Raw genomic sequence first — 72,089 nt, forward strand, 5'->3', positions numbered from 1 at the left:
AAAGCAAGAAGCAAGGGATGCAAGAAAAAAGAGAAAAAACTAAATCACCCTATTTGCTACCAAACAGAACTAGATAAAACAAACCATTATTCACTTAAAAATGCTTTTAGAACAGGCATAAGGCCTTTTGTAGGCTCAAATGCTTCAAAAATTTAAGTTGGTCCTACAACAAGTATTGTGTCTTCTTAGAAATCTCTCTCTCTCTCTCTCTCTCTCTCTCTCTCTCTCTCTCTCTCGCATATTCTTGTGCAATAAAGTGTGTGGCTTGTGAAAATCATATGAGTTGTTCAAAATACACAAATTTAAGCATATGTATGCATTACTTTGCATACTTATAGTCACACACACACACACACATACATACATATATATATATATATATATATATATATATATATATATATCGATGCATATGGTTGCTCCTAGACGCATACAATTAATAGGCAACAAGCTCACCGTGACCGTGCAATAATGTTGAAAGGGGCTTGTCAAAGACATTACTCATTTCATCTTCATGTTCACCATTGAAGGAATCTTCCTCCAAGATTATAGAGCTTACTATAGAGTTACTCTTGCTCTCCTTGGAGCCCCATAGACCTCTCTCAAGGCCAGACACAATTTTTCTGACTTTGGATGGATCGCTCATCCCTGAGCGGTGCTCATTGGCGGTCTTTGCCTCAAAATAAGCTTTCCATGATGGGTTTGAAGATTCCTCAAGCTTAGTTGATGGGTTCTTGGTAAGCCTCATCACACTAAAGTGGGATCCAATTTTGGGTAGCTTGTTCTCATCCGAGGTTTTTTGGTCTTGTAGCTTGTTGTTGCTCTTCCGAGCTTCCACATAGCCCCCGCCCCCATAGTCGCCCGCATAGTATGGGCTCTCCTGTTTAAAATACACATCGACAAATGAAACCACATGTAATTTTCAACTTGTGAACAAAGAGATTTCAAGCAAAGAGAGTTGCACACACATTCGCGCCATCAATTATACGAGACAACTAATTAATATTGAGTGGGATTCAAATTCTAACTCCCTAGACCAAAGAGTATCTGCTTAGCTTTCTCCAAATAGTGCAAAAAAAATGGCATGAGGGTCCCTGAACCCATAAGTTACAACCTCTGAAGGTGTCCCTTCTTCATGAGGGTCGAAGGGGGATTGAACCCTTACCATTTTGGCTGACACATTTGACAAATTGGAAAGTTCTGTAGATAGTCAATGATTTTATCCAAAATGGGCACAGCAATCAAAAGCAGAGCTGTCTTGTCCAACCTTGTATAAGTTGGCTCTTTTGGAGGCAGACATGGTGGATGTGGATAAAGCTCGTCGACCAATCTGCAACCAAGCGTAAGGTACCACGCGCTTAAAGAATGCAAGAGCGAGCACCCATCAGACAGGCTTACCCTGCATATAGCGAACCTGTTGTGTGTGTGTGTGTGTGTGTGTGTGTGTGTGTGTGTGTGTGGGTGTGTATGTGAGAGAGAGATAGAGAGAGTGCATCTCCTTGTGATAAACCAGACTTAGGACTTATCAATCTATCATAGGACGGATCACACACGCTCTCGCGCTTTGTCTCTCTCTCTCTCTCTCTCTCTCTCTCTCTCGCACGCATGCGCACACGGTACGCAGTCTTCCTCGCCCATTTTTGTCCATTAGTGATTCTCCATTCCGGACCGGAGCGCGCAAGTGCTAAGAATATTCGTCAGCCCCTTCATATAATTACACTTATGGCTCAAGAGGGCATTCCACGAAACTAATTGACACCCAAATTTCAGTAGGGATCAACCTTCTGGAGATGGCCGTCAGATGAGTAGGCTAAGGGCAAAACGCAAACGGAATCACCACGGAACCTTTGTTCCTTCAGAAACGAAAACACGCCATGTTGGTCAGGCATTGGGGTTCGAACTCACCACTCCAAGACTACTATGCAATCACCTTACAGCTATTGCTTGCGACATACAATATGTGCCTAACTTCTAAGGTTTATCAAGGGCCACTTGCAACTTTGGTCAATGTGCAAAGGCCCAAAAAGAATGTAATCAACGGTGGCAATGCTCCCAAAATCGAATTGGATTGAACAACATTTAATTGAAGCTTCACTTTTTGGCATGATAAGGAGAGTTCAAAAAATATGTGAAATAAAGGTGCAACAAAATTATCTTCACAGGTTGTTGTCATTACCACCGATATGCCCTCCCATAGAGCACAATTGAGATGTAAGGTTCACAAAAGCACATTCTCATCGATTTTACAATATGCACCCCTATTTTCTTTGTAAGGGTTGCCTTGGTAGGGACGACAATCTTTCCCATAAATAAATGTTGCAAGTGCAATGACACATAGACTCATTTTGCATAACCCAACAAGAAAGAAAGAAAGAGAGAGAGAGAGATTTTTAACATCTACTAGAGGCCAAAATTCTAGTAGGCAGAAATCAGCCCAAGAGAAAAATCCAAAGTACACAATGGGTGTCTTCTTTGTATCCCATGAGAGGACAAATGGTACAAAAGAGTACAATGAAATAACTCTATAATTATTTCCTAATGTCCAGTAGAAAACATGACAATAACAGAGACAAAGCATCAATAGCAGAAAAAGTTGTCTCTGGAGTCAAATGCCATATCCAATCTACATTCCAACCAAACATCACATATCATGGTAAACAACCACTACGGGTCTACTGTGTGGATCCTCCCTCCCTCTCTCTCTCTCTCTCTCTCTCTCTCTCTCTCTCTCTCTCTCTCTCTCTCTCTCTCTCTCTCTCTTACAGTCCCTGAACAGACGCCCCTTCCAAATCCTCCTAAGACATGCCCATCTACGAGCACCTTCTTTACCACTGCGATAGTAAAGACTGACATTGACATGATGAGGACCCAAAGGGCATACCATCATGATGGTCTAGTAGTAGAGCACTTTATACATGCTGCCCAAAGCCAGATTGATGCACAGACTAGAGGAGATGGGAGTTTCCATTGAGTTGATTTGGAGATCTTGCCCCTATGCACATCAGTGGTGGGACATGTACGCACTCCAAAGGGGATATCTGATATAGTTCAGTCTACTATTGTAGTGAAACAAGGTTGCTATGGGCACCTCTGTGTACATATTAAATACAGTAGGAGAAAATGGACATCTATATACATACCAAATAGATGTCCATTGTTGCTATATATTGATGATATCGTGTTGATCTCTGACTCGCCGGAGGGTATGAAAACATTTGGATGCATTGCATAGCTTTGCGGAAGATAGTGGAGTGTCTGTTTTACCAAGGTTATGGTGTTTAACACCACACCATAGTGGATTAGGAGATCATGACCTACCTTCACTTATGGTGATCAGGAGATTGTAGAGTAAATAAATACATACAGTTATCATGGGGTAGTCTTCATTGGGCACAGGTTTGCTTTGAAAAGAGCAACAAAGACTAGACTGACCAAAGCATATGCAGCCTTGAGAGGATTGGAGAGGATATGTTCGCAAGTTCAGTTCCATGAACCCAGAAGAAAGCTTTGGTTCTTTGATACCTTGGTAGTTTCAGCTATGCTCTATGGGGTTAAGGTTTGGGGACCCTCTTTGGGTCAAGATGGGTGGAGATGGGTGGAGAGGTATGGAGAGGCCCTTTGTACTCTCTTGGTGTACCCAGACATGGTATCAAATTCACTAGTTTGTAACATATTGGTTTCATTGGTCATTTTGACCTTTTAAAGACGTCGATATATCATTTCATTTCATCTCTCTCTCTCTCCCTCTCTCTCTCTCTCTCTCTCTCTCTCTCTCTCTCTCTCTGTGTGTGTGTGTGTGTGTGTGTGTGTGTGTGTGTGTGTGTGTGTGTGTGTGTGTGTGTGTGTGTGTGTGTGTGTGTGTGTGTGTGTGTGTGTGTGTGTGTGTGTGTGTGTGAGAGAGAGAGAGAGAGAGAGAGAGAGAGAAATGAAATGAAATGAAATGTTATATTAACGTCTTCGAAAGGCCAAAGTGATCTATGAGACCAGAAAGTTACAATGTGGTTGATCTGATACAAAGTCAAAGTAACAAGATGACAAAATGACAAAATAAAATACTATGTAAATTTAAACTGCTAGGTGTGAACTAAGCAGCTAGCTGGGATAGCTAGATCACAAGAGATCCAGCATCGGTCCTCGCTGGCGGATCTCATCAATCTCCTCCATGGTAAGTAGTCTGACCGGCGGGCGTCGTGCATGTTGGGCCAAAGTGATCCGAATCCTCTAATACAGCCTCCGTCGATGTTGTGTAGTCCTCCGCAGTCGTGGGCGTTTGGATCTCCCCAGCTCGATATCTCGATCGATCAGTGTGTCTCTCGTGTGAGGTGACAAGCTCTGCTGTGGTAGTAGCTCCTTCGGGTGTCCAGTGGCAGCTGTAAAGAAGTCTGTGATCTCTGAGACTGGCTAGCCTCTCCTCTCATCAAGCTCTCTATGTGTCTGTGGAGCTCAAGCAAAAACAAGCCCAGGCATCTCTAATCCTCATACCGCATGACTGTCGAGAGTGGTCCAAACCCCTCTCTGAACAAGCAATGGAAGCGGCCTCGTATCTCGTAGTAGACGGGGCAGTGGCATGTGTAGTGCAACCCTGTCTCAGAAACGATGTCACACAGCGGGCATGTCCTGGCCTCCGCTAGTACTCCGTTGTATCTCCCAAGTCTCGATCCGCAGCTGCTGTGAAGATGTGCGTATCTGTCCAATAGCACATCGTATCCCATGAGACAAGTGGGTGTCCATGTATCTGGGCCTCGTCACAAAATCATCCTCCGTAAGCTAGAGAAGATGCTCTCTGTATGATGGAAACCAAACAAAGAAGCAAACAAAACCTTGCTTTACTCTCTCTCTCTCTCTCTCTCTCTCTCTCTCTCTCTCTCTCTCTCTCTCTCTCTTTAAGGTCTCTTGAGATAGTTTCCTACGACATTAAAATACTCTTCTTCTTCTTCTCCTCTCTCTCTCTCTCTCTCTCTCTCTCTCTCTCTCTCTCTCTCTCTCTCTCTCTCTCGGCTTAGTGACTGAGCATTTCATGCATACCAGAGATCTACTAGCAGAGCTTCTAGCAGTTATGTTTAACCGTGCCATGTGTGAGGGCTTGCCTGATACTTGGAGCCTATCTGCTATTGTACCTATCTTCAAGTCGGGAGACCCTATGGAGCCTAGGAATTATCGCACTATCATGATTAGACACATTGGCACGGTTGTACGCATCTATTCTTGAGCATCAACTGAGTAGATGGGCAGAGAGGGAGGGGATACACGCAGCTAGGCAGACAGGGTTCAGGAGGGGTTTTTCTACTCTTGACCATATCTTGACACTCAGAGCCATCATTGAGGAGGGAAGATCAAATGGGAGACAGATCTATTGTAGCTTTGTGGATTTTTGCAAAGCATTTGACACAGTACCCAAAGCTAGATTGATGCGCAAATTACAGCAAATGGGAGTACCCATAGAGCTCATTTGGGGGGTCATGACATTATACAGGTCAGTAGAGAGAGAGAGAGAGAGAGAGAGAGAGTAAAGCAAGGTTTAGTTTGCTTCTTTGTTTGGTTTCCATCATACTCTATTGACTTGCTTTCGGTTGTGTCTATGTGCGCGTGGGTGAAATTTGTCTTCAGAGTACGATTTGGTATGTTTTTGTTGTTTCTTATGCTCCTTTCTTTCTTTCTTTTCACTTTTTTGGTTTTTGCTTTTAATGTTTTGATTGTTGTAGGTTCTTAGTTGTTGGCTTGCTACGCTATGCTTTGCACCTTCTACCAAGATTTTTTCATACGGTTGTTGTGATCAAAGCCTCCTCCACTTTTTTCTTGGAGTTTCGCCCCCCAGCTCTAGTCCACCTACAATTAGTGGATTAGTCTCTATATTGTCCGATAGCTCCTTGCCTACTCCAAGACTTTGCTACTCACCCTACATTTCAATTGTGCTCTGTGGGAGGGCATATCCGTGGTAGTGGTGGCAACTTGTGAGGATAAATTTGTTGCACTTTATTTCACATATTTTTTGAACTCTCCTTACCATTCCAAAAAGTGAAGCTTCAATTAAATGTTATCCAATGCAATTGGCTTTTGGGATCATCGCCACCATTGATGACATTCTTTTTCGGTCTTTGCACAGTGATCAAAAGTTGTAAATGGACCTTGATAGACCTAAGGCACATAGTGTATGTCACAAGAAAAAGTGGGTAGAATGTGGCAAAAAATATTGTTTTCCTTATCATTTGCTCATAGAGAATGGCTTTGTTGTGAGTGATTCACAGTAGAGGAGCTGGTTTCAAGACACCGAAATTGTGATGGCTTGCTCTTTCTATATGATCGATCATTTTGCAAGCAGATATGCTCATTAAGTAGTGTCGTCAGATGGGCAAGGGGAATGATTTGAGAAAAGAAAAGAAGCCGGATGAGCAAGGGGAATTATTTAAGAATCACAAAGGAATCTTTGTTTTCATAGAAAAGAAAAGATGGGCAAGGGGAATGATTGGAGAAAGAAAAAAGCGCCAGATGGGTAAGGGGAATGATTTGAAAAGCACAAGGGAATCTTTGTTCCCATAGAAAGGAAAACATGCCAACCGGTGAAACTTTGAACTCACCACTCCAAGACTACTACACAATCACATTACCGGTAAGCTATCATTCACTATATAGGATGAAGAAAAAAATAAAGTAAATGGTGAGTTTTCACATTTCTGAGATTTACACAAGATTCATGTCCAGATCATATGCGTAGCTCACATGAAGATCACATTGTGATCACATCACAAGAGGGTCACATTGTGATTACAACCATGCCCATCCACGATGGGAGAACATAGATGAGCACCACCCGCGCCTTTTGACAAGGACCATTTATCCGTATTACGGACGTCCGTGTCAATTAGTCCCGAGGGAGAGCATTGTCTAGGGTAGTGGAGCCAATAAAAGGTGGAGCCCCATTAGGAAAAAAATTCTAAAGACAACAATGCCCCTATTGAGAGACAAGAGGGTAGTTGGTTAGATTGCATGACAACAAATTTCAAAATTGGATAATGATCACCAAACTTTTTTGGTGTAGATTTTTGTTCGATGGGAAACCATTGCTACTTGATGAGCATATCTGCTTGCAAAATGATGCATTATATAAAAGAACAAACCACCGCATTTTCAATGTCTCTAAACTAGCTCCTCTACCCTAAATCACTCATAGCAATGCCATTCAACAGAATTCTATGAGCAAATGATAGAAAAGAAAATATTCCCTAAATCACTCAGAACAAAGCCATTCAAGGAGAATTCTATGAGCAAATGACAGAGAAGAAAATATTTTCGGACACATTCAAACTCTACCTACTTTTGCTTGTGACATTCACAATGAGCCTAAGGTCTATCAAGGGCCACTTGCAACTTTTGGCTAGTGCACAAAGACCCAAAAATAATGTAATCAACGGTGACAATGGTCCAAAAAACGAATTGCATTGAACAACATTTAATTGAAGCTTCACATTTTGGAATGGTAAGGAGAGTTCAAAAAAGATGTGGAAAAGTACAATACATTATCCTCACAAGTTGTTGCCACTAGCACTGATGTGCCCTCCAGCAGATCACAATTGAGAGTAAGGTTCACAAAAGCACATTTTCATTGAATTTACAACATGCACTCCTATTTTCTCTATAGGTTTTGCCTTGATTGGGATGACAATCCTAAACGCTAGAGAAGTTGCAGAGTGCAATCGCATTTTGCACAACCCAACAAGAAAGAAAGTAAGAGAGATTTTTAACATCTACTAGAGGCCAAAATCGGCTGATAAGACAATCAAAAGTATGCAGTCGGTGTCTTCTTTGTATCCATGAAAGGACAGACGGTACAAACAGTACGAGGAAATAACTCTAATTATTCCCTAATGTCCAGCAGAAACATGACAATAAAAGAGACAGTATCAAGAGCAAAAAACATTCTCTCTGGAGTCAAATCCCATATCCAATCTACTAGGGCATGGCACCGCATGTGTACATCACTGACAAGAAAGTGAATTCAAACGCCCCAAAATCAAGAGAAGCAAAATTAGTACTGTAAGAACACTAATAGCCAAGGTTGGCACTTGAGAATGATTAAATTCTCATCACTCAGAAAAGAAAGAAAGCATCCAGAGCAGAAAACATTCTTTCTGGAGTCAAATCCCATATACAATCTACTGGGGCATGGCACCGCATGTGTATATCACTGCCAAGAAAGTGAATTCAAACGCCTCACAATCAAGATAAGCAAAATTAGTATTGTAAGAGCACAAATAGCCAAGGTTGGCACTCGAGAATGATGAAATTCCCATCACTCAGAAAACTTGCATCCAAATGATAAAAAATGACGTATTTATGGTAATCATGATACAGATTTTGAGGCATCAGTAAGGGCTACAACATCCAGTAGTGACATCGCTTGATTAGTTCATGCAACAAGCCCTACCTTTAAGAGCGAAGGCAGACCATACAAGAAGAATAGACTGGCTGATTTTCAATGGGTAAAGAAATACAGGCAAAAAGAGTCCACAACTAACCAATAATGAACATTGACATTCTCATAATTGTTTGCAAATGCTTCCACAACACAATTTAATGGATATTTTACAGTCCGAGTAGCAAAATTTCACGACCAACAGGTTAGTTGGAGGCTCTACGAACTGCCTAAGCTGCTGCTACAAAAGAATTATTTTGAATTTCACACTTTCATTGCCACTCTGTAGAGCTGATATGAAGATGGCAAATTCCAACCATGACAGATGTCTCATTCCCGATCACAAGCACTTCGCTTTTTCACATTGGAAGCGAGAGACACGATCATTCTATGGGCTGGAGAGGCAACGAACTACTGAGATTTTTTTGACTCTCCTGTTTCTTGTGTCCTACGAAGTAATTGGGAAGTCCTATGTGATGCATCGTCTTTGATAAAGCTCCACCAAAGCCATGTTAGAGCGACATGGAAAGCATGCCAGAGCGCATGAGCATCAAGCAAACCCCCCAAGGGTGGGAAGTCCAAAATGTCTAGAAACTTAATCATTGCACCGCCCGTAACCACGAACCATAGTTTCAACCTTGAAGGATGGCAAACATAACCCGCCCAGACTGTCCATAGTAGCACCTGCAGCACACCCATAGTTACCCAGACCTTCACGTTCCAGCCTGCATAAAAATTCAGAACCTCATTTCAGGAATGTTATGAAGCTATACTAACCACCACCCCCACCCCCCCACCCCCGCACGCCTCGGGGGGTCCATTTTAAGAACCCCTAGAACGTTCACAGGGTACTTGTAAAACCCCCGTGTTAAAATGTTGACATGAAATAGATTTGGCCCCTATTTTTTATGAACTAATGGGTTTTTTTCCAAAATGGCTTTTAAAGACCCCTCTTGTTAATGTATCTCTGTCAACTCGCTTCAATTTTCAAATTAAAGAACCCTCTTGCTGAACTCACGTGGTATATTAACATGAATATACAGTGGACCCCCCGCTTTTACTTGATATATGGACAAAAAGAAAATGCAGCTTACCATAGTCAAAATTATAGAAATTGAGATACATAATGTGTGTGGAAACAAAAGCTATCACTGGTGCTGCCACCATAACCTGTGTTGCCTCAATCCTCAAGCTGAATGTTCTGATAATGGCAACAATGAGTCCAATACCAAGTAGCGCAACAGCAGCTGAGTAGTCGGCCCTCTCAGTGACCAATGTACTTCTGCATTGACACAATAAACAACTCTCAACAGCTAGCCCTGACATGCACACTACCATCATAACATTAGGAGCCTACGGTAGGGTAAGAAAAACTCGGAAGTTTACCTTGCATGGAAGACTGCACTCCACACCCAGGAGTTCAAAGCGGCCAAACCATAGACGGTCCATTGGAAACTGTACTCATAGTAAGGACCCCTTTTGCCTTGTGGACGTTTTGGAAGAACGCGATGCAGCAGATAAAGAAAGGATATAAAGCTTTGTAGATGTACAGCTAGATTTGCAAGAGAGAATATAACTGATAAAGGTTCCTGCCAGATCCAGGTTTGAAACTCTCTTGAAAGCATTCATAATCTCTCGCTCACTCTCTCAAGCACATATACACTCATTATGTGTGCTTAATCATGTGTTACAATAACAGAGAATTGTGTGTGCAGGTGTCTATGCAATGCATGCGTTTGCTAAGTGAGTATCCTAAACAGCATGCCCCACTGCCCATATTATCTATAAAATTCTTTCCAAAATTTTAGCAGGCTGAAATAGAAATAAATGGAGTTCAGTTACTCCTTGCAATCAGGAAATCCCCACAATCCTGGCACATGGTTTCCTCCCTATGCTCCAGACACAACAGTAGAAAGAGAGACAGCTATGCTTTGCCTATATGCTGGCCTCCTCAAATTTAGATAGGGAACCTGTGCTAGAAACAAATCCGATGAAAAATTCACTGCAGAAGTCAAAAGATAGAAAGAGCTACGATATGTAGATTCCAGCACCACAGTCAAATGAGATGTTGATAGAAACTGCTATGTTTATATGCATCATATGATACCTTAACATCTGAAAACAGCCACGTTAACTGCACTCAAATGCACAACTTCGAAGCTCTAAGAACATGGGTAAACCTGAAGGCCTAGAACTCGCTTGAAAGGCCATTTGCCGTGATATTTTACTGGAAGCTCGCCATTATTTGTTCGTTTTGCTTCTCGGAGCATCATACATTGATATCTGCATTCGCTTGTGCAATCCCATTCTATCCAAGCATCATAAGGACACTTGCTCTGCAAAAGCTCTGAGATACCGCCATTGACAGCAATTTTGCAACTTGAGAAACACTGATCGTTCAGACAGCCTGTTTTCTCACATTTTTCTACACAGCTCCTGCAAAGAATGGAGGGACAAAAAGCTCTCAGACATAAATTTTAAAAATTATTACTCGGCAAAAAGCACATTGATTTCAAATGGAAGATCACTAATCAATGCCAGCAAACAGAAGAACAGGAGTAAAACTTTCAACTCAAGCAAACAGGACAGACCTTTAGCAAGCAAGACCAAAAGACCACTTCTACAGCACTTGCCATGCCGCAACATGTATTCTAACTGTAAGCATGGCCTTCTTACACCAAACAGCACTCAGACCATGCACTAGCACAAAAAACACTGATCATTGAACAATCGTCAATCACATTCACATCTTTATCCCCATCGAGATCTCAAACACGAGCCGTGATCATAATGATTCATTTAATCATCACATCTAAAGCTCACCGATCTCTAGCAGATTTCTATGCACTAAGTTCATCATATCCATCAATCATATCACCTCAAGAGCGATCAGAGACAAAATGCTACATTGCACGTCACATAGTCAAACAAAAACACATTTGCAAGAGTACAACCAAACATCACATATTATAATTAACCACCACTCCGTGTCTACCGTGTGGATCCTCTCTCTCTCTCTCTCTCTCTCTCTCTCTCTCTCTCTCTCTCTCTCTCTCTCTCTCTCTCTCTCTCTCTCTCTCTCTCTCTCTGCGCGCCACTGCTGCTGCTCCTGCGCACGCCACTGCTGTTGCTCCTGCGCGCGCCACTGCTGCTGCCCCCTGTGCGCGCCACTGCTGCTGCTGTTTCAGCCCCTGCGCGCGCCACTGCTGCTGCTGCTGAACCCGTTGTAGCTGACCTGTTGCGACTGCACGCTGCCAAGGCTGTAGCACTTGCCGCTGCCTCACTGTGGCAGCATTACCAAGTGCACCAGGCCCGCTGCCCCCAATCTCTCACACACGGATACATACCCACACACACACTACACACATACACGCATACACACAAGTACTCCCTCTCTTCCCCTTCTCCCCTCTTCTTCACAATATGAAGAGAGGGTAGTTACGAAGACAGCCATGTCTTCCCCCATCATCAAGACGCCGGCATCGACAATGAAGACAACGTTCATGCTCACGAACAAGAGGCTTGCACAATTGGAGAAGGACATGAAAGAATGGCGGATGGAGAGAGAGATATGGGAGGAGGAGAAAGCCACCATCATCAAGCTATGGAACGAAGAGAAGGAGGACATGAGAGCGGAAATCCAAAATCTCAAAGAGGAGAAGGAGAGAAGGGAACGGGAGAACGGGAAGGAGAGGGAGAGATGGAGGAAAGAGCAAGAAGAGATGAAGGCACAAATCGATCTCCTTCATGCTTCCATCACATCCCTCACCCCCGAAGAAGGAGAGATTAAAGAGGAGGCTAAGGAAGCCCTCAAGGAGGAGATCACCAAAGCCCTCACCGCAAGCATTGAGGACAAATTAGAGGCCACCAAAGAAGGATGGGTCGAAGTGGTCAAAAAGAACATCAAGAAGGTTGCAAGAGAGGAAGCCCAAAAAGATGAGGTACTCATCGTACACACAACCATCGACGAGGAGAAGATGCGACAAGCTCGCCGTCTCAATGTGCGAGTGACCGGCATCAAAGAAGAAGAAGGGTCTACACCCGAGAGCGATGGGAAAGCTTTATGCAAGAAAGTGGGATACAAGGAAGAAGAGATCCCTTTCTCCAAAGTTTGGAGAGCCGGCAAAGATCCAAAGAAGAGAGCTCTCATCCTCCAATTCGCCTCCGAGGAGTCTCGAACTTCTTTCCTCCGAAAGAGGGTCATCTTGAGAGGGCTAGAAGGCCCCCCGATTTATCTGGATGATGACCTCACAAAGATGCAACAAGATCACCGTCGCGCGTGCATGCCTAGAGTCCACCAAGCCCGCAAAGAAGGGAAGAAGGCAGTATATCGAGATGGTAGGGTTATCATTGATGGCAAGACCATCGCATAGGGACTCGCGGCCTGTGGGACACACGAGGAGATTCATGTCACGGTTTGGAATTGCAATGGAGACCTATGGACACACCCAGAGAGACTTGAGGAGGTGATGAGAGGTCGAGACATCATTCTACTTACAGAGACACACGAGAGCCCAGAGAGAGGGCTACCACGGATACATGGATTCCAGTGGGAGTCTCTACATCGGGGGTGTATGCGCCAGCACACCACTCGTGGCTCAGGAGGAGTGGCCATACTCTTTAGACAGGGGCTTCACAGTAGACTACAGATTGTTGCCCGGGACCCACAGGCCCGCTACATGTGGATTCGCCTCGAGCTCTCACGAGACAGGATCGTCTACATTGCCCTTTGCTACTTTGCTCCCACAGGCTCCAGGTTCGCCCCTATTGAGCAGGAGTCACCGTACGCATGCCTCACGGAGGAGATTATGGAGTACTCCACACTGGGTGAAGTCTTCCTTATGGGAGACTTCAATGCTCGTACGCACAGTGAGCAGTGAGGCATATGACCACGAGGACCCAGAGGCACTACACACTCTAGATGAGGAGGCTACTATGAGAGATACAGCAGACAGAGCTCCAGTCACAGCCTACGGACGACATCTACTTCGACTTGGCTCCCAGCACCGTCTCGTTATTTATAACGGGATGGTCCAGTGGCCCACCTCAGGGGGCCTGACTTGTATGCCACATGGAGTTGCAGAGGGAGGGGGGAGTACAGTCGACTATATTCTGGGACCCAGGGAGGCTACACACCTTATCACATCCTTCACCATTCCACCCATACCCATCGGAGCCGACCACACATACCTCTCTTTCTCCATCACCGGAGATACCATCCCACACAACTCCACAGCACACACTCCACACACCACCATCCATTTCACACATGAGCTAGCCTCTCTTTACTCGGCCGAGGTCGAGCATGGCCTATGCCTCCTCCACCCATCCACACCATTCTCAGTTCTCACATCACATATCTCTTCCGTTCTCCACACTTCAGCTATTAGCTCCTTTCCACACACCACTCACACAGGACGCACTCCCCCCCCCGGGACTATGCCTCAGAACCGCTGGTATGATGATGAGTGCAGAGAGCTATACCGACGCCTCCGCGCACAGCGAGCCTTAGGAGAGATCACAGAGAGAGAGGCCAGACGGCATATGAAGACGCTGACACGCCAAAAGCGGCGAGCATTCGAAGAGGCACAGGAGCTTGAGCTATACCGCCTATTCATGAGCATGGATAGCGCGACAGCATGGCGCACCCTGCGCGAGCCACGTCCGACTACAGCTATTGAGGATCCACAGATATGGCATGATTATGCAGAGCGACTTTACGAGGTGCCAGGACAGCCTCCTATCCCACAGCCACACGAGCCACGCCCCACGTGCTCCTCCTTCTTTACAGCACAGATGGTAGAGAGGGCCATACGCCGCATGCAGCACAGACGATCAGCTGACCATACTGGATTACAGAGTGAGCACATCATTTATGCGGCCTCCACTATAGCCCCGTTGATTGCACATGTCTTCAACCGGGCTATAGGGGAGGGCTTCCCAGAGGAGTGGACACAGCACACCATAGTGCCTATCCACAAATCTGGCGACACCCTGGATCCAGGGAACTACAGGACTATCATGATTGGCCACACGATGGCCAAGCTATATGGAGCAGTACTTGAGGCACAGCTCAGCTGCTATGCAGAGATCGAGGGTTTACGAGCTCCAGGCCAAGCAGGTTTCAGACGAGCTTTTTCCACCACTGATCACATCTTCGTTCTGCGCTGCCTCATTGATGGGGCAAAGGCGCGGAAGAAGAGGCTTTACTGCTGCTTTGTGGATTTCCGCAAGGCCTTTGACACAGTCCCACGCGAGAGACTCTTCCAGCGCCTTCACAGCATTGGGGTACCAACAGAGATGATTTGGGCCATATATGCTCTCTACGAGAAGGTGACGGGTCGAGTTCGTTGCCCAGGCGGTTTTTCAGAGACCATTGCTAGCACCATTGGTGTTAAGCAAGGATGCCCACTCTCCCCGACACTCTTTGGGCTCTACATCGACGAGATCTCCGACTACATACTGCGAGCAGGGGGAGAGGGGAGCGACTTGGCAGGTACTCCGGTCCACATCATGTTATATGCTGATGATATTGTGTTGATTTCAGAGTCACCCGAGGGCTTGCAACGCCATCTTGAGGCCTTGGACGAATTCAGCACACACAGGGGGTTGACTGTGAACCTTGGCAAAACCAAGGTTATGATCTTTCACACATCCAGTGCAGTGAGGAGCGCTGCCACCTTCACAGCAGCAGGAGGAAAGGTTGCTGTAATCACCTCCTATGTCTACCTTGGCATCACATTCACCAGCCTACCAGGACCCTTCACTATGAGGCAGGCTGCTGCTGACAGGCTCACCCGAGGATATGCAGCTCTGGCCATGCTAGAGCGGAGATGCCACCAGGCACACTTTCAGGAACCCCGCACGAAGGGGTGGCTTTTCGACACCTTAGTCACCCCGGCCTTGATGTACTCGGCGGCAGTATGGGCACCAGGATTGACAGCTGACCAGTGGACACAGCTTGAGAGGCCACAGGTATGTATGATCTCACGCTTGCTCCGCAGCAAGAAGACAGTGCCACATGACATTATTAGAGCCGAGCTCGCCACACCACCCATGGTGGTAGAGGCACTATTCCAGACAGTCTGCTTCATCCAGAGGATAAGAGAGCTACCTCCTGACAGACTTACTCGTAGAGCATTTGAGGCAGCTATACAGCTATCAGAGAGTGGGCATGAGAGAGCATGGTACTCACAGGTCAGAGCATGGTTTGAGGGACACGGTCTTGACATGGAGAGCCTACCACCATTCCAGTACGACCCCCACTCACCATATGTTCACCTCTCTCGCAGTGAGAGGAACTTGGTACTGAGACAGGATCTGTGGCAGCTATACACTAGGAGAGTCTGGGAGTCACCTGGCTTGGGGACGAGGATGTCAGATTACAGAGACCAGTTTCTCACCATATTGTCCGGGGGGTTCATACAGAGACCACGCTACATGGACACATATATGCCACATAGCTCACGGGTGGCGATTGGTCAGCTGAGAGTGGCTTCACACAGGTTAGAGATTGAGATCGGGAGACATACTGGTGTTCCCAGGGAGGAGCGCGTCTGCAGAGCCTGCACAGAGGAGGTGGAAAGTGAGGAGCACTTTGTATGTAGATGCAGAGCATACACTGAGATCAGAGGCAGGTATGAGGCCCTATTCAGAGGACAGCCCACTCTCCGAGAGATCATGGACTCTCGAGATCAGAGACAGCTCGGACGGTTCTTACTAGAGATACAGAGCCATCGGGACACACTACTACAGCCACACACAGCTACACAGACAGAGGGGAGACAGTCGCAGCTCACAGACTTCTTTCAGAGGATTACCGCCCCTCCCCCACCAGACACTCAGAGGGGAGTGACACTCCCACAGGCGGAGGTGAGCCGAGCTAGACGACGACCACGAGTCACAGGCTACAGGGGCGCGAGCTCCCACCACCGACAGATCGAGGAGATCCGAGCCCGGGAGCGCCGTGCCACTGAGGAGCGAGTGGCCCGGATGAGGGCTGACCCGACAGCTTTCATCCGGGCAGCCTTGGCACCAGACCCGCCCATGTACCACATCTTACATCCCCCCATTAGTACAGGATGGAGCTAGATAGCTTGATGCATTCTCATGATTGTACTACCTTGAGCATATAGACATGCATATACCCCTAGAGATAGAGCTCCATCCCTCCTCAGATACCCCACTACCTACACTCAGTTCAGTTTTGTATCAGTTTTTGTTTCATTTGTCTTTCCGATAGACGGATGACATACACACCATGTACATTTGATTTGTCTCATAGGCCGATTTCGGCCTGACATAGACATTAAAAATCTTTCTTTCTTTCTTTCTTTCTTTCTCTCTCTCTCTCGCGCGCGCGCGGTACCCCTTTTGCCTTGCTCACGCGATGCTCTTCTGCTGCAGCTGTTACGTGCCACCCACGCTGCTGCTGCTCGCGCCAACCACGCTGCTGTTGCTGGCTGCTGTTCACCTGCTGCACCACCCCCAACCCCCCCCCCCCCCCCCCCCCCAACAAGCGGAAATTTAGAAATACAGGAAATTCAAAAATTTCAGATTGGAGAATTTTTGACAGAAATTGCAAGGACCTGCAGATTTACAAAAGGCAGAAATTGCAAGGATTTTTTTGGCAGAAATTGCAAGGACCTGCAGATTTACAGTTTACAAAATACAGAACAGCTTTGACAGAAATTAGCAGAAAATCAGAAAATCAAAATAAAAAATGTAAGCATTATGCGGGACATAGATGTATGCGTGATGTGGACATAGTGGGTTGGCCTCTCTTGCAAAAGTGCAGATTGTGTTGTTTTTGATGGAGGTCATGAGCGCTTCGCCAATGTGTAAGCCCCATCCGAAGGCAACCTTTGTGCTTACAAACAAGCGGATAACACAAATGGAAAGGGAGATGAAAGAATGGAAAGCAGATACGGAGGGATGGTGGAAAGAAAAGGCCAACCTTCTTCAAATGTTTCTCAACGAAGGTGCACAGTGGAAAAAAGAGAAAGAGGACTTGCACGCAAAGCTACAAGCACTTAAGGCGGACTCCAAAGCACTTAAAGAATGGGTTTCAGCCCTCAAGCGAGAGCTTGCTGATAGAGCAAGCATTGGACTAGAGGAAGGGGAATTCCAGCCTTCGGTGATAGCGGAAATCAAGGTCATCAAGGAGCAGGTACGGATGATCAAAGAGGAGGAGAAACAGAAGGTAGTAAAGACGTCTTCGTGGATGGATGTGATCACGAAGACGCAAAAGAAGGCGGATGAGGCCGAGAAATGGATAGAAGTCGCTAAGAAAGGGAAAGGGAAAGGGAAAGAAACCACATCTGTCCCCACTCCTACAATCATCAACATGACTCTAGAAGAAGAGCAACGAAGGAAAACTAGAGCTTTGCATATAAGAGTAACCGTCTAAAAGACCAAGATGATGTGGAAGGGGAAGTCGAAGAACTTCTCCGCATGATGGGTAGTGAGGCTACTCATACAAAGGCATGGAGGGTGGGGAAGAAGACACAAGGCAATGGGGAGACTTCAAAAGGGAGAGCTTTAATCATCCGTTTCCCATCCATGGAGGCAAAGAAGGACTTCTTGAAGAAGCGTCCTACACTAAAGAAAACGGGCATATTCCTTGGAGATGACCTCACTCTCACACAGCTTGCGATATGAGAGAGGTGATGCCAGAGATTCAAGCGGCAAGGGAGAAGGGAAAGACGGCCTTCTAAAGAGATGGCCGGGTGGTAATTGTAGAGCGGCGCTCCACATGACGGTGCGAGACCTATGGGACCACACTCAAAGTTGCCACCTAGAATTTTAATGGATCTATGCGCCTTGATGTGGGTGCTTTTGAGGATAGTTTTACGGGAAGAGACATCGTCTTCTACTCTAAGACACATCAGGCCCTTGGGCAGTCTATGCCTCACATTAGTGGATATAGATGGGAGACAGCCTGTAGACAAGAGACACGATCAGAGCACAGAGGACGGGGCTCAAGAGGAGTAGCAGTGTTATTCAGGGAGGAGTTGCAGCCATTGATACATATAGCCCGCAGGGATGAGCAAGCTAGGTACATGTGGATGAGATTGAGAGCAGAGACAGGCAGATATCTTTACATTGCTATTTGCTACTTTCCCCCGAGTACGTCAGTTTATGCACCACCAAAGGACGGTCCCCCTTTTTTATTTTGGATGATGACATATGGGAGTTCTCTAGAGATGGTGACATCATCATTCTAGGAGATTTCAATGCTAGGACTGCCCATCATCAGACAGTATTTTATGATACTTCAGAGGAGATGCTAAGAGAGCTGGATGTTGCAGAGACGGGCCTATCCAGACTGTCACAAGATGGAGAACACACTGAGTATGGACGACACGTGATAGACATGGGGACTGCACATGGATTGGCCATCTTGAATGGCCAACAGAGATTTCCCGCTGCGGGGGATTTTACATGCTTTCCACACAGACATGGAGCCAACACAGTGGATTATGTTATGGCACAGCCGAGCCTCATCTCTAGTATCCAGGATCTCACGGTTGGACCCAGACCTGTTGGTGTGGCAGTGGATCGTGCTCTTGTGTCGTTGACCATCTCTTTTCAGTTTAGTGTAGCACACAGGCTACGGGCAGCAACCCCTACTCGCTACACCTTCACGCGGGAGACGGACTCTGTATACATAGATGGGATCTACAGACGCCTGTGCACAAAGGAGCCAGGGCGACCTCTAGAGGAGCTTACTACTATACTGAACACTACATGATGCAACTACAGAGGCATACCCACACACCCGGCCTGAGCAGAGACGCCGTTCACGGAGCATGCCCCAGAACAGTTGGTATGATGAGAAATGCTGGGACACTAGAGCTAGACTTCAGAGGGAGGTGCTTTTGGGGGACATCACTCACAGACAGTCAGAGATTGACTTCCGACACCTAGTGCGACGGAAGAAGAGAGCATTTTTGGCTCGCCTAGAGCAGGATCTATACCACCTATTCTTGAGTCACGACTCACGTGAGACATGGCGGCTCTTTCATGAGCACTCTCCCCCCCCCCCCCGCCATCATTTCTATAGAGGCATGGGGCCAGTACGCATCATCTTTGTACACAGTTCCTGAGCAGCCCCCCTTCCCGACCCCCCCGATCCATGCCCACACACATGTGCTTTTTTCACCGCTGAGATGGTGAGGATGGCCATTGACAGGATGAGGACTGGGAGAGCATATGATCATGATGGCTTAGTGGCTGAGCATTTCACGCATGCCAGAGATCTACTAGCAGAGCTTCTAGCAATTATGTTTAACCGTGCCATGTGTCAGGACTTGCATGATACTTGGAGCCTATCTACTATTGTACCTATCTTCAAGTCGAGAGATCCTATGGAGCCTGGGAATTATCGCACTATCATGATTGGACACACATTGGCACGGTTGTACACATCTATTCTTGAGCAGCAGTTGAGTAGATGGGCAGAGAGGGAGGGGATACGCGCAGCTGGGCAGGCAGGGTTCAGGAGGGGTTTTTCTACTCTTGACCATATCTTGACACTCAAAGCCATCATTGAGGGCGGCAGATCGCATGGGAGACGGATCTATTGTAGCTTTGTGGATTTCCGCACAACATTTGACACAGTGCCCAGAGCTAGATTGATGCGCAGATTACAGCAGATGGGAGTACCCATAGAGCTCATTTGGGGGGTCATGGCATTATACAGGTCAGTAGTGGGGCATGTACGCATCTTAGAGGGTCTATCCACACCGGTCCACTCCACTATTGGGGTGAAGCAGGGCTGCCCGCTCTCTCCTACTCTATTTGGTATGTATGTGGATGAGGTTTCCGACTACATTGAGAGAGATGGTGATAGAGGTGCACAGCTGGCAGGGACATGGATTCCACTATTGTTATATGCTGATGATATCGTGCTGATCTCCGACTCTCCGGAGGGGATGCAACGTCACTTGTATGCTTTGCATACGTTTGCTCAGGAAAGTGGTTTGTCCGTCAGCCTTGGTAAAGCCAAGGTCATGGTATTTAATACCACCCCACAGTGGATCAAGAGGTCAGCGCCCGCATTCACATACGGCCATGAGATAGTGGAGTATACAGATGCTTACACTTACCTTGGAGTGGTTTTTAGTGGGCCAGCATTTTCATTGAGGAGGGCAGCAGAGACCAGATTGACCACAGCCCATGCAACATTGGGTAGATTGGAAAGGATGTGTTCATAGGTTCAGTTTCAAGAGCCTCGGACGAAGCTCTGGCTCTCTGACACTTTGGTCGCTTCTGCATTGCTTTATGGAGCTGAGATTTGGGGACCTTCATTGGATCATCACGGGAGGACAGGCCACAGTGATGGATGGGGGGACATGGAAAGCCTCTGGTTTCTATGATCTCGCGGCTCATTAGAGCCAAGGCTTCAGTACCACGTGCTACTGTCCGAGCAGAGCTAGCTGCCCCCCCACTAGTGGTTGAGGAGCACACCAGATCTGTCTCCTTCATACACCGCATGGGGGAACTTCCCAGAGACAGATATGCCCGCCTTGCACTTGAGTCCTCTCGACAATTAGCCATGCAGGGAGATACAGCATGCTGGTATGGGGAGATGACATCATGGTTTCAGGCACATGGGTTCAGCATAGACAATTGCCTCCCTTCCAGTACTCACTAGATGCACCCTCTCTGACTCTTACACAGTCCGAGATCACCAGGCTCATCCGCCAGGACTTGACTCAGCTAGACACCAAGAGGACATGGATACAACCAGCACAGGAGCTGGGCACGAAGATGGCTTTCTACAAAGAGCATCTCCTCCAACTTACGGAGGATGGTTTTGTGACGAGGCCCAATACATGGACACCCACTTGTCTCATGGGATACGATGTGCTATTGGCCAGATACGCACATCTTCACACCAGCTACGGATCGAGATTGGGAGATACAGCACAGTACCAACAGAGGCTAGGACATGCCCCCTGTGTGACATCGAGCCTGAGACTGAGTTGCACTACACATGCCACTGCCCCGTCTACTACGAGATACGAGGCCACTTCCATTGCTTGTTTTGAGAGGACTTTGGACCATTCTCCACAGTCATGCGGTGCGAGGATCAGAGATGCCTGGGTTTGTTTTTGCTCGAGATGCGCAGACACAGAGAGATCCTAATGAGAGGAGAGGCTAGCCAGTCTCAAAGACAGATCACAGACTTCTTTAGAGCTGCCACTGGACACCGGGAGGAGTTACTACCATAGCAGAGCTCGTTGCCTCACACCAAAGGCACACTGATCGACCAAGCGACTGAGCTGGGGAGATCCAGACGCCCACGACTGCGGAGGACTACACAGCATCGACGGAAACTGCATCAGAGGATTCGGATCACTTTGGCCCGACATACACGACGCCCGGTCGGACTACTGACCATGGAGGAGATTGATGAGATCCGCCAGCGACCGATGCTGGACTCTTGTGATCTAGCTATCCCAGCTAGCTGCTTAGTTCACACCTAGCAGTTTAGGATTCCACAGTATTTTATTTTGTCATTTTGTCATCTTGTTACTCTGACTTTGTATCAGATCCACCACATTGTAACTTTCTGGTCTCATAGGTCACTTTGGCCTTCTGAAGACGTTAATATAACATTTCATTTCATTTTCATTTCTCTCTCTCTCTCTCTCTCTCTCTCTCTCTCTCTCTCTCTCTCTCTCTCTCTCTCTCTCGTATCAAGTATTGGGTTCAAGACTTGTCCTATAAATCTTTGAGGTCGTTCCTAAAATGTTCTCTCTCTCTCTCTCTCTCTCTCTCTCTCTCTCTCTCTCTCTCTCTCTCTCTCTCTCACATGGGTTTGGACTCTCACTGTTTTTAGGGTTTTGTCACCTCTTTTTTGCTGTTTTTTAGAGTTTCGCCACTGGTTTTTATTGTTTTTTAGGGGTTTGTCACGGTTTCTTGCTGTTTTTTAGGGTTTCGTGTCACCAGCGTGTGACTACTATCTATCCTTTTTGTTGATTTCTTTCTTATTATCTATTTACTTTCACTTTTTGGAAACACCCCTCGGGAAATCTAACTGCCCTGCATTGCATAGCTAGTGTGGAACTGTCCAGAGGGAGTCCAGGCCTGAGGGCAAGAGAGCACTAAGGTTGGACAAGGACTATGGTTAGCCAAGTGGGGTCATTGACAAGCCAAAGTGGAATCCTTTGCTACAGAGGCTACATTTCAGTTCTGGATGTGGCCACAGTGTACAAAGAGGGTCGGATGACCTAGAAAGATACAATGGCAGCATCTCCTAAAATTTAGGGAACTGCTATTTTGGGACTTGAAAATGTGTTGGCGTCATTACCTCCGGAATGACAAGGGGAACATTTTCTTACTCTGCCGTGAAGTCAATTGGGCAACCGGTTGAGAGATTTTTAGGCGACAACCCCGAAACGGGAAAATGCTTGTAAATGTGCCAAGTGGCACATTCCGGTGCAGTTTCTAATGCAAGAGAGAGTTGGCGCTCAATTTTAAGCTGGGAGAGGCTCATTTGCAGCTTTTGTCACAGGTTAAGAGCTATGGAGTGCTTGCTTTCCCTCTTATGCACAGTGCGGTGCCAAGAGTGATGCCCTGCACGCTACGCACTGCCCTCTCTCTCCCCTTTGGCAGTATGTTATGCCCCTCTAGTGGGCTCTTCATTTGACCAATGTACAGTTGTGTGGGTTCATGCGCGATTGCCGAGGCAAGAGCCTCTTGCACAGGTACTGGATTAGCTAGCGACTAATCCCCCCGCAGGTACAGGTGAATTAGGAGAGGTTTCACGCCAGAAATCTCGTCCGATTCAAAGGGCAAGTAGCCCTACAGGTGCGGGAGCTCGAGGACTTGCTAAGGATGCGACCAGCACGTGAAACGGAGCCCGAAACAGTGAATTACAGCCTGCTGTGTATTTTTGCAGGTTTAGGGTTTTGGCCCTAAACGGACCCTCATACCCCCAGGAAGTTCGGGGACGCAAGGGGACCGCTGTACAAGTGATCTGGCGCATTTTCAGGGCTGAAAACAGAGAATTCAGCGTGCTGCAGATTCTCGCCAGGTTTTGCAAAGTGCCCGTATGCGTCGGGAAAGTCAGCCAATGCGTGGGAATACTGACTGTGAAGGGTTCTAGTACAGTTATGCTGCCAAAATCGAGCTGGAACAGTGGAAATTCAGCCGAGTTTGTGCGGGGCAGCTTGTAGGGAACCACAGCGTTTATTCCCTCTTTTGAACAATAAAGAAATACCGAAAGGGGTGCCTAAGTTAGGGGCCAATCTGGTGTCCGTCTTCTCATACAGGTGCATTCTAGCATTTGTATCCCATTCCCCTCTCTTGTGTCACTATAGCACAGGTAAAATAGACGACTAATAATGGGTGAAAGCTAAATCAAGGTTTGAAGTAAAGTCTACCGCCCTTTTTGGATTGAACAGGCCGGTTTCATGGTTCCATCGACGGGATTAAATCACTTTTTCCCATAGAAGTGAGCCTTGGTCAGATTTGGGCTTGAAGACACAGGGGATCATAGACCAGACACAGGGAATTGCAATTATGGCTGACAGACCAGATGATGTGACTGAAGAGGTTTCCTCTTCACAGGGTCAACAGACACATGAAGTGGGTGAGTCCTCAAGACCACCACAGACAGATGATGATATATTCAAGACCCAGTTGGCTACTGCTGTGGCTATGTTCACACAAGTAATGCAGAACCCGAGGTTTTTAGCCTTTCTACAACCTCCTGTTCCATCTCAGCAAGTTGGGTCACTGGATCATATTCAAAAGCCTGTTAAGGCTCGAGCACAGGTGATTCATACTGCACAGTCAATGGAAACACCTGTACACTTGACGGAGAACATGCAGTCTCCACAACCTATGCCTAAGGTGCAAGAACAGGTGGCTGAGATGCCAGTCTTTCAAGTTGTACCAGTTCAGCCCGCCACCTTTGAGCAGCCTATAGCTGGTTCTAATGGGCAGGGAAGCAACCTACAGGCTATGCAACAGGTCTTCCCACCACCTTCAGTACACCCTGGCTATTTTGGAGGTGGATCGGTATTCCAGAGCATGGCTGGTCATGCACCTGGAAATCAGTTTTACACGCCAGGAACAGTGTTCGGGAGTGCTCAAACGATGATGCCTAACCCCATGTATGGTGTCACAGGCATGCTACCAGGCTTTCAGAGCACTCAGGGCCAAATTGGGATGCCACAGGCAAATTTTGGTATGGCTGGAATTACAAATCAGCAGCCAAATATGGCATTTCCAGGTCAAGTTAATAGCGGCCAAGGAACACAGATGAACCCTAATAGTGTTCCCATGTTTCAGTCACTTCCATATGACAATTTAACGCCGCTGGAGAGGCCAACTCCGTACAAAGAAGGTGGCAAAGGTGTGACATTCACGACCTTTACAGGGTTTGATGACAGGAAGAAGGCTCTTTCATTCCTCCAGCAGTTTGACAAGGCCTATGCAGGGGGAGACTTTACAGAGGCTTCAAAGGTCCGCAAGGCAGCCACTTTCTTGACAGGGAATGCGGGACAATGGTGGACAACTTTATTGCTTCAAGGGCAAGCCCCGTCCACATGGATTTACTTCAAGCAGATTTTTGCAGCAGCATGGTTATCTGATGATTTCGAAGCAGATGTCATGACAGAATGGCACCAGCTAAATGCTGCCACTTGCAGAAATCTGGATGATTGCAATCGGAAGTTTTGGAAAGCTCTACTTCCAGTAACTTCCTATAGGTTTGTGCCATTGACAGAACAGATTGAAAAATACTGTTGTGGCCTACCTAAAGGATTGAGAAAGTACTGTACGAAGACAAAAGTCACTACTTTGACGCAGCTCATCGAGGTAGCGAACACTGGCAATGGTTTGCTCAAGGGAGAAGATTGTGAATTTAACACTGGCGTCAAGGCAGGATCAGGCAAGAAAAATTCAGCCACGAAGCACGTTCCCAATGAGGCGCCTAAAGGGACTCAGGAGTCAGCCAACGCAGGGAAAGATAAAGCTACGGCTGAATCAGAAAAGGGACCAGCGAAGAAATGGAAAAGACGTTTTGCTCGCAAGCCAGAAGAGCAAAAGAAGGTCCTGAGGACAGAAAACAAATGCTTTATATGTGAGTAGCCTGGCCACATTGCTTACAACTGTCCTACAAAGAAAAGACCAGCTGATTCTGAAGACAAGGAGGACAGGAAAGGAAAGAAGCCCATGGCAGGTCTAGTGCCAGATATGGTGGGCGACAAGCCAAATTCAGATGCAAGTAAGCTTTGCAGAGCATGGGGAAAGGTCAAGGATCGAACAGTGCTTATCTTCTTTGATCCAGGTGCCAAAGCTAACTATATTTCCCCAAAATTGGCTTCAAAGTTGGGAATCAGACCTGAAGAGATGGGGTATACAGCAGAGGCAGGTTTGGCATGTCCTGGCCATACAGAGGCTGTGACACCCATCATTGGAAAGTTGCGTCTACATATCCAGTCCTATGTAGATGCTTAAGAATTTTACATCATGCCACTGGACGGATGTGATGTTTTGTTAGGTATTCCTTGGTTGTTTCGTGTACAGGGAATCATGGATGCCTACAACAAAAAGATCATTGTACAGAGCAGGGGAAAGACTCACATTCTGGATGTAAAGCTTAAAGGAGAGTCTATTCCTACTGTATCAGCTTCTGCTATTACTTCTGTAATGAAAAAGCATCTTTCTGCGTACTTGGTTTTTGCACGTGAAGTGTTAGATTGTGATGAATCAAATTTATCTATGCTAGATAAAGAAAGGTCAATGTTTTTACAACAGTATAGTGACTGTTTTTCCGATTCATTACCATCTCAATTATCGCCAGAGAGACCCGAGGACCATGCGATAGATTTGGTGCCAGGCAGTAGCCCACCAAATAAGCCTCCGTACAGGGTTAGTGCGGCTCAGCAGAAAGAGATAATGGGCCAAGTACAGGAGCTGTTAGAAAAGGGGCTGATTCAGCCCAGTTCATCTCCATTCTGTTCTCCAATGTTGTTGGTGCAGAAAAAGGATGGCTCATGGCGTATGTGCATCGACTACCGTGCACTGAACAAGAATACCACCAAGAATAGGTTCCCTATACCTAGAATTGATGATATTATGGACAAATTACAAGGAGCAACTATGTTTAGCACGATAGATCTAAAGAGTGGGTACCATCAGATCCGCATTAGATCAGAGGATGTGCACAAGACTGCTTTTAGAACGACGTTTGGCCTTTACGAATTTTTAGTGATGCCCTTTGGTCTCACAAATGCTCCTGCTACGTTCAATAGGATGATGGACAGAATTTTCCGTCCACACCAACAGTTTGTTGGTACATACTTTGATGACATGATAGTCTACTCAAAGAATGAAGAGGAGCATAGGCATCACTTGGCCATTGTGTTCAAACAGCTACGCAGTCATAGGTTGCTCATCAATGCAAAGAAAAGTGAGTTTTTTCTGGAAGACATTCACTTTTTGGGACACATTGTCTCAAAGGATGGTGTCAGAATGGATCCTGCAAAAGTTGAAGCGATCAAGTCATGGCCAAATTTGAAGACGGTGCATGATGTCCGAAGCTTTTGGGACTATGCTCCTATTACAGAAGGTTTATCCGAAATTTCGCTGAGCTTGCTTCACCTTTACATTCTCTTCAAAAGAAGGCAGTCACCTTTAGATGGACACAAAAAGAGATTTCAGCTTTTAATCTCTTAAAGGAAAAGATGACTTCAGATCCAGTCATTGTGTCGCCAGATCTTAGGAAGTCATTTGTGGTCCAGTGTGATGCCTGCGGTAGTAGCATTGGTGCAGTGCTAATGCAAGATGGCAGGGTAGTAGCCTATGAGAGCAGAATTTTGCAAGGGCCAGAGATGACCATGCAGGTCTATGAGAAAGAGTTACTGGCTGTGATTCATGCGCTCTTAAGTTGGAAACACTACCTGCTAGGTGCAGACTTTGTTGTCCAAACGGACCATCAGACCTTGCGATACTTCTTGACACAAACAAAGTTATCTGAGAAGCATATGCGATGGGCAAATATCTTGTCCATGTTCCATTTTCAGATTGTGCATGTGGAAGGCAAGAAGAACGTTGTGGCTGTTGCCTTGTCAAGGAAGCCACAAATTTCAGCTGTGTCGATTCCTTATCATCATGAACTTGATGATATGAGAGAACAGTATGCAAATGATGAAGATTTTGCAAGGGTCTTCGAGCAACTAATGGATGGACAACGTCATGAACACTATCTTCTCAGAGATGGGTTCATGATGATGCATGGCAGATTGTGTGTCACAAAGCCATTGCGACGCAAAGTTATGGAAGAGAGTCATGTCCCACCATATGCAGGGCATCGTGGTATCGATGCTACAGTTAAAGCGGTTGAGACATTCTTCTACTGGCCTACATTGAGAAGGGATGTGGATGCCTTTGTGCGAGAATGCCTAATATGCCAAAAGGTCAAGTTTGACAGGCAAAAGGCACCAGGGCTATTGCAACCACTACCTATTCCAGATAAACCATGGGAAAGTATTGCTATGGATTTTATCTTTGATCTTCCGAGAACGCAGACAGGAAACGATGGTATTTGGACCATTATTTGCAGATTCGGCAAACAAGCTCATTTCATTCCTGTCAGGAAGAAGATAAAGCCAGATCAGATGGCACGCTTGTTTATGAGCAATATTTTCAAGTATCATGGCATGCCACAGTCGATTGTTAGCGACCGTGATCCACGCATGACAAGTTTGTTCTGGAGAGGCTTGTTTGAGAATATGGGCACCACACTCAAATTCTCTTTGTCATTTCATCCTCACACAGATGGGCAGTCAGAAGAGGCAAATTCTACTGTCCTAGATCTGCTGAAGTGTTATGTGTCAGAGCATAAAGGAAAGTGGGAGCAGTATTTGCCATTGGTGGAGTATGCATACAATAATACAGTGCATTCATCAACTGGCAAGGCACCCTTTGAGATAGGTGAAGGTGGCAAGAAAGTTCCTCCCATACTGCATACAAAGGACAAGATATTTGAAGCAGATAAGTATGTTCAGGACATGGATGAAATGTACAAGAAGGTCAAAGTGGCCTTAGAAAGGACTCAGGCAAAACAAAAGAAAGCAGCTGATCGTCACCGTCGTGAAGTGGTATATTCACTTGGTGATTGGGTCCTTTTACGCTTTGAAAAGGCAAGGTTAAAGAAGATGAAGGGCAAGGAAAGACTGTTTCCGAAGCTCAGCATGCGTTACTATGCGCCTTCTCAAGTATGCGACATAATCAGTGATGTTGCATATAGGCTGAAATTGCCTGACAGTTGGAAGATTCACAATGCGTTTCATGTGAGTCTTCTCAGACCGTATGTGGGTGATGTGCCAGAAGATATGCCAGTTGAAGATCAGCCGGAAGTTGAGGAACTTGACGAGATCTTGGTCCCTGAACAGATTTTGGCACACAAAGAAAGGAAAGTGAAAGGCAAGGTTGCTAGGCGTTACTTGGTAAAGTTCAGAAACTATCCACCAATGGATGCTAAGTAGATGGAAGAAGGTGAACTTGCAGAGTCACCAACTGTGTTATCACTTTACCTTGAAGCCTTCGATTTGCAACCTACCTTGACCCCTTGAGTTTCAAAGCTAAATGGATTGTTAGTGTGACAATGGCTTTTGAAACAAATGATGTACATGGTATTTAAAGTGAGCTCAAATGAAATACCTGTTACATGAATGTTAGAGCTGTACACATTGTCAGTTTCGCAATTGCTCTTATGGAATGTCCAAAAGTTTGGTTAGTGCTATAGAAGTGAGTATTTCTTGTCTGTTTGTCAAGGATATAGTAATTGCTTCTATTAAAGAGTACAAGTGTAACTGCATTCTTAAACTGCCGGTTTGGGTATGCTCGAAAGTGTTACGGGATCCAACGTGTACTATAAGACAGTGGCAAAATGTGTAGCTACCATTTTGTCATTGAAAAGTTAGTGACTCAAAGCAATGGCAGAGTGCGCAGCTACCACTATGTCATTGGGACAGGGTTCACACGCAGGCAATACATGAGTCGACGAGGTGTTGAATACACCAGGGTTGACAATGAGCATGTATGTGTCGTACATGTGTCGACAGGTGTTGAATACATCAGTGTTGACTGTGAGCATGTACGACATAGATGCAAACGAGGACATTTGAGATTTCAAGAGGGGGGTATGTCACCAGCGTGTGACTACTATCTATCCTTTTTGTTGATTTCTTTCTTATTATCTATTTACTTTCACTTTTTGGAAACACCCCTCGGGAAATCTAACTGCCCTGCATTGCATAGCTAGTGTGGAACTGTCCAGAGGGAGTCCAGGCCTGAGGGCAAGAGAGCACTAAGGTTGGACAAGGACTATGGTTAGCCAACTGGGGTCATTGACTAGCCAGAGTGGAATCCTTTGCTACAGAGGCTACATTTAAGTTCTGGATGTGGCCGCAGTGTACAAAGAGGGTCGGATGACCTAGAAAGATACAATGGCAGCATCTCCTAAAATTTAGGGAACTGCTATTTTGGGACTTGAAAATGTGTTGGCGTCATTACCTCCGGAATGACAAGGGGAACATTTTCTTACTCTGCCGTGAAGTCAATTGGGCAACCGGTTGGGAGATTTTTAGGCGGCAACCCCGAAACGGGAAAATGCTTGTAAATGTGCCAAGTGGCACATTCTGGTGCAGTTTCTAATGCAAGAGAGAGTTGGCGCTCAATTTTAAGCTGGGAGAGGCTCATTTGCAGCTTTTGTCACAGGTTAAGAGCTATGGAGTGCTTGCTTTCCCTCTTATGCACAGTGCGGTGCCAGGAGTGATGCCCTGCATGCTACGCACTGCCCTCTCTCTCCCCTTGGGCAGTATGTTATGCCCCTCTAGTGGGCTCTTCATTTGACCAATGTACAGTTGTGTGGGTTCATGCGCGATTGCCGAGGCAAGAGCCTCTTGCACAGGTACTGGATTAGCTAGCGGCTAATCCCCCCGCAGGTACAGGTGAATTAGGAGAGGTTTCACGCCAGAAATCTCGTCCGATTCAAAGGGCAAGTAGCCCTACAGGTGCGGGAGCTCGAGGACTTGCTAAGGATGCGACCGGCACACGAAACGGAGCCCGAAACAGTGAATTACAGCCTGCTGTGTATTTTTGCAGGTTTAGGGTTTTGGCCCTAAACGGACCCTAATACCCCCAGGAGGTTCGGGGACGCAAGGGGACCGCTGTACAGGTGATCTGGCGCATTTTCAGGGCTGAAAACAGAGAATTCAGCGTGCTGCAGATTCTCGCCAGGTTTTGCAAAGTGCCCGTATGCGTCGGGAAAGTCAGCCAATGCGTGGGAATACTGACTGTGTAGGGTTCTAGTACAGTTATGCTGCCAAAATCGAGCTGGAACAGTGGAAATTCAGCCGAGTTTGTGCGGGGCAGCTTGTAGGGAACCACAACGTTTATTCCCTCTTTTGAACAATAAAAGAAATACCGAAAGGGGCGCCTAAGTTAGGGGCCAATCTGGTGTCCGTCTTCTCATACAGGTGCATTCTAGCATCTGTATCCCATTCCCCTCTCTTGTGTCACTATAGCGCAGGTAAAATAGACGACTAATAATGGGTGAAAGCTAAATCAAGGTTTGAAGTAAAGTCTACCGCCCTTTTTGGATTGAACAGGCCGGTTTCATTTCGAAACTTGTTTTTTCCGATTTTTAGGGTTCTGCCACTGTTTTTTGCTGTTTTTAGGGTTTCAAATAATATGTTTTGCTGTTTTCTAAAGTTTCGAAGCTGATTTTCTCTGTTTTTAAGGGTTTCACAATCGTTTCTTGCTATTTTTTAGAGTTTCTTGGTTTTTTTTTTTTTTTAGTCTCTCTCTCTCTCTCTCTCATGGTCTCCCTCCATTGGGCTACCCATTGACCCCCTTTCACATGGCCTCTCCAGTGGCTATAGCCCGCCGCCCTCTCAACATGAGGTTCTCGATTACCAACAAGCAGATATCAACACTTGAAATTGAAGTGAAGGAGTGGAAGAAAGAGATGGAGGCAACCTTTCTTCAAAAGATGGAGGAATGGAAAGAGGAGAAGAAGAACATATGCGAAAGGATTTCTCGTGTTGAAGAGCGAGCGGCTTCACAAGAAGCCACAATCCGAACTCTCCAAGGTAAACTTCTTGCAGCAAAAAGTGGACGGCTCGAAGAAGGCGAAATTCAACCATCTATGATGGAAGAATTGAATACCATGAGAGAAGAAATACGGATTATCAAGGAAGATGAGAGAAGAAGTCATGAGCCGCGGTCATCTTTGCAACACAAAAGAAAGTAGAAGAGGCCGAAAAATGGATTGAGGTCACCAAGAAAGGGAAAGATAAGGAAGCTCCTTGTACACCCACTCTTATTAACATGACCCTCGGAGAGGAACAAAGGAGGATGCAGACTCTACATGTCACTACATGTCAGGGTAACCGGCCTCAAGGACATAAACAATGTGGAAAAAGAGGTCACAATCCTCACATCCATGATGGGGGTGGACAAGCCTTCACACACACAGGCATGGAGAGTGGGCAAGAAGAGTGGTGGCCCGAGAAAATCTTCAAAAGAGAGAGCTCCCGTACTATGCTCCCTCCCTTGGAAGAGAAGAAGAAATTTCTGAAAAAGAGACCTACTCTCAAGAAGACAGGTATTTTCCTCGGTGATGATCTCACTCTCTCACAGCTTGCGCATACGGGAGAGGTAATGCCAGAGATTACGGCGGCAAGGGAGAAGGGGAAGACGGCCTTTTACAGAGATGATCAGGTGGTGATTATAGAGCGGCACTCTACATGACGGTGTGAGACCTATGGGATCACACTGAAGATGGCTACTTGGAATTGTAATGGGTCTATGAGATTGGACCGTTGGTGCCTTTGAGGACAGTTTCAGAGAGAGGGACGTTATTTTCTTCTCAAAGACTCATCAGGCCCCTGGACAGCTTATGCCGCATGTGGTGGGAAACAGATGGGAGACAGCCCATTGGACAGTCGCGAGATCTGAGCATGGGAGTAGAGGTTCAAGAGGAGTAGCAGTGCTATTTAGGGAGGAGTTACAACCACTACTATATATTGTACGGAGAGATGATCATGCTAGATACATGTGGGTGAGGCTGAGAGCTAACACAGGCCGATTTCTATACATTGCCATATGTTACTTCCCCCCACTACGTCTGCTGCACCTAGAGGACAATCGCCTTTCTCTATTCTAGATGACGATATATGGGAGTTTTCTAGGGATGGTGATATCATCCTCCTAGGAGACTTCAATGCCCGAACGGGCAACTCTCAGACAGTCTTCTACGACACTTCAGATGAGATGCTTAGAGAGCTCGATGTGGGTGACTTGGGGCTTGACAGATGCTCACATGATAGAGAGCAAACGGAGTATAGGAGATACCTCACGGAGATGACGACCACACATGGGTTAGCCATACTTAATGGCTTACAACGATTTCTTGGAGCAGCCGGTTTCACATGCTTTCCACACAGACACGGGGCCAATACAGTGGACTATGTTATGGCACAGCCGAGCTTTATTCCTTGTATTCAGGATTTCATAGTGGGAGTCAGACCAGTGGGTGTAGCAGTGGATCATGCTCTTTTGACATTTTCTGTTTCATTTCAATATAGTACAATCCAGACATCAGGAGGCAGGTCACATACCCGTTACACATTTACACCAAATACTGACTCGATTTATACAGAGGAGATCTATAGCCGTCTATGCACAACTAGTCCTCGTCTCTCAGTGGAGGAGTGCACCACTTTATTGACTGAGACACTGCATGATGCAGCATCAGAGGCATACCCACACACTTAGCCGGGTCGGAGGCAACATTCTAGGAACATGCCCCAGAATAGTTGGTATGATGAGGAGTGCAGAGAGATGAGAGCCCAGTTCCAGAGAGATCTTCTTTTAGGAGTCATCACTTACAGACAGTCTCGGATTGCTTCCCGGCGCCTTGTGTGACGGAAGAAACGAGCTTATTTGGCCTAGATGGAGCGAGACTTGTATCAGTTGTTCTTGAGTAGAGACTCAGGAGAGGCATGGCGATTCTTTCATGAGCACTTCCCTTCCCCAGTGATTACTTCTCCTAATGTATGCACCATCATTATATGCAGTCCTTGGACGAGACCCCCTTCCAGATCCTACACAGCCATGCCCACCTTACAACACCTTCTTTACCACTGAGATGGTAAAGAGAGCCATTGACAGGATGAGGACCAGCAGGGCATATGATCATGATGGTCTAGTAGCAGAGCACTTTATACATGCTAGAGATATGCTAGTAGAGGCTCTTGCAGTGTCGTTCAATCGTGCCATGTGTGAGGGGTTTGTGTGAGGGGTTACCTGAGACTTGGAGGTTGTCTACTATTGTGCCTATCTTCAAGGCAGGTGATCCTACAGAGCCTGAGAATTTACTGCACTATCATGGTTGGGCACACATTGGCAGGGTTGTATGCATCCATTCTTGAGCAACAGTTGAGTAATTGGGCAGAGGGTGAGGGTGTACGAGCAAAGGGCCAGGCCAGTTTTAGGAGGGGTTTCTCCACTCTTGATCATATTCTGACACTCACAGCCATCATTGAGGAGGGCAGGTCACATGGGAGACGGATTTTTGTAGCTTTGTGGATTTCCGCAAAGCATTTGACATGGTACCGAGAGCTTGATTGATGGGCAGACTGCAGGAGATGGGGGTGCCCATAGTGTTGATTTGGGAGATTATGGCTCTATACAGATCAGTGATGGGACATGTACGCACCCCGCAGGTGATATCTGATTTAGTTCACTCCACCATTGGGGTGAAACAAGGTTGCCCATTGTCTCCTACTCTATTTGGTATGTATGTTGATGAGGTGTCTGATTACATTGACAAAGAGGGTGATAGAGGTGCCCAGCTGGCAGGGACGTGGATCCCATTGTTGCTATATGCTGATGATATTGTGTTGATCTCTGACTCACCAGAGGGTATGCAACGACAGTTGGATGCATAACACAATTTTGCAGAGGATAGTAGATTGTCTATAAACCTTGGTAAAACCAAGGTTATGGTGTTTAACACCACACCACAGTGGATCAGGAGATCAGCACCGACTTTCACATATGGTCAGGAGATTGTAGAATATACAGATGCATACATTTACCTTGGGGTTGTCTTCACTGGGCTGAGGTTTTTTTTTTTAGGAGAGCAGCAGAGACTAGATTGACTAGAGCTTATGCGGCCTTGGGAGGCTTGGAGAGGATGTGTCCGCACGTTCAGTTCCAGGAACCTCGGACAAAGTTATGGCTCTTTGATACTTTAGTAGCCTCAGCTATGTTGTATGCGGTGCAGATATGTGGACCTTCTGTAGGCCAAGATGGTTGGAGACGTATGGAGAGGCCCTTGGTATCTATGATCTCTCGATTGATCAGAGCCAAGGCCTCCGTACCCCACGCTATCATTCGAGAAGAGCTAGCTGCCCCTCCGATGGAGATTGAGGAAATTACCAGATCAGTCTCCTTTGTGCACAGCTTGCAGGATACTACTAGAGACAGATACGCTAGACTAGCCCTTGAGTCTTCCAGATAGTTAGCTCTTCAAGGAGACACTTCATGCTGGTATGCACAGATGACATCATGGTTTTAGATGCATGGCTTGGATAGGCTGCCCCCTTTCCAGTACTCTCTTCAGAGTTCAGACACCCTCGATATCTCTTACACGGGTGGAGATTACTAAACTCATTCGTCAAGACCTGATCCACAAGACCTGATCCAGCTCTATACTAGGAGGACATGGATAGAGCCGCCACAAGAGTTGGGCACGAAGATGGCTTTCTATAGAGAGCATCTTCTCCACCTCACAAGAGATGGTTTTGTGATTCGACCCAGCGACATGGATATGCACATCCTCACATCAGCTGGAGATTGAGACTGGTAGATTCAGAGGGATACCAGTAGACAATAGGATATGAAGCTTATGCCAGCTAGAGCCAAAGACAGAGCTACATTACATATGGCATTGCACAGTGTACTATGAGATTCGGGGCCAGAGGAGTAGCAATCACTGCAGAGCTCGGCCCACACTCATTCGACCACTACCGACACTCTCATCGACCGAGCACTTGAGCTACAGAGATCCAAACGGCCACGATTGATGAGAGGGGCTACACATCATCGACCGAGACACAGCAGAGGATTCGAGCCATACTCTCTCGACGTCCAGAGCACAGATGAGGATGGATTCTAGTAGTGGGAGTATTTTTGTTCTAGTCTTTTTGTGACCAGACATGGTATCAGATTCACAATTTTGTAACAATTTGGTCTCATAGGTCATTTTGGCCTTTTGAAGACATTAATATAATATTTTCATTTCTCTCTCTCTCTCTCTCTCTCTCTCTCTCTCTCTCTCTCTCTTGAGTTCCAACTCTCCTCGTCGGATAGATCTTTAAGGTCTCTTGGGATAGTTTCCTACGACGTTAAAATTCTCTTCTTCTTCTTCTTCTTCTTCTTCTTCTTCTCTCTCTCTCTCTCTCTCTCTCTCTCTCTCTCTCTCTCTCTCTCTCTCTCTCTCTCTCTCTCTCTCTCTCTCTCTCTCTCTATGTGTGTGTGTGTGTGTGTGTGTGTGTTCTTGGTCCCCCCGTCACATTTATTGTATGTGTGTTACAAACTTGGGCACCCCAAGTCGGAAATCTGGCACAACACACGAGAGAATCACCTAAAATACTTCACAACTTTATCACTCTTTAAAATTGGAGTCGACACGACCCGACATAGTTCCGTGCCGAAAGGTATTGGCCCCAAAATCTGGCATCCCTTTCGGTATTTATTTTTATATTAATGCTTGAGCAAAGTTACAACTCCCGAGGGAACCTCTAGATGCTCTGTAGAGTGAGGACCTCTAGATGCTCTGTAGAGTGAGGTCGGAAGGGTCTATTTATTCTTACAAGGGATGCCCCAAAGTAGAGCCCCAGAAGCAATTAAACTCAAAAGCATCTCCAAAAATTGCCAAAAAGCAATCAGCGCAATTTATGGAAATCCGTACAGCAACCACGTCAACATGACAACATGTCAGCGAGCATCATAAACCATGCTGTCACAAGACGGGCACCACGTGCCAATAGAAAAGAACAGACTCAACAGACTTTTAGCACTTCAATAATAACTGAACTAAGAGAGAGAGAGAGAGAGACGTCACGCGACACGGAGTGGCGGAATTCCACCCCAGAGAGTATTGGCCCCAAACCTTGGCGCCCCTTTCGGTATTTCTTTATATTGCATCATCAAAGTACAAGCCAGTACTCCAGACTCTGCACCTTCTCCAGGAAGCATCCTAGAGAATGAGCCCTTGGCGCATATTTAAAGGCCCTTGGCCTATGAAACGCAGTTTACATGAAAAGCCTTCAAACTCAAAAGCTTTTGGTCCAAAAGCAATGCCAAAATGTTGCCAACGTAAATCACGGAATTCCATACAATTGCCACGTCAGCACTATCAACGGAAAATCCGAAAAATGCCACGTCATCAACTGCTACGCATGTGTGCGGGTCCTGCTTTATTTTAATCCTTTATGTCACTTGGGGCCGCATCGGACGGGGTCCCCATAAGTTGGTAGGACTTCTTCTGTTACTTGTTCTTCTTAGGGTTAGGCCCCTCGGCCAGCATCTGCAAGTTGGATCCATTCTTCAAGGCTTTGACACATCAGTTTGTGACATCTCCCCTTCTTGAAATAGAGTAATCGTCCGCGATTACAGCATATCTGCAAAACAACTCAAGTTAGCTCAAAAATTTCCGAGGGTCATTCGGAGGGACAATCAATTTCCTCTTTTTGTTAAGGAGTTAGCTTCTCCTTTCGGCTCTTTTGATCAAGGAGTTGGCTTCTCCTTTCGGCTCTTTTGACCAAGGAGTTGGCTTCTCCTTTCGTCCAGATCGGAACTCTTGATATTCCGACGTAGTAAAATTAGCCATCACACCCAGACTGCACTGATCTTCCACATGTGTCTTGATGCACTAAAATTACATACCCAGGCAATCTCATCTAATTAGGAATATTCAATGGTTGGCACATCTTAACGCAACACAAATGCTTACATATGCATGTTAAGACATAGAATCATAAAGTCGCCGATCAACACTCCTCCCGCATAACCAAACAAGGTCCGGGCCAGGAGATGTTCAACGACTCTCTCATCACTCCTCCAGCATAACCTAAAAAGGTCCGGGCCGGAACATATAGAGGCCTTTTACAACCAAATGCCCCCCAAACCGCAGCCTACGTTGTTTGGAGGTGCTAAGAGTAACCACTACTCAAACTTCTTAATATTCCTCTCGCATAACCATCCAGGTCCGGGCCGGGAGTCACAACAACAATTATTTTACAAGCATACAACCAAACGCTCCCTAGGCATCGGCCTGCGTCGTTCGAAGGTTTTCTAGCATACAACGGAACGTTCCCCAAACATGGCCTACGACGTTCCGAGGTTTTCAAACATACAACGAAACGCTCCCCAGGCATCGGCCTGCGTTGTTCCATGGTTCAAACAATACCAAAACAGTATTTCTCACTTCTCCATCCGGGAGTAAAATCACCCATCAATGAAACCAATATTAAAACCAGAGTCAAACATTTCCAATCGTCACCAAAACAGGTTCAAAACAGATACAATCCACTTCAAACAAATTCCAACAGGATCACCAAACAAGCTCTGAAACAGATTTCAAACTTTAAAAGCAATCTCGACATCAGTCGAGCTCGAAAAGTCGATTGACTTTCCATCCTTAAACCTGCATCAAAAATTAGGGTTAGGTTTATTCCATAAGGTCGTAGCCGAGCACAGCATGGTCCATCAGCTCTTGGACAGACAGTGTTTTCTTTGGCAGCGATGGTAGTCCAAAGATAGCAATCGCACTGGACCTCCAAGGTCATCTGCTTGTGAAGAGACATCTACTGAAAATTTCAAGTTATAATCTGCTAGGGTTTCCATGGCAAGCATTTCAGGATACCCCACTCTACCAGAAGTTGCACTACGAAGGAGGATGTCAAAAACCATATAACTTCGGACAAAAATTTTCTTGAAAGCTTGCCAAGTCCTTGGAAGCGTGCGGCTTGGTAGCTATAGACATCGTCATCTACATGGCACTGCTTTTGAGAAAAACAGTGACTCGAAACAAATATTGGATCCTTCTCTTGCAAGTGATCTTTTTGTCTTATGCCCTGTAAGGCATGAGCGGTGAAGACGGAAGCGCGCCCGATGCGCGATGAAGTAAGGGTGGGAGTGGCTAATAAGTCCGGGGTCGAGACCCAGAGATACTTCAAATAAAATTCCAGTCAACTTTTGGAAGCGACTGTTTGCTCTATCTGCTCTTTGGTAGGACCAGTATGCTTTTAGAAAAGCACACACTTGATGCTCTGATACCACTGTCACAAGACGGGCACCACCGTGCCAATAGAAAAGAACAGACTGAATAGACTTTTAGCACTTCAATAACAACCGAAGAGAGAGAGAGAGAGTGTGTGTGTGTGTGTGTGTGTGTGTGTGTCACAAGGACGTGGCAATTGCTAACTTGAGTTGTTGGTTTCTTTTCGATGATTTTTGTTTAATTTTTGGGACCCTCTTTTTGAAGTTGCAAATGGCCGGACATTGTATGGCCAATGTGAAACGGCCGACGGCCGAGAGTTTCACACACAATCGGGAAGGGCAGGTCACCACAAGTTGGTCGGGCCAATCGGCACTGAAATCCGAGCAGTAAAAGGGTGTCTAGGCTTAGTTCAAAGTCATTTAGGCCCCTCGCTACACTTATAAGTTGGTGGGTACTAGGGAATTAACTCAAAAGAGGCAAACTGGACACATGGCAACCCCAGATGCAATTGCCAGAAGCATCAGCAAGAGGGGGCACCCAAGAGAGAGGGCTGATTTTTGTACTTACAGAGTGCTACAGTGTGTGTGAGTAGTAAGTGCAGGTGCTCACAGCTTTCATGGAAAGCTTGCCTTCTCCCTTGCTATATGTAGCGCAACGATTTGCTCTCGTGCATCTCTCTCTCCCCTTTGCACATATAGTAATGCCCCACTAGTTGGGCTTCCTAGATGACCATGTACAGTTCTAGGGTTTTATGCGCGTTTGCCAAGGCAAGCGCCTTCTGTACAAGAACCGGATTAGCTAATTGCTAATCTCCTTCAAGTTCGCACAATTCCATCGCGAAGGAATGCGAAAACGGAGAGTTTTCTCGCGTGAAAACTCGTCCGATTTGAAAGGGAGCTGTCCCATTACGTGCGAAAGCACCTGAGACACACGTAGGCGTGCTTGCCCCGCTTGAAACGGTCCAAAACAGAGAACTACAGCCTGCTGTGGGAATCACCAAGGGAGCCTCGAAAAGGCCTTGGGATGCATGTACAGTGCAGTAGGCACCTAACAGTGGCAAAACAGAAAATTACAGCATGCTAAAATTGACCTACAACTCGCTGGAAAGCTTCCATACCGCAAGGGAAAGTGTCCTTGATGTGTACTTTTGACCCACGAGATATTTGCGTCGTTATGCTGGCGAAATTGCGTCAAAAACCTGCAATTACAGCCATGGACAGCTTGGTGAGGGTTAGGTGGAAGCATTCGGATTGTTTATTTGTCAGGGGAGCCTCGGGAAAGCATTAGGTGCTTGTAGAGGACAATTTAGAGAGATTTCCCACGAGGAATCTCAACTAATTCAAGGGGCAAGTCGGCACACGGATCGGAGCGCAAAACAGCGAGCTGCAATTTCTCGCTAGGTTTTGTAAAGTGCATGGAAAGTCACCGTGTGCTTGGGATTTTGTCCGTGGAGACTTCTACTGAGGTTTTGTTGTCGAAATCGGGTGAGTAGAGGAATTTCAACCGGATAAAAGTGGGACAGCTTGTAGAAGTTTACAGGTTTTTCTCAAGTATAATAAGAATAAAGAAATACCGAAAGGGGCGGCAGTCTTTGGGGCCAACAAGGTGTCGCTCTCTGCTTGGTAGCACTCTAGCTACGAAGTCGTGAAATGTCTTGAAGTGTGAAATCCAGTCACAAGCTTATTCGTGAAGTTCCTCTGTGTAGTTATCGGGTGAAAGCCAAAGTCTACCGCCCTACGGGCCGGTTTCAGAGAGAGATGTCACGCAACACGGAGTAGCGGAATTCCACCCCAGAGAGTATTGGCCCCAAACCTTGGCGTCCCTTTCGGTATTTCTCTATATTGCATCATCAAAGTTCAAGCCGGTACTCCAGACTCTGCACCTTCTCCGGGAAGCATGCCAAAGAATGAGCCCTTAGCACATATTTAAAGGCCCTTGGCCTATGACAAGCAGTTTACATGAAAAGCCTTCAAACTCAAAAGCTTCTGGTCCAAAAGCAATGCCGAAAAGCTGCCAACGTAAATCACGGAATTCCGTACAACTGCCACGTCAGCACTGCCATCGAAAAATCCGAAAACTGCCACGTCATCAACTGCTACGCATGTGTGCGGGTCCTGCTTTATTTTAATCCTTTATGTCACTTGGGGCCCCATCGGACGGAGTCCCCATAAGTTGGTAGGACTTCTTCTTCTGTTACTTGTTCTTCTTAGGGTTTAGACCCCTCGGCCACATCTACAAGTTGGCTCCATTCTTCAGGGCTTTGACACGTCAGCAGTTTGTGACACATGCTCTCACCTGGGTCCAAAGGGCTACATCAAGTCACTGTGGGTTCCATTTGAAAGGCTTCAAGATATAGTTGCAATAGTTAAGGTGAATCAACCAATCCAAACTCTTCCATCCATTTAGCATCCAAAGATGGATAGTTCTTGAACTTCACCAAATAGCATCTTGCAACCTTTTCTCTAACCTTCCTTGTGTGCCAATATCTGTTCAAGAACAAGAATCTCATCCAATTCTTCCACTTCCAACTGTTTCTCATCAAGCATATTCTCTAGCACATCACCAACAAAGAATCTTAGAAGGCTGACATGAAAAGCATTATATATTTTCCAGCCTTCTGGTAGCTTCAACTTGTAAGCTACATTGCTGATCTTTTTTGAAATTTGAAAAGGACCATAATATCACATATTGAGCTTAGGAAACAAATGTTCCTTGCCTCTCCTTTTTCTTGGTATGGCCTTTTTAAAGTGCAGAAGTACCCAATCACCGAGTCTTCTCAAGAGCAATCTTTATCTTCTGTATGTTTCATCCATATCTTGCAAATACTTGTCTGCCTCAAATATCTTGTCCTTGGTTTGCAAAATGGGTGGGACTTTCTTCCCTCCTTCCACTATCTCAAATGGTGCCTTGCCTATTGATGTATGCACAGTGTTATTGTAAGCATATTCAACCAATGGGAGATGGTGTTCCCAAGTTGCCTTGTGCTCTGACACATAGCATTTGAGCACATTTAGGGCAATTGAATTTGCCTCTTCTAATTGTCCATCAGTTTGTGGATGAAACAAAGATGAGAAACAATGCCTCCAGAAAAGACTCGTCATATGTGGATCCCTGTCACTGACAATTGACTGAGGCATCCCATGATACTTAAAGATATTGCTCATGAATATCTTGACCATGTGTTCTGGCTTTATCTTCTTCCTAGCAGGAATGAAATGGGTTTGTTTATTGAACCTACAAATGATAGTCCAAATCCCATCATTGCATGTTTGCGTTCTTGAAAGATCCAAGATAAAGTCCATCGCTATGCTTTCCCATGGCCTATCAGGGATCGGCAATGGCTGCAACAATCCCGATTGCTTTTGCCTATCAAATTTGACTTTTTGACATACTAGACATGATCTCACAAATGTGTCAACATCTTGACACAAAGCTGGCCAATAGAAAAATGCCTCAACCCCTTTCACTATCGCATCAATTCCACGATGTTGAGCATATGGTGGAGCATGACTTTCCATCAAAACCTTTGGCCTTAATTGTTTAGTAACAAATAACTTTCCATGCATCATGAGAAAGTCATTCTTAAGCATATAGTGTTCATGATGTTGCCCATCAACAAGTTGATCATAGATCCTTGCAAAATCTGAATCTTCAATACAGTGTGTCTTCATTTCGTCTAGTTCACAATGGTACGGAATTGACACTACTGAAACTAGGGGCTTTCATGACAACGCATCAGCCACCACGTTCTTTTTCCCTTGCACATGCATAATCTGAAAATGGAACATTGACAAGATGTTTGCCTGTTTCTCAGACAACTTTATTTGTGTGAGAAAACCTCGCAAGGTTTGATGACTATTTGGACAACAAAATCAGCCCCTCGCAGATAGTGTTTCCAACTAGTAAGAGTGTGAACTACTGGCAGCAATTCTTTGTCATGAACTTGCAAATTCCTTTCGGTCTTCAAAAGAATTCTTCTCTCATATGCGAGTACTCAGCCATTCTGCATTAGAACTACAACAAGGCTGTGGCCACATGCATCACATTGAACCACAAAAGGTTTCGAAAGATCTGGCAAAATGATTACCGAATCTGAAGTCAGCTTCTCTTTAAAGCGTTTGAAGGCTAGAATTTCCTTGGTTGTCCACTTGAAAGTAACTCCTTTCCCTTGCAATGCATGGAGTGGAGAAGCAATCTAAGTAAAATTTCAGATAAACCTCCTCTAGTAGGAACATAAGCCTAGAAAGCTTCGAATGTCATGTACGGACTTCAAGTCCGGCCATGAGCTAATTGCTTCCACTTTGGCGCGATCCATGCGTACCCCATCCTTTATACAATGTGCCCAAGGAAGTGAATCTCTTCCAAAAAGAATTTACTCTTCTTCGCATTAATGAGTAGCATGTTCTTGCGTAACTCATTGAAAATGGCGGTCCTTATAAATAATGACGCTCCCTCAAGCCGATCAAGAATGTTGCCTATCCTCGGTATGGGGAACCTGTTCTTGATGGTATTTTTATTCAAGGCGCGATAGTCAATGCACATGCGCCATGAACCATCCTTCTGCACTAGGAGTGTAGCGAACAAAAAGGGGATGAACTGGGATGAATCAGCCCCTTCTCTAAAAGCTCGTTGACCTGACTCATAATCTCTTTCTAATTGGCTGCACTAACCTTGTATGGTGGTCTATTCGGTGGACTAGAACCTGGCACAAGATCTATGGTATGATCCTCAGATCTCTCAGGAGGTAACTGCCCTGGCAAAGAATCTGAAAAAAAATCACTCAAACCACTCAGAAAAGTTGACATGTCTTTTACCTAAGGCAGACAAATTAGATACAACTTCAAATACTTCTTTTGCAAAGATCCAGTACGCAAAAAGATGATTCTTTATTACAGATGAAATAGCAAAAGCAGAAACAACTGGAACAAACTTGCCTTAAAGCTAATTTACATCAAGGACATCAGTCTTTCCTCTATGTACGAGGGTAATCTTTTTGTTGTAAGTATCCACCATAGCAGGCAACCTGTAACACCATGGCATACCCAATAACACATCACAGCCCTCAAGTGGCATAATATGAAACTCTTCCGCATCCACATAGCTTTGAATGTGCAGACGAAGCTTCCCCAAAATGGAAGTAATAGGCTCTGAATGACTTGGAGAATGCCAAACCTACTTGACTTGTCATACCCATCTCCTCTGCACAAATGCCCAACTTTGATGCCAATTCTGGTGATATGAAATTTGCACGGGCTCTTCGATCAACAAAAACCAGCACTCTCTGGTCTCTAACTTTGCCCCAAGCTCTCCACAATTCTGTGGCATCTAGGTTTGGCTATTCACCGACCAAATCTGGGACAAGTCCTGCATTGGGCTTTGGCTTCTTTCCTTTATGCTTTGACTTCTCATCCTTATCCTGCGGCTTCTTTTGTGGGCATTCATCCGCAAAATGTCCGTCCTCTTCACAAATGTAGCATTTCTTGGCCTCTCTTAGAGCTTTTCTTTCTTCAAAAGATTTGTCACAAAAAATGCATTTTCTGTCCTTGTCCTCGTCCCAAAGAAGATTTAGACTGCTTCTTGGACGTGTCAGTTTCATCAGTAAAGGGTTTCTTTGTGGGAGGCACAGAAGACTTTGCAGCAGCATTGCCCTTGGCTGAAAATTGTTTGCCCTCGAACACTCTCTTGTTGCTATTAAATCCATCGAAATCTCCCTTTGACAGATTGCTCGCCACTCTCGCATTCTTAAATCAACTGCGCCATATTCATGACAGTAGTCTTTGTGCAATAGTCCCTGATTTTCTTCGGCAATCCGCAACAGCAATCTGTTCTAACAATGACACAAACCTATAGGAGGTTATTGGCAACAGTGCGGCCCAAAAATGCTTATTTTACTCTTCCAAATTCGCACACTGTTTAGCATTCAGCTCATGCCCTTCTGTCATCACATCCACTACATAAGTGTTTGTAAGCCATGTAGGTGCAAAAAGCTGTTTGAATTGGACCCACGTTGTTGGGGCTTGACCTTGATTTGACCTTGATTCAACAATGCGGTCCACCATTGAAGTGCATTCCCTTTAAAAAAAGTGGCAGCCTTGCGTATCTTCGAAGACTGTGAAGTTTCCTCCAGCATAAGCTGCATCAAACTGTTGTATGAAGGTCAAAGCCTTCAGTTGATCCCCAGTTCCCCTAAAAGTCTCAAAATTCACTTCTTGCCCACCTTCCTTGTAATCCTTAGGTTGACTCAAAGGAGTCACATTGTCATAAACAAGTGCCCACAAAAGTGGTGCTCCACGATTGTCCATTCTAGCACTCACATCACCTGTTTTATTTGTTATATCTGCATTTTGGGCATATGGCTGCGGAAAACCAGCCTTACTAAATTGTGTTCCAGGCACTCGAAATTGGCCATAGGCACCCCGAAAACCTGGTTGGACACCCATACATAGGGTTAACCATGCCTGTTTGCATTGTCCCAAACACATTCCCTAGCATATAACCTGTGGAAGGTCCAGCCATAGCTTGAATCACTGAACCACCTCCAAAATAACATGGATATGAAGTAGGTAACGGGAGGGTCACGCATAGCCTATTCATTACTCCCTTGACCATTCACAAACAATTCCTGTCCAGCTAAAGCAAATTGCTTGGGATTAATGGACACTGCTAGTTGCTCAACCACATGAGCTTTCCCTCGAGCATCACAAGTCCTCTGTGCATTGGAAATCTCCTTTTCCTGCAATGGCTCAGTCATACTCCTTGTCGGAGCCTAAAAACCCTGTATCGGAACCTATAAATCCTGTGTAGGAGCCTGCAAAAACTCCTGCGTGTTAGCCAACTCCTGCATGCTAGCCAACTGCTGAAACATTTCCATGCAACTACACAATTGAGCTCTAAACGACCTGTCCTCTTGTTGAAGAGTTGAAGGAACTTTCTATGTGCCGCGTGAGGAAGATCCCTCTTCAAGTACTTGGTCTCTCTTCTTTGCCATAACGACAAGCTCTATGTTGCTCGCACCCACAACAATCCACGCTGCACTTTTTGAAGAAAAAGTGACTATCCCGTCGATGGAACCATATAACCAACCGGCTTGTACACAGTAGAGGGCGGTACTATTTCAATTACCTTTTAACTTTACACACAGCACTGTGAAGAAAAGAGAACACAGATGCATCCAGCGACTAGAATGTCACAGCGCACACGAGACTAACACCGTATAGGCCACTAACACCGTGTAGGCCCCAGAGACTGGCGCCCCTTTCGGTATTTCTTTCTTCAATTGAAAGTAGACAATCCAAACACTCAGATCAAACTCTCACAAAGCTGTCCAAACCTGGTGAGGGCAACCTCATTTCGGTAACATAACGACGACAGAACCCCTACAGGTCAAAAGTACATGTCTAGGACGCATTCCCTCGCAATTTAGAAGCTTTTTGGAGAGCAGTAATAGAAATTCAACATGCTGTAATTCCCTGTTTTGCCACTGCCAGGGGCTTTGGTCCCTGTTTTGCCACTGCCAGATGCCCAAAGCCTTGTCTAAGCATCCGAAAGCCTTCTCGAGGCTCCCTTGGTGTTCTCTTGCATTGCAAGTGCGAAACCGTAAACCTGCAAAAACCCACAGCAGGATGTAATTCTCTGTTTTGGATCCTTTTTAGCAGAACGAACACGTCCACGCGTGTCCCAAGGGCTCCAGCACGCAATGGGACAGTTCCCTTGTAAACTGGACGAGTTTTCAACACGAGAAAACTCTCCAAATTCGCAATCTTTCGCGATGGAACTATGCATACTTGTGGAGGATTAGCAATTAGCTAATCCGGTTCCTATTCAGAAGACCCTTGCCTTGGCAAACGTGCATAAAACCCTCATAACTATACAGTCATCTGAGAAGCCCAACTAGTGCCCAACTAGTGGGGCATTACCATAGGTGCAAAGGGGAGAGAGAGAGATGCACGAGAGCAAATCATCGCGCTACATGAGACAAAGGAGAAGGCAAGCTTTCCATTAAAGCTGTGAACTTACACCCACTCACACACACACTGTTAGTCACAGTGAAGTTCAAATCAGCCTCAACCCTCATTTGGACGCCCCCTCTAGCTGAGGTGTCCTGCGGGTTGCTTTCCTGCTGCCAAGTGTCCAGTTTGCCCCTTTGGTTTAATTCCCTAGTTCCCACCAACTTATAAAGTTGTGACTTGCCGAGTGGCCCAAGTTCCATCTAGCGCACACAAGCTTCCATACTCATTAGAATTCAGTGCTAACTGGCCCGCCCAATCCCAGACTGACAGACCTAGACTCCCAACATGAGAAACGTGTTCGGCCGCAATCGTTTCACACTGGCCATGCAATGTCCACTTACACCTTTTCAAGGGTTCCGGGGAAAACAAGTATAAAAGAAAATAAATAAAAGTATGTAGTACATATTTAAAGAAGGCAATAGGAAAAATACACCTACTGGTGGCACCTGCCACGTCATCTATCCATACAACCTATCCACGTCATCAATTTGTGACTGTGTGTGTGCGTGAGTGTGAGTAAAGCAAGGTTTTGTTTGCTTCTATGTTTGGTTTCCATCATACTCGATTGGCTTGCTTTCGGTTTTGTTTGTGTGTGCATGGGTGAAGTTTGTCTTCAAAGTACGTTTTGGTTTGTTTTTTGTTGTTTATTTTGTTCTTTTCTTTCTTTCTTTTCTTACTTTCTTTTTATTTCTTTGCTTCCGCTTCTAATATTTTGGTTGTCGTAGGTTCTTGGTTGTTGGCTTGCTACTCTGTGCTCTACACCTTCTACCAAGATTCTTTCACCTGGTGGTTGTCTTTAAAGCCTTCTTCAATATCTTCTTGGAGTTCCATTCGAGCTTGGCCACCTACAACAAGTGGATTAGTCTCTATATTGGCTGGCAGCTCCTTGCCAACTCCAAGGTGGCGCTTTGCTATTCACCTTGTTACCTCCTCCTGCAGTCCCTTGGTGATGTCAACCCTTTCTTCTCCCTCATCTTCGTCATCGACTGCCTTCTCCCTTCTATTTATCCTTTGGCTTTTGCTATTAGATTATACCAGTTGGTGGGCGTATTGTTAAAGTTCAGGCATCTCTCTAAATTCGTCCAGTCCATCCCAGTATCTCCCACGGACAGGTGTTGGGGAGTGAGGGTTGTTTTGTGGTTGTGCCCGGCCAATGTGAGGTTGTTTTCTCATGTGAGGATATATCTAGCCCATGTTTGGCCTTGGGTTTTGGCTTGGTTCCATGGCCATGTAGGCTCCAATACCCCTAGGGCATTTTTCCTCGCTTTCCTTGGGACTCTATGGGCCAATAGACCCCACTTCCTCTACTTTTCCTATTTTACGGTATTTTTGCTCCCAAATTCTTCGAAGTTCAGGTGTTAGGGAGACAGGGCTGTCTTCCAAGAATGTAGACAAGGAATGATGATATAAGGACCATTATTTGCAGGTTTAGCAAACATACCCATTTTATGCCATGGTATGCCACAATCAATTGTCACTGATTGTTATCCTCCCATGACAAGCTTGTTTTGGAGAGGCTTGTTTGAAAACATGGGCACAATACTTAAGTTTTCATTCTCATTACATCCACAAACTGATGGACAGTAACAAGAAGCCAATTCTAATGTCTTAGACCTACTCAAATGCTATGAGTCAGACAATTAAGGGCAAGTGGGAACAATATTTACCTTTGCTTGAGTATGCATATAACACTACAGTGCATTCGTAGGCACCCTTCGAAATTGTTGAGGGTGGCAAAAAGGTTCCTCTCATTTTGCACACAAAAGATAAGATTTTTGAAGCAAATCGATTTGTATAAAATATGGATGAAATGTATTAAAAAAATTAAGCTTGCCTTGGAGAAGACTCGGGCAAAGCAAAAAAGGATTGTTGATCCTCACCGGGTGATTGGGTTTCTATTGCGATTTCAAAAGGAAAGACTAAAGAAGATGAAGGGCAAGGAAAGGTTGTTTCCAAAGCTCAGTATGCGCTACTATGAACCTTTTCAAGTAATTGACAAGATCCTCACCTGGTGATTGGGTTTCTATTGCGATTTCAAAAGGAAAGTCTAAAGAAGATGAAGGGCAAGGAAAGGTTGTTTCCAAAGCTCAGTATGCGCTACTATGAACCTTTTCAAGTAATTGACAAGATCTGCAATTGGCACAAAGTAAAGAATGGCAGCCATGGAGCGCGAGCGTGAGCGCGAGCAATTGCGCTTGGAGGCCAAAGAATTTGATCGCAAAGACACAGAAAGAAAAACAGAATTGGATCGCAAGAACGTTGTTCATTCTTCCTCTCTCATTTCTCATGTGCAGGCAAAGATTGAAGAGGTTCGGGAAAAGGAGACTCTCTTAGTCTCTTCTTCTCCCAAGCATGACACACAAGATTTGCATGATGATTTGAATGACAAGCATGATGATTTGCAAGATGATCAAGATGTGATTTCTCACAAGCATGATGATTTGCATGATGATCAAGATGTGATTTCTCACGAGCATGATGGTTTACATGAAGATGATGTGATTGTTCACAAGAATGATGGTTTAGTTGATACTTTCTCTAGTGAAGCTAACCTCATTGCAGATTCGATCAATCACGAAGAACCGATCTTGGCTCTCGAGCCTAGGTCCAAAGAACCCCCTTAGGAAGAACCCCCTCAAAAAGAACCCCCTCAGGAAGGACCGGTCTTGGCTCTCAAGCGTAGGTCCAGAGAACTCTCACAGGAAGTATTATGTGTTCGAATGATTAGTCAATAGGCATTGTTCGAGTGTTTCGTTCGTGATCGTTTCCTGTATTTTAGTCAGCGTGTTTATGTGATCCCTTTTCATAGGCATAACATATTGTACGTTGAGCACGTTTCACTCATGAATGAGCACGGATGTATGCGGATTGTTCATGAAAAGGTGAAAAGTATGCATTCAAGGAAGTCACATTCCCCGTCTCTTCCTTGGCACTAAACAGTCGTAGAAAGAGCACAAGAAAGTATGAGCACCAAGCATCGGCATTTCCATTGTGTTTTGCCACAGTTGATTGATATAGATCAGAAAGACAAGATTCGATCTCATTGTTTGCGTGTGTGTGGTGAACGATTTGGCACTCCGTCTATTTGTTCATCTACATTGCATGCACAGTCCTTGAGGAAGACGAGATTTTTTCCAATCACTTTATAAGGAATAAGTATGTTCATGGTTTTGTGTTGGAAATGGTTTCAGGAATTTTCAGCCATGGAGATTCTTGAAGAAGGAAGAAGCATGACTCTAGACGAAGTTGAAGCATTGAAGGAACCACAGAAGACTGTGTCGCTTTCGGCGCGGCCCCAAGAAGCAAGCGTTGTAGACCTTTATGAAGTTCAAGTATCGCATGATCCACGCGTCAGAGTCGGCCGACGAAGAGTCCCTTCCAGGATTCCAGACCCCGTTGGTGATCTCCCTCGACGCCATACAGTTCGGTACCAATACCTCACTTTGAAAAGGAGGGGATGTCACCTGACACATCCAACCCTATGTGTCCGTGGACAAGCTACAGCATGACCAAGGTTCAATTCCGTCAAGTCGGTCTAGAATAGGAAGTGATCTGGCACTTGTGTGAGTATTCGCAAACCGTGCATGACCAGTCACTTAGATTAGATGCATATCCTCCGATTGCACACAACATGATCATCAACATTCCCATCAGAATCCATCAGGGGAATTTTCCACTGCATTAAACCTATTTTCCCTATTTTTGACATTTTTCACTTATTATTTTTAAGTGACTTTTGTCGGAACTAGCTGGGGCAATTTTGCTAAGATAATATATAAGCAAACCAAAGTTAGCACTTTCTGGTAAAAGAGGCAGCAGGAACTCAGTTCGACAGACACCTTCTCAGCAGGACCCCAGCAAGCCTAGCATTTTTGCATCTGCAAGAAGGTCTAGCGTTTTGCACCCAGATCAACCAGTGTTTTTGCATTTGTTAGCAGCCTGGCGACAGCAGAAGACAGATCAGCCCTAGCGTTAGCAGTTTGCACCAGCAGATCAGCAACGTTTTTGCAGATCAAGACAAATCAGCCCTAGCGTTTTTGCATCAGCCTAACCCCTCAGCGTTTTTGCAAACCTTCGCGACGGAATCAGCCCTAGACTCAACCTTTTCAGTTTTCAGCAGTTAGAACCCCCAGAACAAGTCCCGAACCTTGCAGATCTCACTTTCCCGTAGTAGTTCCTCGCCACACGGTGGGATCCATCGAAGTTTGCACTTTCAGCCCGGAAAACGCAGATTTCAGCATATACGTTTTCAGCGCGTCGTCGTCGCATTGTCGTCATCGACATAGAGTCAGAATTCAGTAGATAAAGATTTGCAGATTTCAGCCATTAGCATTTTCAGATTTCAGCCAGTCTCGTCATCGTCCTCATCATCGTCAACATCGTCGGCAAGTCCAAAGCATTGTAGAGAGTTGTGCAATCAATAGTAGACCGCTCTCGCCATAGAGAGTGGGGCCTTCGAAGGAGGGTTTGACAACATTCTGGTGTCGTATGCTTCTCTCTCTATCTCTCAGTCTCAGCACCTTCATTCACAATGTTCACCACTTTGTTTGTGTCCATTGCACTCTCTCACTAAAGGAACGGAAGGCTCTCCCTTCCGTAAGTAAAAGGAACCCTTGAGCGCAATTCGGAGCACTCATCTTGAGCAAAGTTCAACATTCATTCCGCTGCACCTTACAACCACATCCCCACTAACGTCTTCAGTGCCCAATAGTGGGTATAGAACTAGGTACTAACATATACTCCCAAACACAACACGCACACATGAGCATACATCAACACAAAATTAAACGTACTAAGTTTCTATCGTGACTCCGGAGATCAAGGGCAGACTCGGTCATAATGAAGCCTAGCACTAAAGAAGTTTTAAATCAAAAAAGTTAGCACAAAAATGAGGTAGTTGATAGGGCATACGCACCACAAAAGATAAAAAGAATTAGCACAACTCAACTTGTTGTAACTGTCACAAAATGATGACGTTGCAACAGTGCCCACACACACACACAGCAAATGTGCTGACGTGGCAGATTGTACGAAAACATTGCCACGTGGTAGAGTCTACTGGCTGTGTAAGTTGCCTTGCTTGCTGTGACATTGGTGGAGCCATAGTTACCCGGAACGGAAACAAGAGGGTCCGGAACGGGACGGGAACAAGGAGGAGGAGGGGGGGACGGAACGGGAACGGGACCGGAACAGTCGACTAAAGTAAGGTATGAATTACCTCCATTCAGCTTAGTCCCAAATCAACTCCTAAACAGCCCCAAAACTACCCTCAAACTGGCCCAAATATGTCCCCCAAACAACCCCAAATGCCTACTTTTGCCCGTTCTCGACCAACGTTCCTCCATTCCGCCCCGTTCTAGAACACCATTCCGGTTTCAGGAACGAGAGTCGTCCGGAACGCCATTTCGAAACGTTTGGGTTGTGTTCCACCCATTCCCTGTTACACTGGGTGGAGCTTGCAAAAACTCAATAAACCTAGAGTTTAGCATCAATCAAGTGAACACATTCACAGCTACAACCAACTGTGTCCTAAACGCATCTCGTCTGGTTGCCCACTCATAAACCCTAAACCTTGTGAAGCATTCACTTCAACAAAAAGTAAAACAGTGAAGGTCGTGAACTCTCGCCAACCTTGAACACTAGAGGGGTAGCTTGTCTATCCTGTGAAGAGGAACCCTCTTCCCTGTCATTCGTTTTGTCAGCCATAGTGTAATTCCAAGTTCCTATGCTTGTCTTCGCCGAAAACCAACCAAGGCGGCGGTAGCCTTAACCTTCACCCGATCATTACACTATTAACTTTACTTGAACTTTACGACACAAACGAACTTCACGAATTAACTTGAGACTTGAATTCAACACAACAAACCACGGCTTGGCAGCTAGAGTGCTCCCAAGCAGACAATGACACCACGTTGGCCCCAAAGATTGGCGCCCCTTTCGGTATTTCTTTATTCAATTAAAACTTTGGAGAAAACTGTAAATTCCTACGTGAGTGCTCTCCCACTATTATTGGGCTAAAAATGGCCTATTCTAGCCCAATTCGGCAGCATAACCGCAATCAGAGGCTTCACAAGCAAAATCCCCATGACATAGGTGATTTCCCGCTTCCATTGCGACAAGTTACTGATTTTCTCTATTTTCGGCCCATGGACATCATACATGGGGCTGATCTAAGAGAAAACCGGAGAGTACACCTTTCCGGTGTGTAGAATTGGAAGGGAAGGTTCTCTATGCAGAGTTCCCTTCCAAGGAGTTGCTTTTCAAGTTTCGAGCCTTCACATGTGATACCTTTCATGTTTAGATGGTTTGATCTATGAGAGTTTATTTTGCAGGTGTTCTCCCTTCACATGCGGAAGTAGGAGCAAAGGAAGGCAAACGCCTCTGCACGAGAAAAGCCCTCTGAGGGAACAAAGCCAAACCAACCCAAAGGGACTCTAAGATTGGGAGTAGATCCACAAATTTGAGAGTTGTAGACTCTCGAGTTTGGATCAGGGAGTAGAGATTCTCGAGGAGAGACTTCATGCCCAAGACAGAAGGGTAGATGCTAAGATTGCTACCCGGGAGGACTCTCGATATAAATTCAGGATAAGGATGCCATGCCATTAGACTAGACAACGCATTGGCTCTCCGGGATTTTGAGTAAGAAACGTTTTGCTTGAGACATTACGAAAGCAAAGGCTCCCAAGTTCCATCAAGTCAGAGATCTATAACAGAACGTGGGAATACATCTAGTTAATGTACTTGTATGATGACTTCTCCCCATTGCTTAAGATACTCTTTAAGAGGAAGGGGGGGAGGGGGGGGGGGGGGGGGGGGGGGGGGGGGGGGGGGGGGGGGGGGCAACCAACCCCATCTTTTGGTCCCAGTACTTTGTCGATCTTCTCTCTATCTCAATTGGCTTCAGTATTAAGTGATAGTCTATTTATCAGAGTATATTTGAAATTGTTGTGCGCTCCTGTTTGTGACAAGGACGTATTCCCCTTCTTGAGCAGAGATGGCCATATCTTATGGAGGAGCTTTAGTGAGCCTCGGGCATCGCCTCCTAGTGAGGATCAACAACTAGGGTGCACATATGCAGAGAGCTTGTATCGTGTGCCGCATCACCCATACCACACCGACAAGAGCCCCAACCTACCACAACTGGCTTCTTCACCCCATCGGTGGTAAAGGTAGCTATCCATATATTGAAGTACGGTCAAGCATCAGATCAAATAGGCCTACACGATGAGCACCTTATTTATGTAGTTCATCACTCGGCCCCTTCTTCCTTACCTGTTCAACAGAGCATTGGCTAAGGGTTTACATATTGAGTGAATAATGATGCAGACCATTGCACCGATTCACAAAGCAGGGGATATGCTCGATCTTGTGAAAGAAAGGTACACCTTTACATACTTTAAAAGGTCAAGCTCTGGATAGCTTAGCTTGCCAAAACAACGTTCTGAGTTGTAATCATATTTCATCCGTTTCAATGAACTCACCGAAATCAGGTGCCATAAGCGCCATAAACAAACCTCAACTCTAAGAGTTAAAAAACATCCACAAAATCACCCTTTATAGGGTGCATGCTTAGGCTACATAGAACTACCGAGTTCTTTAAACCTCTTGGAACTCACACTTCCCTGGTAGAACATTTCAAAGTAACTTAAAGCATTACAAAGCGGAGCTTAAGTGAATCACGCAGCACACAACCATTAAAATACACTCGCTTCCCAGGTAGTAGTTTCATGTCTATGCCAGACAGATCCACAATCACCCAACTGGATCTGGCAAAAAACAGCTACCTTGGAATCAAACATACAGAGATCAAAGGAAACTGGCACTGTTTGCTTTCGTCAATGCATTGTGTAACAGGAATGAAAACTTTGGAAAATTGAGTGGAAAACGTGCCTGTAGAGAGAATCTCCGTCGCCAGGACTGCTTTGACACAGAGCGAAGAAGCAGGAAGAGTAAATAAACCAAAGGAAGCAACGCTTTCCCATCATCGCCGTGCTTTTCAAACTAACACCGATCGATCTCACAGCGTATGTCAGCGAGCTCGTGCCGAGCACAGCTATGGCGACCTCTGCGCCATAAAGCAGTGAAGAATTTTATGAGGATTGTAGCAAAGGATAAACACATCGTAAATACTCACATATAGAGGAGAGAGAGAGAGAGAGAGAGAGAGAGAGAGAGACTAGTCTTATAGAAATTTGTTAATGGTATATTGAAGTTTAGACAAATGGAAAAATTAACTTGGAGTACTCACTTGGTCATCGAGTAGGCATATCATCCTAGTGTGCAACTTATTTTGTCAAGCTATAGGAAAACCATGTGAGGAGTTAATCTTTTCGTCGTGCAATGAGGAAATGAAAACAAACTATAGACCATAAATAGTGCATGCCATACCCAAGTATGGTGGAGAGTCAACATTGTGTCTCCTCATAAATTATAAGGAACGAAAGTCTTACCATGCCCCGAGTCTAGTTGTGCAATCCAAGCAAAACACATAGACATGGAGATTTGAATGCAAATGATGAACCTTTACGACTTGTTGAAATAGAGTTTTGTAAGTCGATTTGTAGATGCTCCCGAGTGTCGTTGTCAATTTGCTCAAGTTCTCATGGACTGCACTAACTAGCTCATATTTCAGCTTGTAAATGACAAGACTTTGTCTTTGCCCCTACATTGATAGCTTTGATCGTTGACCAAATGTCGGTGCCTTACCAAATGTGGGTGCCTTACCAAATGCGTCCTTCTTCCACTCCGGCATGCCATACGCAGAGAGTCCTACACTTGGAAGTTCCTGAGCGAGATGTCGTTCTCATGGCTCTAGCATGGGATCTTCCCAAGAATGATTCTTTGGGATGAAATCAAGCACGGTCCTTTGTTGTTTCCCTCACAACTATGTCCTCTCTTTGGCTAAAGTGTGCCATTGTAGCTCCTTAAAATGATCCATCCGGATCTCTTACGATTTTTACTTTTGACACATCAATGGTATGCGTTGTTTTCCCTCTTAAGAAGGTTGGTTGATCCTCATTGAGCTCAATTTCAAGTTGCTTTTTGGCACCTTTGTCTTGATCGATATAAGAGTCCATATCATAATTGGGTTAATCCCTCAAATTCAAGACTCCGGACGCTATTAGCTGCTTAGCTTCCCATCTTTTAGATGAATTCATTCTCTTTAATGGTCCCTTAGAAGGGCCATTTTCATCTTCCTCCAAGATGCTAATCCTAGAAATCCCTTTACGACCTGTTGAAGGATGACTCATACCAGAGGGATCAGATGCCTCATCCAAGGAGCTTTTTAACATCAGTAGAAGATCTTGTTGTATCTTTTGGTCCTCATTCCTTATGGAAAGGTTAACTATATTCCCAGTCGTGGAGACAACCTTAACCCATGCTTCTCTCTTCACAACATCTTTTGCATCAGCAATCATACATGTGGCAAGTTGCGACACATGCACAATCTCTCCCTTTCAATCACGAAATCTCGCAAAGCTACACAAAGCAACCATGATCCATTCAACAGCTCAAGTTCATATGGTTGATTTCATTTTGAAGAGCTAGGGTTTCTATTATCTTGATCCCTCCTACTCGGGTCTCTGCATTCATCGGCATTGTCTCTGCAAGTATATCCATTGTACTTATCCTTGTGATCATCATGCTCTGTGTGAGTCATTTGATTAACCTTCTTGTAGCTACAATCCCTTCTATATTCATCCTCCCTATCATTGTCTTCAGATTTCATACATCGATCTAGTCTACTCTTGTATTAGCAATATACATGTGGCAATTCGTGACACATGTACAATCCCTTCCTTTCGATCACGAAAGCCTGCAAGTTGCACAAAGCAACCTTCGTGACCTAATTCTCAAGCGTTGTTTGGTTCTCCATATGTCATCAGGGACAGAAGGAGTCCTTCAATCACCACATCCCTGTGGCTATGATCCCTTCTATATTCATCTTTTCTCTCATGGTTTCTTTGTCTTTCATAGCTTCTCTCACGCCAACCATGTCTACCATGATGTCCATCATCGTGTCGATCATGTTCACTAAAATTTGCATCATCATCCCTTCTACAACTCTTGCCATTGTGTTGATTGTGGTGTTCTCTTCAGCTATCATGTGTACTATTACCACTGCCTAAATTTGAATGCTTACTTTTATGTTTCTCCTTGTCTCCTAGCCTTGCTTTTAGGGGGAAGAACAACAAGAATGTTGGTGAGCAAACTTTTGTTGAAGTACTTCGTAACATCAGCTCTTGCTTAGTGCCATCTTTCAAGGCTTTTGGCAAAACATTTCCTATTTCTCACACTTCAGTAGCAGTAGTTGGTTCATGAGTCGGTTGTTGTAAAAAGCATCGCCAAGGGAGGCTTCAGTCTACCCATTGAAAAGCCTTAGCAGTAGAAAAAGCATCAAGAATTATGCACTCACAAAATCATCATGAGGGACGTGAGCAACATGTGACGTTGTTTTAATTACTTTACTAACTCCAACATGGACATCCAATCTTCTTGTGATCAATGGTTTTTAAGGGGGTTACGTGGAGATTCTTTAGCCTCATTTGGCAAAATTGCCTTAGGCCAACCAAGTAAAGAGGCGATCCAAAAACTAGTGTGCCATGATAGTTCATAAGAATCATTCAATTCAAGTCACATTCATGAAGTAAATAACCATTGAATATGCTCGAGCAAAAGAGTAGTAATGTACTTGCATTTTGTGTCAAATATTGATCCCAAAACTCATGTATAGAACTTAAAAAATGTCCAAACCTTGCAAGAATGGAAAATTAGAAGTTGCTCACAAAAAAAGAAAAAAAAAACGTACTTATAGCGAGGAGGTGGCATCATCCTCATCCAGTGATTATGAAACTTAGGGAATGTACCCTTCATCCGTATACTTGTTTTCTCCTCTACTAAAGAGGGGTCACGATATGCTTCTCGTCTAGTGTTAAATGGTCATGTTTGCTTCTCCTCTAGTTTAGGAGTTTCTCTTTGTTGGCCTACACCAAAGGGGTGAGGCCTTAGTGATGCCTCCCCTTTTTGCCCCTAAAACATGGAAGTTTTTTTTTTTTTTTAAAGTCGATTGATTGGTGGAGACAAAAGATACAAATACTCATTACAAAGACAAGCAACTGTATTTACATGGCCATTAATCATGGAGAGGAGACTATAACATCAATCTAGCTACCTTTGAGAGACTCTTAGAAAGGTTACTTTTGCACATCTTATAGAGGCGACAGACAGTTTTGGCCAGGAGAGCCTCACATAGGGGGCTTTGGCTAAGTGTAGAAAGCTGAGTTAAAAGATGGATCTATGGTTGCCATCAAGAAGCTGCTACAATTCAACTATCAAGGAGATAGACATTTGAGAGAGAGAGAGAGAGAGAGAGAGAGAGAGAGAGAGAAAGAGACTGTAAGAAAGGTTATCATAGAAACTTGATGCCCTTGTTAGGCAATTGCAAGGTGGGTAAAGAGAGGTTGTTAGTGTATGAGTGCATGGAAGGTGGAAGCTTAGATGACATGTTGAATGGAGATGAGGGGACGAAACAAAAGCTAACATGGCAATATCAAGAGAAAATTGTGTGCGGGGCCTCGAAGGCTATGCTTTCAACATCATGAGTGGCCACCCCATATAATAATTCACAGGGACATATAGTCAAGCAACATATTGCTTGACAAAAAACTTGAGGCTAGAATGTTTGACTTCAACATAGCAAGGCTAATAAGTGCATTGGACACTCTCTTGAGTGTGAGCACAAGTGGCAGAGACACCCAGCTATGTGCCTTCAAAGTACTACCAAAGCTTTAGGTGCTCTTTCAAAGGGGACATCTATTCATTGAGCTCCTCACTAGGAAGCGACCTACAGAAAAGGTATTTTTTGAAGACACAAAGTTGGTAGGCTCAGTAAAGTAGCTTATGAATGACAGGCACTGAATCCATGGCTTCTGCAAGCAGATCATGGGGATAACAATGTAAAATTTACAGTACTTGCTGATCGCATGTGATTGTGTTCAGGATATTCCTTTCAAGGCACCCATGGTGCACCAGGTAGTCTCTTTGGTGAAGGCAATTACTGCTACAATGCGATGATCACGGAGGAGGAAATTGTGTTAGAACTCAAATATACATCCTGTTTGTTGGGTCTTAATTGTCAAAGTAATTACATCAATTGTTATAAAAACTTAAGTACTAGTATTTTGTTCAACAAGCTATCATATACGTTTATATGATGCATAATTTATTATTTGGTTTCCAAGCCATTAGTTGGTTGATATGGTCTACCCATGCAGCCACTTGAAAAACAGAGATCAAGACTCATCACCATTATTTTGCCAAAGACTTGGCTTTTTAATGAAGCCTAGTAGGACATTGAATTATACATGCTTGCAACATGATACCTAATATGGAACTCCATAAACACCAATAGAGAACATTAAACAAAAATGATTTTCTCATCAACCTTGATTCATCCAAACATCAACTGATGTGTTTCTTTATCATCTCAGCAACGCTTGGTTTTGATTGTACACAAAGGATAGTTTTGTGAGAAAGAAACCTTGAGTTCAATGTAAAATTTTGGTAAAGCTCACTTAGATTGATTTGGTAAAACAACCTTTTGCTTTGTGCACCAACCTTTTAGTTGGTGATTGGAATAAGATTTACTTATGGGCATAACATATTTTGGAGAGCATAGGTTTTTGAAAATGTTATTCCATTGATGACTTTTTGGGAAGCTTCTCTAGTGTTTTCTAAAATGATAATTCCATTATTGAAAGACTGGGACTGGGATCTATTATCGGTTTTGTTGAGCCCACTATGTGGGATATGGTGCACATCTCAGGAGCTTTGATCTTAATAATGGGGTCTTTTTAGACTTGACTATGGCTTTACCATTATTGAGCCATAAGAAGTCCAAAAAGAGCTATCCCTCGGCAATTTTGCTATGTTAGACCCACCCTACTACTCTCTATAATTAACCAATTGGAGTTGTGGGTGTAGATACTTAAATTCTTATTTTCAAAGTCTAAGAGGAGCAACAACTAAGGTTTTGAATTGCCAAAGAATACACTAAGTAAACACATAAGTAGAATTAGCATGGCTGACGATAACCAAGAGAGTAGAATGAACATTGATAACTTTGATTTTGCACATGAAGGTGCTAATGATGATGCCCCCATGTTTATCAATTATCTTGTTACTAGGTTGCATCAAGCTATGGGCAACTCTACTTTGCAAGCCGAAGTTACTCAAAAAACTTTGTGCTTATGGGATTTCCCTTCCTCTCCAAGAGGAGAGAGAGCTTAGGAGGCCTCTTGATGAGATCCCCAAAAGAAGGCTCTCTCCCATACAAGAGGAGGAATCCAAAGAGCAAAAAAGCAATGAATCCCTAAGTTCCTCTGAAGATGTGTCTCCACGAAGACGACGGTCTAAACGATCGCCAAATCCTCCCATGAGGAAATGATCAACACACAGTCCTTCTCCTCGTCACTCCGAAAGGGAAGATAGGAAACAAAGGAAAAAAAGGTCAAGAAAGAGGTCACCCTCTTCTCCTTCTTCTTCACCTTCCTCCTCTCCCGATGAAAGCTATGGCTATTCTCCTAGAGAATACAAGAGGGGAGGACATCACAAAGCATACCCTGCATGGTGAAGATCACAAAAGCTCAAGAAGTTCAAAGAGGGAGGAAAGAGGATCTCTTTTCTCACTTACGATGGTACCTTTGGTGCCACCGACAAAGTATTGGCCTTCATCCAACAATTTGATGCGGCCTTTGGAGATGAGGGCTTCACGGAATCCTCCAAGCTACACCATGTAGCTATGCACTTCCAAAAATCGACTCGTCAATTGTAGGCTAGCCTTCGTGGCAACGGTGAAGCCCCAAAGACATGGAATACTCTACGAGTTTCCATCATGAAGCAATTCCTTGCAAGCGATGCAAAGGACAAAGTACTTACCGAATGGCGCAGTTTGAAGCTTCTCTCACATGAGTCTATTCACAAATATGTGGACAAGTTTTGGGATTTACATCTCAAGGCTACTGTCTTCCAAAAGATAGACTTCACCGAGAAAAACCAACAATTTTGTGCGGGATTACCTGAAGAAATGGCCGAGTATTTCAACTCCCAATGGCCTGGTTCTATCACCGAAGTAATCCACCACACCATGGTTACTTCCCTCATCAATTTCCAACAAGGGGCTAGACGGAATGTCAAACCCATGGAAAACAAAGGCATAATTGATGCAAAGGGGAAAACCAATGCCCAAAATTCTTCCCAAGGCACTTCCTACAATAACAACAACAACAATAGGTCCAAGGAGAAGGGAGTTTACAAAGGTTAAAAAAAACTCTGTCATGAAGAGCTTGAAGCTTTTCGCAAGGACCATAAGTGTTTTAAGTGTGGGGAGCAAGGACATGGCTATCATTCTTGCCCCAAGAATGCTCGTAATGAGACTCCTAGGGGTTCCACCTTCAAAGCTCCAAAAGAGGATGCTCATTGTTGCAAAGGATCATCTCTCTCATATGCTTGGGGAAAGGTAAGGGAGCATGATGCCTTCATCTTGTTTGACCATGGCTCTACTCACAACTTCATATCAACGGAGTTGGCCAGTAAGTTGGTCATTCAAGCTTTCGAGATGGGAGATATTGTAACGGTTGACACAGCTTTCAAGGGACAGCAAGCCTCCGTTACTCCCTTGATTGGGAAATTGAGGCTTCATGTCCAAAGCTATGTCGACAAAGAAGACTTTTTCATCTCTCCTCTCCAACATGAGGATGCTATCATAGGGGCGCCATGGTTTAATCGCATGGCTACCAACATGAAGTTCCCTAAAAGGAGAAAATACCTCACCTACAAGGGAAAGAACATGTATATAGATGCTAATGAGTCTGGTCATACTATACCACTTGTAAATTCATCAGTTTTTTATAAGTCAATGAAAAGCTTGATTTCTGCATGCATGATTTTTGTCAAGAGAATCCACTAATGACGCTAATGATTTATCAAATGAAAATGGTAGGAATCAAGAAGAGTTAGACTTGTCTACTTTCTAAATGGATTCCAAGATGTTTTCATTGATGATATCCCTATGGACTTACCTCCAAAATGAGGGGATGATGACCATCGAATTGAGCTCCTACCAGGAAGCTAACCTCCTAACAAGCCTCCTTATCAAGTTTCCCAAGCTCAACAAAAGGAGATCATGAGGCAAGTACAAGAATTGGTAGACAAAGGGATGGTGAGGCCTAGCTCCTCTCCCTTTTGTTCTCCAATCTATTTAGTGTAAAAGAAAGATGGTACATACCGTATGTTTGTGGATTATCAAGCACTAAACCATATCACTATCAAAAACAGATTTCTCATGCCTCGGGTAGAAGATCTGTTTGATAAGCTACAAGGCTCTACCTACCTCAATAGGATTGACCTTAAAAGTGGCTATCATCAAATAAGGATAGTGTATGAAGATATCTTAAAGACCACGTTTCGTACAATGTTTGGTCTTTATGAATATCTAGTCATGCCTTTTGGCTTGACCAATGCAACTGCCACATTGAATGGTTTGATGGAGAAAATATTTAGACCCTACCGCAAGTTCACTGGAGTGTTCTTTGATGATATCATCATCTACTCCAAGTCCTTGGAGGAACACAAGCAACATCTCCAAGAGATTTTTCAAGCATTGAGGGAGAAGAAACTTTTTCTCAACCAAAAGAAAAGTGAATTTTTCCTTCAAAAGATTCAATACCCAGGTCATATTATTTCTCAAGATGGTATCCGTATGGATCCATCAAAGTTAGAGGTAATAAAAGCATGGCCTAATCCAAGGAATCTACATGAACCAATAATATTTATTAGTACGTGTGCATACTATAGACGCTTCATAGCAAAAAATTTCTCAAATAGCAGGACCATTACATGACTTAACAAAGAAGAACGTTAAGTGTTCATGGACTGATAAGGAGCAAAATGCTTTTGACAAGCTCAAAGAGAAGCTTACCTCTCAACCATCCTCATGCTTCCGGATCTCTCAAAGCCATTTGAGGTCCAATGTGATGCTTGTGGTGATTGCCTTGGAGCAGTCTTGCTTCAAGGAGGGCATGCCATAGCATATGAGAGTCGAAGGCTCAATATGGATGAACGGGTCTTGGGCATTTATGAGAAAGAGCTTTTAGTTGTTCTACATGCCCTAGACACATGGAAGCACTATTTATTGGGGACTCCGTTCATTTTACGAACAAACCACCAAAGTCTCAAGTACTTCATGATGCAAACCAAGCTTTTCGACAAACAAATGAGGTGGGCAAATTTTCTTTCGCAATTTTATTTTCATATTGCTCACGTTGCTGGTAAGCACAATCAAGTGGCCGATGCACTTTCACGACGACCAAAAGTCAATGCGGTGTCTATAGCAACTCACAATGATCTATCTTCTATGATACATGAGTATGCTACTGACCCTGACTTTAAAGATGTAATGCCAGCCCTTGCTTTGGGGAAGAAAGACCAGGAAACATTCACCTTGCAGGATGGTTATCTTCTCCATGGCAATAGGCTATGTGTTACCCACTCGCTTCGTGAGAAAGTCATGTATGAATCCCATGCTCCTCCCTATGTGGGGCATAGAGGCATTCAACCTACTCTTCTAGGAGTAGAGACATACTTCTATTAGCCTACCATGAAAGTGGACATACAAGAGTATTATTCAAAATGTGGTATGCCAAAAGACTAAGTATTATAGAGGGAAGAAACCTGGATTACTGCAGCCATTGCCAATCCCTAATTCACCATGGGAGAGTATATCCATGGATTTTATCTTTGGATTACCCAAGGCTATCCATGGGAATATGGGATATGGACAATAGTCGACAGGTTTAGCAAGCAAGCACACTTTATTTGTGTCAAAAAGACTATTAAGGCACACCAAATGGCAACCATCTTCATATCTCAGATTTTCAAACACCATGGATTACCAACATCCATCGTGTCAGATAGAGATCCTAGAATGACTGGTAATTTTTGGAAAGGTCTCTTTAAAAATCTGGGTACAAGATTGAATTTCTCTTCGGCCTATCACCCACAAGCGGATGGCCAAAGTGAGATAGCCAATCTTACCATACTCGATCTACAAAAGACTTATTTTACAGAAGTAGATCAACGATCACAATGGGAGAAGTACTTACCCCTTGTAGAGTATGCGTACAATAATAATGTCCATACTACTATGGGAAAAGCACCTTTTGAGATCATAGAGGGAAGACCTAAAAGTCCCTTGCTACTTAAAGTACATGGGAAGATCTTTGTTGCTGATGAGTATAGCCGTGACCTACAAGAATCGTTTCAAAAGGTTAAGGAGGCTATATCCATCTCTCAACAAAGGAAAAAATCTGTTTTGCTGACAAGCATAGAAGGGCCTTAACATTCAAAGAAAATGATTGGGTCTTACTTAAGTTTCCCAAGGCTCGATCGAGGCAAACGACGGGCAAAAATCCTACGGGCCATCAATAGTATTATGCTAAATTAGCAAAAAGATACTATGGTCCTTTTCAAATCTTGAAGCTAATCAATGACATGGCTTATCAACTCAAGTTGCCCAACCATTGGATCATACACAATTCTTTTCATGTGAGCCTACTTAAGCCCTACAAAGGAGAGCCACCAAGAGACCCAATTAATGAAGACCCTCTAGAAATCGAAGACCAAGAAGAGGTGCTACAACCTGAAGCTATCCTTCGGCATGAAGACAAGGTACTATGGCATGGTAAGATTATCCGACGGTATCTTATTAAGTTCAAAAACTATCCTTTTGAAGATAAAGGAGTACGAGCGGAAGTGCGACGCGAGAGAGAGTGCGAGAAGAAGAGCACGACGATATGGTGAACTCGCTCTACTGTAATGTGTAGAGCATAGTGAGTTCTTATTAGGTTTTTACAAAAGAATATGTGTACATACCTGGCGGCCCGCCCACTTACCTGGGCGACCACGTTGAAGGAGTATGAGCGGAAGTGCGACGCGAGAGAGAGTGTGAGAAGAAGAGCACGACGATATGGTGAACTCGCTCTACTGTAATGTGTAGAGCATAGTGAGTTCTTATTAGTTTTTTACAAAAGAATATGTGTACATACCTGGCGGCCCGCCCACTTACCTGGGCGACCACATTGGGCTTTATACCCCAACAACCTCCCACTTAAAGTCCAATGTGGTACTTTAACTGTGAGAGAAGCTACTATACAAGCTAATATACAAGAGATGTAGAGAAGTGATATACTACCCTACACCTAACTGCTTGCGAAAATGCGCAAAGCTCTCTGAGGGAAGTCCTTTTGTAAGTAGATCAGCAGGATTTTTTGTGGTGTGAACTTTGACAAGCCGAAGTTGCTTATCCTCGAGCATTTCCCTGATGAAATGATACTTCACATCCACATGCTTTGTCTTTGAGTGATAAACTGGATTGCGAGCCAATTGTATAGCACTTTGATTATCACAATATAACACAGGCATCTCTTCTTTGATTCCCAAGTCTGTTACTAGTCGATTAAGACAAATTGATTCTTTGCATGCCTCTGATGTTGCAACATATTCAGCCTCTGTAGTAGACTGAGTAACACAATCTTGTAATCTAGAACGCCATGATACTGCTCCACCAGCCAATGTAAAGACATACCCTGACGTAGACCTTCGATTGTCTAAGTCACGTGCATAATCTGAGTCTGTAAAACCCTTTACACTTAGCTCCTGACTCCCATAGCATATACGCATACTCTTTGTAGATTTCAGGTATCTCAATATTCTTGTCACTGCCTCCCAATGTTTCTTCCATGGGTTTGACATGTATCGACTTACTACTCCCACTGCAAATGCAATGTCTGGGAGAGTAGCAATCATTACATACATCAAACTACCCACTGCAGACGCATATGGAATCTTATCCATTTCAGCCTGTTCTTCCTCAGACACAGGACAATCTTGTTTGCTAAGTTTCACATATGGTGGCAATGGAACACTCAATGCCTTTCCCTTCTCCATATTGAAACATTGCAAAACCTTGTCAATATACTATGTTTGAGAGAACCAAATCAACTTCTTTGATCTGTCTCTCTCAATGCGCATACCAAGTATATGACTTGCCTCACCCATGTCTTTCATGTCAAACGATTTTGCCATGTTTGACTTCAAAGCTGAAATTTCTTCCAAGTGCTTGCCAGCAATCAACATGTCATCCACATACAAAATAAGGATCAGCCAACTGCCATCCTTAGCCTTCTTTGTATATAGATAGTGATCGAACTCACTACGTTTGTAGCCTTGAGAAAGCATAAACTTGTGGAATTTATGGTACCATGCCCTCAGTGATTGTTTTCAGCCATAAAGACTCTTTAACAACTGGCATACCCAATCTTCCTTGCCTTTCTCCACAAACCCTTCTGGCTGCTGCATGTAAATTTCCACATCTAAATCACCATGCAAGAACGCTGTCTTGACATCCATTTGGTGCAACACCAAATCTAATATGGCAACCAATGCAAGAAAGCATCTCAATGTAGTCATCTTGACCACCGGAGAGAAGACTTCATCAAAGTCAATGCCTTGTTCTTGCTTAAAGCCCTTGGCAACAAGCCTTGCTTTGTACTTTGGTTGACTATCATGAGCGGTGATCTTATACCTGTAAACCAATTTACAGGGTAGAGCCTTTTTGCCCCGTGGTAATTTAACTAGCTTCCATGTCTGGTTTTTATGCAGAGCTGTCATCTCTGACTGCATGGCCAATTGCCAATTCCCAGAGTCCTTCATTTGCACTGCTTCCTTGTAACATGAAGGCTCATTGCAATCAGTGAACATGACATAGTTCATAGATGGAACAAACCTATCAGGAGGTCGCGTGACACGTCCAGATCTACGCACAATAGGTGGCTCAGGCTCAGCCACAACCTGTGGTTCCACTCTATCCTGTCCTTGCTCCTCTTGAGCCCTGACATTTTGTCTTGCACGTGCAGGTCCATCTTCTTGGAAGACAACTCTTCTAATCTCCTCAACCCTCTCTGGTTTAGAATGATATTTGGATTCATTAAAGTGAACATCATTGTTGCGGAAAACCTTTCTGGATTCGGGATCCCAAAGTCTGTACCCCATCTCACCAGAATTACCATAGCCTAGAAAGATGCACTTTCTACTCTTTGGCTCAAGTTTGTTCCTAAATTCCTTTGGAACGTGAGTATATGCCTCACAACCAAAGACTCTGAGATGCTTGTATGAGGGCATTTTGCCTGACCATACCATCTCTGGCACTGAATCCTTCTGCAAAACCTTGCTAGGAGATCTATTTACAAGATGAACAGCTGTTGATACAGCTTCAGCCCAAAACCCATTTGGCAGTTGTGCATTAGACAACATACTTCTGACCTTCTCTTGTATGGTCCTAAAAATCCTCTCAGCAACACCATTTTGAGGAGGATTGTAAGGAGCAGTAAGTTCACGTTTTATACCTTTTGACTCACAAAAGTCCTGAAAGGCCTTTGAAACATACTCTCCACCATTGTCAGTGCGTAAGCATTTAAGCTTCTTGCCACTCTGATTCTCCACAAGTGTCACAAACGTTTTGAAAACACTAAACGCTTCATCCTTGTGCTTGAGAAAGTAAACCCATACTTTCCTCGAGTAATCATCTATAAATGTCATAAAGTAAGAAGCTCCCCCTAGAGATAGGTTAGGCATAGGTCCACACAAATCACTATGAACAAGTGCCAACTGTGTATCTCTTCTACTGCTTCTATGCTTATGTGGTTGCTGTGTTTGCTTACCATACAGACAATGTTCACAGAATTCAAAATCATTAAATGAAAAGCCATGCAAATAACCAGAAGGAGACAAGATTTCCATTCCCTTCTTGGACATATGGCCTAATCGGCTATGCCACAAAGAAACGTTTGGTTGCTCGGTTACATTGATTACATTTTTAGAGACATTTGATACATAAATCATGTAAAGTCCTCCAGACTTTACTCCATGTGCTACTGTCATAGAACCCTTGGATATCTTCCACATGTTCTATCCAAAAGTGGTGACGTAGCCAGCATCATCAAGTAAACCTGTGCTGATCAAGCTCTTTGTAATTGCGGAAACATGTCTCACATTCTTCAATGTGAAAGAAGAGCCATTCTGAAACTTCAATTGAACATCTCCAACACCTAAGATCTCACATGTCTGCCCATTGCCTAGCCGAACATGATCTTTAGTGGTCACATAAGAGGTAAACCACTCCTTGTTTGGAGACACATGAAGTGATGCCCCTGAGTCTATAATCCAGTCACTCAGTGCATTTCCATCAAATGATGTAAGAAGAGTTGAGTCCATTGTATTCTTCAAGAAGTAGATGTCTCCTGACACTAGACTGTCATCCTCTGCAACAGTGTTTGTCACATTTATTTCTTGAATCTTCACTGAGGACTTGTTCTTCTCACCATGGTCTTCAGCTTTCTCTTTGCCTTTTTCTGCTTTTCATTCTCTGCAGTCTCTTTTCATGTGACCCTTCTTGCCACAATGGTAGCATTCTATGTCACTCTTGCCTTTAGCACTGCGGGACTTGCTACGAGACTGATTCTTGTTTCCACCTTTGTACTTTTTTTTGGTCCTTCCCCTGACAACTAAGGCTGTTGCTTTGCCTTTTTCCATTGTCTTTCTATTGGTTTCTTCAGTAAGCAGACGTCCTTCTACACTTTCTATGTTCAAACCATCTGGAGGTGCAGAATTACTCAAAGCTGTGCGAAAAGTGTCCCAACTTTTCGGCAATGTGATCAACAGGAACATAGCTGTAACAGGTTCATCAAACTTGACACCTTGAGCTGACAACTGACTATAGATTGTGTTGAATTCATTCCGATGATTGGACATAGGTGTCCCTTCTTTCATCTTCAAGTCAACAAGCTTCTTAAGCCTGTATACCTGTGAAGCTGCACTCTGCTTCTCATAAAGATCACTCAGCTTTAACCATGCTTGATAAGCCGACATCTCGTCTGCTACATTGAAGTAAACGCTTTCTGCCAAAGTCAGCATAATGGTAGAAAGTGCCAATTCATCCATCTCGCTCCATTCATCTTCGTCCATATCTTGTGGTTTTATCCCCTTGAGCTTTATAGGTTTTATCTGCTTCCTTTGTACCAACACGTGCCAAATCTGCTTCTTCCACAATGGGAAATTGGTTCCATCGAGCTTCTTGATATTGTACAGAGAAGTGTCCTATGATCCAGCGATAGCTACGCTTCACATTGGTTTACTTTCCTGGGAAAAATTCGCCAGAGTTTCCCCTGTAAACTGACCTCTGAACCAATATCAACCTGATGAACTAGTGGATGTCGCCTACAGTCTGTGTGTAGATGCGCCTGTGTCGTATGTGACATGCCTCCAAGAACTGTGAGCTGTCCTTCGATGTGTAGACAGCCACAAATCAACACTCTGGGAGTGTCGATATCCTCAGCACTTGCAGTCGTAGGCCGAAAACCCCAAATTTGCAGAGTCGGATCTGCACCCGTCGAGACCACGTAGTCGAAAATGGCCTGCGTAGACCTTTGTCGAAGCCGAACGGTGGCCGAGATGACCTGAGAATGAAATTCTGACAACACCGAGTCCTCCACCCTAAACCCACGAGATTTGGGGCCGTGTCTTCGCCTGTCGAATTTCACTCCAATCTGAGTTGGTGACTCTAGCCTCCTGCAATGCTGCCTCGAGCCTCGATTTGAGCTCTGATACCAGTTGAAGGAGTACGAACGGAAGTGCGACGCAAGAGAGAGTGCGAGAAGAAGAGCACGACGATATGGTGAACTCGCTCTACTGTAATGTGTAGAGCATAGTGAGTTTTTATTAGGTTTTTACAAAAGAATATGTGTACATACCTGGCGGCCCGCCCACTTACCTGGGCAACCACATTGGGCTTTATACCCCAACAGAAGATGCTAGATGGGTGTAAGGAATATAGCATAAGGATAGTATGAACCTTGTCAATGGTTACAATGCTGCACTAGAGTAAGCAAATGTAAATGCTTTCTAAATGAACAATGCTTATGTCTTATAAGACTAATCTTTTTTTGTGCACAAATTTAAATAGTATGCATACTTAGAATCATGTTTGTGATGGCGACGTCACTCAAACACCAAGTAGAAATTTCCACTCTACTTTGGGAGTATGATATGAACTAAAGAGCAGACATGCGTGCAGCAGCTACGTCTCCCAAGCACCAAATGTACTAGTCATTCATTCTGGAATGAAGTCGCTGGGTGAAAAGGGATCCTCTACCTGCTAAGGAACATAGACTAATGACTAAGACTTTATCTCTTCTACCTCATAGTCAAGGAAGACTATCAGGTAGAAGACTAAGACTACGGCAGCTACGTCTCCCAAGCACCAAATGGACTAGTCATCCATTCTGGAACGAAGTCGCAAGGTGAAAAGGGATCATTTACCCGCTAAGGAACGTAGACTAATGGCTAAGACTTTATCTCTTCTACCTCATAGTCGAGGACGACTATATTTCAAGAGAGAGGTAATGTCATAAAATCTAATATCTAACCAATCCAAATGATTTTCTCATATTAAACTAATCATTTAATATGGAAGAATAAACGAGAACAAGGGTTAGAATATAGACATGTGCTTATGGATCTGTCTCAACACACGGGGCCAAGGTTAAAGGGGTTCAAATGAGAGATGGTATGTTAAAGAGCAATGCTACCTAATGGAACTTAAAGGCCTTAGAGTTAGCTTCATTAAAGACCTCCAAAAGTTAGTGTTAAAAAGTCCTTTGACCTTAGGCAAGCTAGGGCTGACCTTGAGGTGGGAACCTTACCCAAGCATGAGGTGCTTGTCGGCTTGCTAACTAAAGTGCTTAAAATTTTTGTGGGAACCTTGCCCAAAGCTTGATGTGATTTTTATGCTTAAAATGACTAAGGTTCTTGAAGTATTCAATTCAAAGACAAACTCTCAAGAGGCATCAGCTGTTTCCATGCTTGATTGACTAAGTGCTTGAAGTATTCAATTAAAACCAAATGACTTAAGAAGCATAAAAGACACATGTTCAAATGATCCTCCACATGTGGCCCTCATGATGTGCTTGAATTCTATTGGATAGGTTTTAAAGGGGTCCAAGGAGAATTTAGATGCATAAAAATAAATAGTTAAGTTCTTTCTCTCAAAGAGGAAAAAGAGGACACATGTCCAAATGAAATAATTAAATAATAAGAGAGAGAGAGAGAGAGGTGTGGACCAAGCATGAAAAGGGGGTATACTCCCCCCCCCCACACACACACTCTCATTGTGTGGAGTGCAAAGTGCAAGAGCTCCATCTCCTTCTCCAAGCTTGCTGAGAAGTGGAGAGCCTACACCAGCACTCTTGGCTATGGAATGCAAATCCAACCAAGAGCCATGCTTCAATGTTTAAGCTTGCCATCTTCTTCATCTTCATTACTATTCTATTATGCTATGCTAAGCAAGAAGAGTGATCATAAGTGAGGAACTATTTCTTTCTCCTATGGATGATTCTTTTTCCTCTTCCCACCCTCATTCCCTGCTAGCTTTCTCCACCTTTGAAGGTGTTTGAGGCATTGGGAATGAGGCTTGGGATAGTTATAGCTTTTTACAAAGTTTATGGTATGCTTGTGATGCATGAAGCTTTCCATCTTCATTGCATCACCTAGGTCACAAGGAACACAAAGATACTTGATGGGAGAATTTATAATAATACAAACACCTTTTAGAGGGGGGGCCAGCTCCAAGTCAATCCGGTCGTCTCCTATTGTCATGTTCTCTAATACTCTATCTCTTGCGAAAGTATTATTCATGCCAAGTTAATTAAGTACTATGTTTATGTTGCTAGCATCAATTAAGTTCACCCTCTTTGTGCTCAAAGTGATCTCCAAAAAATGCTCACTCGAATTCTCTTAATTCCACTCTTCTCAAAGTTCATAGGCCATTTCCATTACAAGACTCATTGATAAGTAGTTTCAATCACAAAGGGTTTTGCAATGACTCCATACAGTGCCCACATCATTTCTTGCAACATATTGGAATTGCTCAGTCACTCCACTCGGTTCACTATCTTTGTATTTGCATCTTTGCATGGCCTTTTTTCTTGGCTAGTCGCACTCTCAATATACAATCCATCCTAGTATGGCCCACTATCATCTCCTGGATCCAATGAGAATCCTCCTTCATCTACAAACTTTAGGACGGTTGACATCATTTTGGCCTCCGTTTCCACTGCAAGCAGTACTGCACAAGCTATTTTGTCATTTTGTGCAGAATTTTTGTCAGTGTTGTTTTCTGCATAACATGTGCCTTACAATCTTCTACAGTTTGTGCTATATAGCACGTGTTGTTCGC

The 72,089-nt window shown here is 44.6% G+C and overlaps 2 protein-coding genes across 5 annotated transcripts in view; both read right to left on the reverse strand.

Annotated features, from left to right (window-relative positions):
- Window positions 1–1,719, reverse strand: part of LOC147435723 (uncharacterized) — a 9,231-nt gene extending 7,512 nt beyond the window's left edge. For all 4 annotated transcript variants that reach the window (XM_086488703.1, XM_086488702.1, XM_086488701.1 and 1 more), the window contains exons 1-2: window positions 1,268–1,719; window positions 457–880 (exon numbers count right to left, since the gene is read on the reverse strand). In XM_086488703.1, coding sequence (XP_086344829.1) covers window positions 457–880; window positions 1,268–1,300 — 457 coding nt within the window. In that variant the 5' untranslated portion in view covers window positions 1,301–1,719. The remainder of the gene's footprint in view (window positions 1–456; window positions 881–1,267) is intronic.
- Window positions 1,720–8,675: 6,956 nt separating this feature from the next.
- LOC147435724 (uncharacterized) lies at window positions 8,676–54,849 on the reverse strand. Its single transcript, XM_086488704.1, has 5 exons — window positions 54,632–54,849; window positions 10,591–10,846; window positions 9,797–9,999; window positions 9,505–9,692; window positions 8,676–9,135 (listed from the first exon to the last, which is right to left on the reverse strand). Exons 1-5 carry the CDS (start codon window positions 54,724–54,726, stop codon window positions 8,822–8,824), a joined length of 1,056 nt encoding a protein of 351 aa, XP_086344830.1. The 5' UTR covers window positions 54,727–54,849; the 3' UTR covers window positions 8,676–8,821.
- Between the last annotated feature and the right edge of the window lie 17,240 nt (window positions 54,850–72,089).

The sequence above is a fragment of the Adiantum capillus-veneris genome, chromosome 18, assembly GCF_014529385.1.
Source record: "Adiantum capillus-veneris isolate H3 chromosome 18, ASM1452938v2, whole genome shotgun sequence".
NCBI lineage: Eukaryota > Viridiplantae > Streptophyta > Polypodiopsida > Polypodiales > Pteridaceae > Adiantum > Adiantum capillus-veneris.

Excerpts from the sequence above, each read along its gene's own strand:
- LOC147435724 (XM_086488704.1), bottom strand. The coding sequence starts at position 54,726 with ATGATGGGAAAGCGTTGCTTCCTTTGGTTTATTTACTCTTCCTGCTTC. Across the intron at positions 10,847-54,631 it reads GACGGAGATTCTCTCTACAG|GAGCTGTGTAGAAAAATGTG; the intron begins GCACGTTTTCCA and ends CATTCTTTGCAG. Across the intron at positions 9,693-9,796 it reads AGTGCAGTCTTCCATGCAAG|AAGTACATTGGTCACTGAGA; the intron begins GTAAACTTCCGA and ends GTGTCAATGCAG.